Consider the following 72,089-nt stretch of genomic DNA (forward strand, 5'->3'; position numbering starts at 1 on the left):
GTAGAGCAGCATTTTGTCAGGATCGTGTTGTTCATATGTCTTAATTCATAACTTAGAAATGTGAATGATTTTAAGACGCAATATCTTGGAACTATTGTATCCTAATTAAAGTGTTTACTTCTGTTAGTCAGAGAACCTGCCTGGCTGATGTGAAAACTCAGCAAAAGAGTCTCTTCCCTGTTTCTTGACTCGGTGATACCAGTGGTCTTGTGCTCTCACAACATGACAAGGATATCTTTAAAGAAACGGCTTGTCTAGCTGAATGCTGACAAAACAATCATCTTTGAAAACCTTTAGTCCAATTACATGATATGTGAAGGAGAGCATAGACCTTGGAGATCACGTGGTAGGCAATGTCTAGTGGTCCACACTTCTGAGAGTTGTGCCATCATCACCTTCCCTGGGCTGCACTAAACAAGCTGAAGCACATCAAATGAATAATGAAAATCATGATGCTGTATCAATTCTGAGGTGAGTTTATATAGATTAGAGAGTCTCTCTTGGGTACTCACTCTTTCTCAACATGTTCATTCTGAGGCACAGAAGTCATACATATTGCAAGAAGTCTGTAGAGAAGCCTGTTTGGTGAGAAGGTAGCATCTCTAACAGAGAGAAAAAGGGAAGCTTGCCAACCACATATGAAAGAGCATGGAAGTAGATTCTTCCCTTCCAGGGGAGACTTGGGAAGGCAAGCTTCTGGCTGGCAGCTTAACCGTACATAATCTGTGAAAAATCTTGCACCAGAACAGTTCAGTTGTTCTGGATTCCTGGCCTAGAGAAACTGTGGTCTAAACATGAGTGATGGGGCTGGAGCTATGTCTCAGTGGTTAAGAGCATTTGCTTTACTCGAGTACAGTTCCCAGCTCTCACATCAGGCAACTCACAACCACCAGCACACCCAGCTCCTGTTGATTTAATGGCCTCCCCTGGCCTCTGTGGCACTTGTACACATGTGTGCGCACACCCATTAAATACATGAATAAAATATGAAAGTTAAATATTTTAGAAATGTGGAGAAATGCTTAGATAAAATGTTATGTGGCAATAGTTGACTAACATAAAAGCATATGCTATCACAGCATATCAGCATGAGTATGTAAAAAAAACAATCAGATGACATCCTCTTATGTATCTTTGTCTAATTAGATAATCGTCTCCTAATCAACATTAAGTGTTTTAGTTATTTGGGTTAAAATTGGAAAACTCAATTTCTCTATTCAAAATAATGCCTTTTGATTTCCACAAAAACTCATGTGTGGAGGGGAGTTGCAGGGGGCATTACGCTGGACCAAATGGTCATCTGTTCTTTTTGACACTAAGTGGTTGTATTTATGCAGATTTGGTGAGATTTATTTTAATGAACAAGTAAAATATGCCCTTACGCACTATTTATACAAAAAACAAAACAAAACAAACAAACAAACAAACAAAACCCTGTGATCTGTATGGCTATCAGTGGGCTGCTTACTGCTAAAGGTAATTTCATTCTCCTCAATTTTGATGTGCACCCACTTAAAGCCTAATTAACATCTATGACAATTACTGGATTTACTTTCACATTCAGCAAAATCTCTGCTGTTACTTTATATGAGATCTCATTTCTAACTTGGTATAAGCAGTAATGAAGGGAAGGTATTTTGAATCCAAGCAGCGAGACACTGTAAAATATTTATGCAATATATTTTTCAATTTATACAGCTATTGCATCACATGTATACCAGTCACTTAAGGTTTGGGTTTTAAATTATTGACTAAAAATAGCTCAGCTTTGACGACCAAACCTTTCCATTCATGTTGCTAAAATCTATGCTTCATAACTAGCTTTACATTTCATGTTTTTGTGCATTTAATTAATCCCAGATAAATATAATTGTTTTGTAAATAAAATATGGCACCTTTTCACATTAGTACATGACTGTAACAGAAAAAGAAATGAATAGAATTTATATATCAATTATTCTATCATAATGAATGGTGTTTTGTTTTGTTTTCACAAAACAGTAGCACCCAGTGATTTTTCCAAAGCATCTTTCCAACTTTTTCCGAGTTGTCTTTGCAGCTGCAAAGCTTCCCACAGCTGGATTAGTCCCTGTTATGCTTAGTTCTCTCTTTTGCTTTACTTTGCTTCTCATTTTGTTTCATTGGGTTTTGTTTTGTTTTGTTTTTTTGTAAAATTAGGTTGACATACTTTCCAGTTGTATGCATAAGCTAATGCCAACTGTAATCGTGTCCTGTGATTTGGTTATTCTAATATTGATCTTCATATAGGTAGTGCTAATGAGCTACTGCTATGGAACAGACAAATAACATTTACAACACCAAACAAAATACTGTCTTAGAACAAACAAAGGGCTACAAAAAGAAATTAACTTCTAGGTGAAGTAAAATTTGTCCTTGCTTCTCTAGCAGGGCAGTCCTGTGCTATTTTGTTATTGCTTGTTAGTATGTATGTGAGTGTTCTTTATTCATATTTCCTAACCATGTGTAAATATGACCACAGTGTATTCATGTTCTGGATGTGTTGTTTTGTTTCTTTGTGATGGGGCATCACTGTAGTAGGATGGCTTACCCAGGTTAGCATCTGATTTGCAATAATCACCTTGCTTCATTCTCCCCAGTGCTGAGGTTGTAGAGATGACCTATATGACCAGATTTGAACATTGATCATCAGCTTAATTATTAATAATAAGTATGATAATGTATCAGCTAGGTTTAGACCAGACAAACTTTTCCTACAGAGAAGAAATGGATGTAACACATTTGTCTTCCAAAACTGAGTTTTATCTGCTTGACTTATCTACCTGATCAAAGCTATAAACAACAAAAAGATACTGATTTCAAATCATTGTGTTTTGAATGATAAGTTCACATCACTCATGTATGTTAAATGTAAATTTTAGATCTAATTATCATTATATTCTAAAAATGATTTAAAATAATTATAATGGAAGTGTTCTCAGAAATTGGTTGAATAGAAAATATTAATTTAAACAAATTCATAGTTACAACTACTTCCACATTTGCTATATAAAACAAGGAATTTCTTAATAGTTGTATGATTTTGGAGGATGCTTATGTTTTATGTAATTTCACATTAGTGGGTTTGATTCTCTTCTTAATCACTTTCTGTTTGAATATTTTATGTAACACATATAAATAAAATTTATATTAACAATCAAATGAGAAAAAAAATCAGAGTTTTTGAAGAAGTTTTTGATGTTATACTTAATAACAGAAAATTTCAGGCCTTAATAAGAAACTTTAAAAATAGTTATTTTATTTTGAATGTATATGCATGCATGTGTGTAAGTATGTGTGTATATGATATGTGTGTGCTGGCATAGTGTTTTGTGAACCGTGTAAAGCTTACCCTTCTTCATTCAAGTGCTGGTTTCTCTACTCCACTACCTAGTTTCACTCGAGACATGACATTGTAATATTTTTCTAAATATCTCCTGCCTCAGGTTTGTGTAAACATGCCAACCATTTGTTCTCTGTTCTGCTAATAAAACAACCACTGAACGCAGAATGATAGAGAGAGGCGAGTGGGAGATCTGGGTGCGGTGAAAGGAGGACAGAGGGGGAGGAAATAGGAGATTGTACCATGAGGAGAAGACCAAGAAGCATCAGGAGAAATGAGCTGGAGCTAGGAGATGATTAAAAAGGCAAGTATTATGGGAAATATTGCTGGGAGGAAGCTAAGACTACCTTGGAGGTTTAGGATAGAATAATCATTACTTAGTATTGTGCTTGAAACTAATTAAATAAATCATACTTTCCATGTGTTGTTACTTGCGTAAATAACTGGCTAAAGATAAACTACTGTACTATGGTTTGGATCACATTAATATCCTTCTACATCTATGTAGGGCAATTGTGTCAAAGTCTACATATTAAGTGTAAGAGAAGAGTTTGTGGAGTCAGTTCTGTTCTACACAATTCTGTTAGTATTGGGGATCAATTTCAGGTCACAAAGCTTACTCTGCAAGACAAAGAGATGAATAAAATATGACAGAAAAACCAAAGTTCTAATTCATTAAGAAAACTGCAAATTAAACAATATTAGAAAAGAAAAACTTTGTAAGACAATTTAAACCCTCAGTGGAAAGTTTCAGCAACAGACTGGATTATACCAAAATACAGAGTCAGGGATGGAAAGCAAAGTAAAATAATTAGATCACTCAGTAGAGGTAAAAGAGAATTAAAAACTAATTATAAATAGACATGAAAACAATTTAGCGCATTGTTAAAGCACATATCCTCCAAAATACTGATATAGGAGTGTAACACGATAGTGAGAGAATAAAAGATATCGTCAGTAAACCATAGAAGAAAAATGTCTAAACCTTAAGTGACACACATCTGTATACAAGAGATATATAAAAACACCAAGTAAATAAAACCAGAAAAGAAATTTCCATAGCATATTAAAGTTAAAACATTCGAAACACAGAATAAACAAAGGATGTAGCAAGCTATAAGAGAGAAAAAATAAACTCACTTACAAAAAGAGGCTGATGAGAATATAAGCAAATTACCTGAAAGACAAATTTAAAGCCAGCGGAGCCTGGGAAGATGTACTTCAAGTCATGAAAGACCACAGCTGTCAACACAAACTATCTATTTAAATTGAAGGTGAAGTAAAGACTGTGTGTAATAAATTCAGACTAAAACAGCTTATGACCTATCACTACAGAAGATCCTAGAAGAAATTCTTCAATCTGTTGATAAAGACAAGGACACTCAAGAGGTCTCAGGGAATAATTGTACAACACCAGGATAAATTGTAGGCATACTTTTAAAATATATTTTATTGTGGTTTCTTATATATCTCTACTTCCCTTCTCCACCCCAATCCCTTCCAGCAGCCCAACACTAGCTAGGAGAGAAAGCAGGTTAATGGGGAGGCAGGTGTAGTTCTCTTTGACTACTCCCTGCTGGTTAAGGTCATTGGGTTCGTTGGGGCGATACCAGTCTTCAATGTCAGGATGTTCAGCCAGCAACAGCAAATGCAACAGCAGCCAACTCTCTCCTCCAAGTGTTCTTCTCACAGCCTTCATTTCTCTTCCTCTCTAGGCTCTCATATTTACATCCTCTCAGAGTCCACACAAGATGTTTTCCAGCTGGCAAAAACCACTCCCCTACACGAGGCAGTCTCCTGCCAACAAAGATCATGTGCCCTGTCAGGAAGCTGTTATCAGCTGTGGACAAATTGGAGCAGCTCCTATATTCCACACCTGGGATTAAAACAAAGACATATTTACATATTTACATAACATACATAACCCCAAACTTCCACAACAACAAATAATCAAAAGGGAGCCAAGAAAGCATCAGCCAACCAACCAAAACAAAACAACAAAATGACAGGAATTAATACACATCTTTTGATAATAACTCTCAGTGTTATTTATCATTATAATTAGCTGCTTTTCTATTGTTTCGATAGACACCCTGAGCAAGGAAACTTGTTTAATTGAGCCTATGGTTTTATAGAGTTAGAGTATATGATGGTGAAATAAAAAAGGGAATGGAGACAGGAGTGGATAAAAACTCACATCTCAAACAGCAAGCAAGAGACAGAAAGAGGTAGCTTGAAATGGCATAAATCTTTTGAAACTTCAAGGCTCACCCTCAGTAACATACTTTCTCTAGCAAGGCGGACCAGATAGTCCTGAAATAATTACCAACTGGGACTAAATATTCAAATGCCAGAGAATTATGAAGGATATCACATTCAAACCACTACAGAACAAAGTGGAACTAAGAAACAAGCAGGTTCAGCATTTTCAATATCTAAAAAAATAGATTTTAAACCAAAACTAATCAGAAGAGACTGTAGAGAACGATGCACCAACCATGGACCATGCATGGAGAGGACCTAACTCCCCTGCTTAGATGTAGCTAATAGGCAGCTCAGTCTCCATATCTGTCCCCTAATACGGGGAACGGAGGCTGTTTCTGACATGCACTCTTTTGCTTGCTCATGGATCACTTGCCCCTGGTAGGGCAGCTTTGCCAGACAACAAAGGAAGAGGATACAGGCAGTCCTGATGAGACTTGATAGGTTGGGATCAGATGGTAGAAAAGAAAGGTTCCCCTTTCTGGGGACTAGGAAATGGGGAGAGAAGGGAAGAGGGAAAGAAGGTGAGACAGGAAGGAGATGAGGGAGGGGCTATGACTGTGATGTAAAGTCAATAAATTACAAAAATTAAGGAAAAAGAGAGATGGGGAAAGTTACTACTAATTAAGGGGAAAATCTACCAGCAGGTTAATACAACCCTAAACATGCACTTGCCAAACCTAGGAGCACACAGTTTCACAAAAATAACCACTGTTAGCTATAAACCATAAATTGTCCCCAACACAGTGGTAGTAAATCATTCTGGAGGTACCTTTAAGGCAGGAAGCATTACATCTCAGTCATAGCCTGAAATAAAGCTTAATGTCAAAGCAAGTTTTCCAACATTAATTCTTTTTGTAATCTTGTTTAGATTTCACATCCCAGTCATATAAAAATGTTATTTCTATTTCATGGCTACTAAAATAGTAAAAATAAAAATGGAAGAAATAAGATCCTTCTTAGAATTCAAATGCAAAATGTTGAAAACTGTTGCTTTGTGATTAGATTAGACATTAAAAAGCTGCGTAATTTAGTTTAGTCTTTAACATCACAAACATCAAACAAATTAAGTGGTATAAAGAGTGTAAAATATAGTATCAGGTAGTTTCTAATTTCAGGAATAAATTAGGAAATGACTCAGAAATTCTAGCTGTAAACTCTAGCTAATTAGCTGGTATATCAGAATGCTTTTGTATTTTCAGACTCTTTCAATATTACAAGGCATATTATTATGATATTATTCCTTTAAAAATCAACAAAGATATTTCTAGATGAAAATTTTCTTCTTACAATTAAAAAATGACTCTACAATATTGAACTACATCCTGGAGAAGAAATGTTGTCTATCTGTGTTTAGAAGACATTTATCATTAAATTTGGAGGGAGAAAGCACAAGACTTTCTCAAACACTGTTGATGAACCTCCTCGGAGCTTCCTGGCCTTACCTAAATGTTTGCATCTGTTGGGTTCTGGAAGGATCAGGTGCCAAATGAGAAAAGCACAGTGGAGTCTCTTCTCATGGGGCAGACAGCCAATAGTTGGTAAACAAAACAAAACAAAAACAAAGATGACAGGCAGATATTTTTCTCTGTGTTCTTCCTCCTAAGGAACTGTCTGTTTCAGTTTTTAAGGAGGATCCAATAATGACACCCCACGTCATGACACCACTTTGCATTTCTTTCCAACCTTTTTTTTTTTTTTTGCCTCACTTTCCTTTTCTGTCACTTTAGTGTGATGAGATTGTGACTTTATTTCCTTAGTTCATGGACACAAAAGCCCTTCCTGCTTCCCAAAAGAGACAAAACTAGGGACCTTTTGAGCTCAAGTTATATATGGGAAATTTTATATTGCTACTGTAATTCACAAACATAAAATCCCTAATTTTGAAATAGAGTACTTAGTGGGTTTAATTTGAGACAGAGTACTGATGGGTAGTACAAGCTAGACTAAGACTCAATACTTGTCCTGCCCAAGCTCCTAATAGCTGCAGTTACTATAAGAACTTTAGTATATAACTACACATATCACAGGCACTGTCTCCTTAAGGACAGAAGAATTAGGAGAATGGCTTTGTAGTACTGATAAAGTTGTAGATACATCATGAGCCCAGTTTTGGACATTTAAACTTGAGGTGACTGCTAAAGACTCTCATATCGAAAGAACAGTTATTGCGTAAGTGTAGATTTTGAAAAGGAGGTCCAAGATGGAGGCATTGTCTTCAGAGGCCATACCACACCAGAAAGATAAGATCTCCTAAAATTTAATGTTGATGTAAGGATATGGTTCCAAAAAACAAATCAATCAACTTCCCAGTTTCCAGGTTAAGAGACACACAATGCCTCATGGTTTTAGAGGGAAAGAGTTGCTTTTCATAGGAAAAATGTAAACTAATATATGCACCGGGTTTGAAAAGAACAGAAAAGGGTGAAAAGGAACTTAGAAAGCAGAATGCATACTGAATGTTGAAATGTCATTAATTCAATAAGAACTTATTTTATGAGGTGGAGAGGGTGAAAAGTTGATTGGAATATTCAAGAGAGAATAGAGGGAGGAAAAGTGGGTGTATAGACTTATCATTCATAGAATTTGGTGGAGAGGAAAAGAATGAAGTGGGGAGCAGGAGGAAGCAATGAGGTTATAGAATGGGTTTTTCAATGTTTTTGAGAGAAATATTCTTCTTTCGGATTCATATAGTAGACAACTAAAAACTGGCTCCTTGCAGCTTGATAGGCAGCCTACTCATAACAATAGGAAGAATACAAAGATGGAGATGAGGAAACAAGTTGAGATTGTAAGGCTCGCCCAATCTTTTCTCATTGGTGTTTTCTTAAGTATTTGAGCTGACTGGAGGCATTGGTGGCAGCTGCACAGAGCTGAAGGCAGCAGCAGCAGCAGCAGCAATACATGCAAACCTTTAATCCCAGCACTCAGAAGACAGAGCCATATGAATCTCTGAGTTTAAGGCCATCATGGTCTACAGAGTGAGTTCCAGGATAGCCAGAACTACACGGAGAAAGCCTAGCTTGATAAACAAACCAACAAACCTTTTAAAATGAAAGACCTATAGCCTTTCCTCCTCTTTCTTTCTTTCTTTCTTTCTTTCTTTCTTTCTTTCTTTCTTCCTTTCTACAAAGTCTTGGTTTGTAGGTTTGCAACCCAGGATAGTCTAAGACTCAATGCTGGAATAGAAAATCAAAGAATTGGCTCATCTAAAGATGGAAAACTAATTGCTGAAGGGCTGAGATTATAGCAGAGAAGAAATATTGTCTAGGTGAATAAGTGGATGAATGGCATGTGGACTTACAAGGTAATATCTGGCATTGTCAGGAATGGCTTGGACTCCCTGGCACTGTGAGCAGGTGTAAACTATCTGATGTGGCTACTGGAAGCAAAACTCAGGTTCTCTACACGAGCAGTAAGTGTTTTAACTTCTGAGTCATCTATCTCTGCAAATAAATAGCTAAGTTTTCTAAATTGGATGATTTTGCACATGTATACATATGTCTTATTTACACATATGTGCTTTCATGTTTTCATGTGTGAGAATATACATGTATCGGGTGCATTCTTGTGTGTGAACACTTGTGCAGAGGGCATCAGTTGGCATTTGGTAACTTCCTTCATCACTCAGCACTTTCTTTACTGAGCCTGGCTCCCTCATTGAACCCAGAGCTTACCTACTTAGCTAGTCTACTGTATACTTTGTTTCTGCTCTGTAGAGCCTGAGTATAGGTGGACCACAACTTCTAACTAACAACCATACAGTTTTATGTGAGCATTGGAGATCTGAATTTTAGTTCTTACTCTTGTGTTTGTCCACTGAGTTTACCCACTGAGCTATCACCTCAGACCTGATTTGTAAGCTATATTTTTTCTTCTTTTTGCTTTTTGACAATGTATTTGTGCCAGGGCATGGTGGTACACATCTTAGCACTCAGGGAGGCAGAGGCAGGCAGATCACTGTGAATTGAAGGCCAGCCTGGTCAACAAAGGGAGTCCAGGACAGCCAAGGTTACACAGAGAAACCCTGTCTAAAAAACTCAAAAAGAAGAAAGAGAAAGAGGAGGAGAAAAAGAAGAAGATTTGTACATACTAGACACTAAGAACTATTAGGAAGATTTCTCTCTGTCTCTCTCTTTTTTTTTTTAAACCAATTTGTTTATAGTAGTACATACCCTGTGAGTGACTATGGCTGGGATTAGAGTTTTGACTCATCTATTAAGTGACTATCAAGCATGGTGAGTAAACTTGTAAATCTCCAGGACTCCAAGCCTTAAAAAGTATTAGTGGAGTTAAAAAGCAGCAAACATTTCTGATGTAGCCAAATATTAAATCCTTCTGGTTTAAGACCTGTCATTCTCTTTCACAACATCTATATTTTAGTACTGAAGATAAAAGCATCAAGTTTTTGGATGAGTAAAGACCATAACTATCTTCTGATAAAAAATAATTTTATAAATAAGCAGTGAGGAGATTGGCCTTGGTAGGTCTTCGGCCACTCTTCTAGACTGGAATTGCCATTATCTGCAGGGTAAAATTTCAGATAATAATGAAACAATATCTTGAAAGTGAGACTGGATGGGTGGTGATGTATCTCAGCTGGCAGAGAAATTTCCTGTATTCTGGAAACTCTGGATTTGAATCCTGTGTAAACCAGGCATGATAGCAGCTGCTGAGTCCTCAGCACAAGTGAGGTAGAGGCAGACTTATCATGACTTCAAGGTCATTCCTAGCTATATTATGAGCTTGTGGAAAACAGAGGCTATGTGAGACACTGAAAAAAGAAGAAAGATGGGAAAAAGGAAGGAAGGGAGAAAGAAAGGAAAGAGAGAGAGAGATAGAGAGAGGAAAGAAGAGAAAAAAGAAGGGAAGAAAGGAAAGAAGGAAGAAAAGGGATATCAGGAAGAGAGAGAGTTAAGGAATCTTCATATACTCTTATGTAGTTCTAGGGGTGAAGGTAGAATGACATGTTGCCTGTTTTGCATCACAGTGTTCAAATTTCTGCCTGTGATCTCAGTAAAATAATACAGTTCTAATGTTCAGTCCTTGAAGTTTTCCAGATCAGATAATGTGCTAAAGCAGAAACCCTTTTTGGGCCTTGTCTTTTTTCTTCCTTCTTTGTCTCTCTGTCTCTCTGTGTCTGTCTGTCTGTCTGTCTGTCTGTCTCTCTCCTCTCTCTCTCTCTCTCTCTCTCTCTCTCTCTCTCTCTCTCTCTCTAATACATGAAAAGGCCATCTTTTAATAGAAAAAAATAAATGATTGACCAAGGCAAAGCTTCAGCATAAAAATATAATGGATATAAAAGGATTTCTTCATCCCCAAATTTCCAAAGGGCATAACACAAAAGTAGGAGAGTCAGTACTTTTATTTCTATAAAAAATAAAAATAAATTTTAAAAAGGGAATGAGTGAAAGGACAGAGTGCAGCCATAAGAATAAGAAAGAATCATCATCTGGGAAAGAGATTAAAAATACTCTGCATTTTAAAACCAGCACTTAAGCTATTTGCTGATAGATTGTCATGTCTCTTTTTATAAGCATCTAGCATAAATTCTTGCTTCATTCCCACTGGGAAACAAAGCAAGTGTTCCGGAAGACACTTGTGGCGGAAGTAGCTTTCTAATAGAGTCTGTTCTCAGACATTTGCATTCCTAGCTTCTAACCAGCTGTTTTTCAGAAAATAGCTAAGATCCAAAAAACAGTCAAAGTCGAAATGTTTAACCTAACCAGACTCTTAAAGCTGTACACACTGTAAGTATTTTTACCTCTGGTGTATTCTCTTATCTGTTGACTCCTCTTTGCTTTGTAGACTGGCTAGCAACCTTCCCCTAGAAGGCCAGTCTCCCTACTGCTTGTTTTACAAAATAAAAAACAAAACAAAACAAAAAATTGTATTGGTAATGATTTTTCTCTTAACACAGATGCCAAGAACAATTATTCTACCTTCTGTGTCCTCTGGTGATGCTGCAAACAGATATATACATTGTCCCTGAGTAGCATGCTTACAGAGCACCCAAAAATACCAAAACAGAAGGTGTACAAATCCCTGTATACAACTGTAATATTTTCTTATGATCTACACAATCCTCATATATACTTTAGATCATATCCAGATTATCCACACCTAATACAATGTTAATTATGTGTGTAATGTATTCATGTATATTATATATTAATTTGCATGTGTGTAATTTATGTTATACACAGTATATATGTAATGTATGATCATTACACTGTATTGTTTAGGAAATACTAATAAGGATTTAGACTTTTGAAGGTCACACACAGGAGAATTGGCCCTACCCTTCATAAAGTCAGGGGCTTGCGGGGTGAAGACCCAGGCTTACAACCAACTCAGCTTCCAACCAGGCTCTGATCCAGGGTCCTGAGTTTGCCCTCCCCAATATCTACTCCATCTATGAGCTGATGGAGCATTCAGAAGAACTGGTGCTACAGGATCTCTATGACTCTGGGCAACAACAGGGTATCCAAGAGGAGTCTAGAAGAATACCTAGTAGTCCTGGTGTAGCAGAAGACAGAGGCCTCGAACTAGAACACTGACTTATTGCAATGAACACTTGCAAGTAAAGCAGTCTGGGCAAAAGTATATACTGGGTGATGCACCAGACCTCCCAATGCCATTATGAAAAAATGAATATGTGATGGAGAGGCAGGGAAAGAGGGGGGAGTAGAGTGATACAAGCACAGTGAAACCAGAGAGGAGGCGGCAGCTCTGATCCCTACGAGAGAAGCCTGAAAGGGATAAAGGAGCAGGTCATTGCACAGAGGGGACAGCAAGATGTGGGTTTTTTTTTTCCAATTTTAATTTTTAAATTTTCTTTTGCAGGGGGAGGTAACAAGGATGGAGAGTGAATATAGAAGGACTGGGAAATGAGTGAGGTTGGGGTACATGATATGAAGGTCCCAAAGAACCAATAAAAAATAATTAAAAAAAAAAGAATTAAGGCTTTATTTAAGAAAGATGCTTTTTTCCCTAACATTTGCAGGATGCCAGTGCTTTAGTCTACGGGTGAAGGCCACTGCGTGAGTACGGAGATGCTGTCTGTACTTAGAGCCACCGTGAAGACTGTCCTGCTTACATTTCACAAGGGACCCCTGCTTCTGCTCACAGGTTCATGTGCTTGTGAGAAACTGGCAAATATAGGGAATCAAAGGTGGCAGTTGAGTAAGTTCTAACACTTTCCCCACTGTTTCAAGTTTATGCTTGCCTACACATTGCTGGCCATAGCAGAAGGGACACGGGGACTGTGGGATGGTGGAATGTATGTCACAGTCCCCTGTAACTACAGTTATTCATTGGGACCCTCACTATATCAAACATAGCATTCTAAAAATATATGTTGAATTACATTTTCACCAAAATAGAAACACAGGAAATATAGATAGATATGTGGTAATATACAATAATAGGGTAAGTATGTTAGTGCTCCGGGAAGGAACTTTACTGGACAACTGTCAGGGCATAGTTTGTTTTTAGTAACAACATTACAAATCTACAGGAGAGCAATGGTGGCAAAAGTGTAAACCCCCCCTTAAATAAAGCTCACAGGAAATATGCAAAGCCCTCTGAAAAACTATAGACTTTAAAATTAAAATTTATTATATTTATTTTAATTTTCTGTGTATTTAAGACAGTGACTCACTTTGTAGCTCTCAAATGTATCCTGCTGCATAGATCAGGCTGGCCTCAAGTCCGTGACCTTCCTGCCTCCCACTGAAAGTATTATAGGCATATTGGCTTAAAATTCAAAGTTGAAAGGTGGAAAATCATTCATGTCAAGCTCTGGATTCATATTTTGTAATGCTAATGCTTAACATTTTCCAATTCAAGTGTTTGAAGTGTGACAATAGACTTTAAATGATTGATGTGTGTAATTTTCAATGATGTGTTTGATATTTTCAGGGTACCATTTATTCTTCACAACCAAATGATGTGTATGGGTGGTTATTTGTACAATTCTTTTACATTGAATGGAAGAATAGAGCCCTTTGTATTCATGGAGATATTTGGAAGCCTGGTCTAAAGACACAAAATTGTTCTCAGAAAACACTGGGAGAAAACAGACTGCATTGTTCTTCCTCAAAGAGTACAAAAGGCAATCAAAGCCCTGTAGTGGAATATGGTAATTACTACAAATCTTGACAGGACTCTTCAGATTAAGCCAAAGAAGATAAGTGTTTTTTTTTCTCTAGACAATTTTTCTGAAAATTCCAGTAAGAGTTTGGAGGGGCAATGGTGACAAATAGGGATGGGGAGCCACAATTGATTATTGGAGAGAAAACAAATAGACATATCAAAGAGAGAGAGAGAGAGAGAGAGAGAGAGAGAGAGAGAGAGAGACAGAGACAGAGACAGAGACAGAGAGACAGAGAGAGACAGAGAGAGAGACAGAGACAAAGACAGAGACAGAGACAGAAAGAAAGACAGACAGACAGACAGACAGACAGAGTGAGAGAGACAGAGATAGAAACAAAGAGGAAACGGCTGAAAGGAAGAAATAAGATGCAACTTGTAGAAGTGCTTTAACATGTCAGGATTTGAATAAGTAGAAACATGGTCATTCATTTTAATTTACAGGGCAGACTTGTCCAAGGAAATGAACTAAGGACTCGAGAAATAAATGTTGTTGCTGTTCATTCTATCACACAATTCAGTCACAAACTGCCTGGGGCTTGGATAAACTAGAGACAATCTTCCTATTCATGTTTTTGGGATTTTTAAAATTAACTTCTCTCTGCTCCTTTTCAGATACTGATAGCTAAGTCTGTAATTTAAACGTCCAGATGCTACATTTTTAAATAAATCTGACAAAAGAAAAAATGTGAAATATTAAACATAAGAGAAATAGGGAAACCTCAGTGTTATCTTTAATATCACTTAAAAATAAGTCTTTTAATCAGTAATCTTAAGGACTAAGTAACCACATTAGAATTTATGGCCACAGCTATAGAGCAGAATATAATCTGCTGCCTTGTGAGGTACTCTTGCTCTGAATTTAAGTGATAGACTTTTGTTGAACGTTACTAGAGGAAGAATAGAAGGGATCATTTCTGAATTGTAAAGTATTGCTATCTTGAATTTACATAAACATATTTACCTTTATAACCTTCTGTTTTTGTCAAGATGAAAGTATTTATATTTTATATTAAAGTAATGCACCCACTGTGCCATGATCCTCACTTGAGAAAAACGGAATAAAGAATTGTATTTATTTAATACATGTGATAGAAAACCTACCAAGAAGTCCACATTTTCCTTTAAAAATAAAAATAATACATTCATTATCTTCAGCCATCTATTTCATGTTATTCAGTACTCATGGTTATTGGTATATAATAAGAGGAATAAAATGTGTTATAATATGTGAAGATTAAACAATGTATTGGGCTCTGAAACATAATACACTTATCAACATAGTAAGCTGTTCTTGTAAATGTTTTTATTTCCTCAGTTGAGAAAACAAGTGCCATACCCAAGCTTTATAAATACATGGCTTGGGCTGAGCCCAGAGTATTTCTATCTAAATATCCCTAGGCTTAGGCCTGGAGGTTTCTAGTGTCCATCCATACAATCTAACCTTCTGCAAGCCTGGACCTTGAAGACTTCATCTTCCAATCTCTGTCTGCTAACCTATGCCTACAATGTTTTCTGCCTCCAAGACAGTTAAATAATCTCACCCTTTCTAGTTCTTTCTGGACTCTGGTTGGCTGGTTCAACACATCTGTTCTGGCTCATAAATCCTCTCCAATCTGACTGTTCAAATTGGCTTCCCTACACACCTCACTGAATTACTCTGCTTCAAAAAACTGACTCTGAACTCTTGGAACTGAACTGCAGAAACTCATCTGCACTCAACTGAATGCCATCAAACTGCAATGAACTATACTATACTCCAAAACTCTATTGTACTATCTCCAAGAACTCTCCTGTTCTCTCTCTCTCTCTCTCCTCTCTCTCTCTCTCTCTCTCTCTCTCTCTCTCTCTCTCTCTCTCTCTCTCTCTGTCTCTCTCTCTGTCTCTCTCTCTCTGTGTCTCTCTGTGTCTCTCTGTGTCTCTCTGTCTCTCTGTCTCTCTCTCTCTCTCTCTCTCTCTCTCTCTCTCTCTCTCCCTCTGCACTGTTCTTAAATGGCTTTTCTTCCCTGTCTGCTATCATGAGAGTTAGGTTTATTCTATCTCTGTCTCTTTCTGTCAAATCTTTCTCAGATTCATCACTTTGTTTGGCCTTCATTTACATGTAATTTTTCGAGATTAAAGGTGGGAATTGAATTCCCTCCAGAGGAATTAAAGGTATATATTCTAGCCAGAGGTATTAAATAGGTGTCTGTATTCTAGCCAGATCACATACACTTAGGTGTTTAAATGTAATCCCTTGCCAGATCAGTCATGCTGCGGTAATAAAATTCTACTACAAGTCCTATTTCATTGGATGGATCCATGAAAAAGTCACCACCACTATAAATTATTTAGTGGAATAATATTCTCCCTTGTATTACAAGGAAAGGCCATTGGGAATGGGCTTCTCTTTAATAGAACCTACCTTGGCTCTGGTGGAAACATGATATTCTGATCTGATTCAAAGATGAGAAAATTATGTAGCATTGTCTCTTCTCCTAGAAGTTAACTCTACTTAGTTTGTCAGTTGCTGAACCAAGCAAGAGATTCCCTCCTCAAGAAGATTGATCCACCTAAAGACAAGATGAAGTGATGGAAAGACTAATTATCTCTTTAATGACATAACACACTTTACCCCCCAAATCCCCTCTGTTCAGTGCCTTATGGACTTTCTGACCTATAAGTCTGTAGACTCTACTTGTTTTTCTGAGTTCTAACTCCAGTGGTGAACATGCTGGTCTAATTCAAAAGTCATAACCTTTCCTCTTCCCTTTCTACAAATCCTCCTTCCTGGTGACTGCTGAGATTCACAGCTTGACTGTCCTGTTTTACTTTCTCAAACTCTAATAAGATTGTTCCATAATTTAGCATTTGGTAGGTTTTAAATTTTTTATCATCACAGTCCCAATGCCCCTAGTTCCATTACCAACTCTTTAGCAGAACATGTGCTGTGGTCTACCTTTTTTTCTTTGACCTTTACTCAATGGCTCACAAAGATCTCTGACTTTCTTCGCCCAACTCATCACACTATCTCAGCTTCCAACACCACCAAGCATTCCCTATGAGCAAATCAGCTGAGCAGGCTAGGGAAACAGTTAAGCTAACTGGAGACTTTGACTACCACTTCATTTCCTCCAAACCCAATCCCTAAGTCTCATCCCCATCTCTGCACCAGAACACCTGATGCAACCTTCTGCCTCTTTTTACCTACATTTCCCATGGATCCTACAGACCTCACCCTCCTAACCTCTCTCTCCCTATTTGTTGCTTTATTTCAACCTCCTCTCCAACAGACACCCCCTTGTAATCCACAGACCAATCTTACCAGGGAAGCAGGTTAGCTGTTTGTAGATCCTACTTTCTCCTTCTCTTCTTCTAGGTCCCAAACTCTCAGTCTCATCCTCAGTGATATAGCAGAGGTCACATCTCTGGGGTGACCTCTCTTTACTGTCTCCCCCTACTCTGCGGAGCTCTTATTTATATACTCTCCTCCTCTCCCTTCTGTGAACACCTGTAGACCCCTGTCCTCATTCTTTGATGATAGGTCCCAATGCACAGAAACACATTTTACCTGGAATCCCCAATGGCTACAATTAGCAGGTCCAAAGAATAATTTCTACCAGGTAACAGACAGCCATCATACTTTTCAAAAATCCAAAGAGAAAACAAACTAAAGAACATGAACACCCAACCAATAAAGTCAAATCCAGAAATTAGTATCTAAGGCCTATAATTAACCCAAGCTGAGATGGCTAGATGCCAGTACAAAAGTACAGTAATGCCAGGGCAATGTGTCAACAGTAAAGCCCAGAAACCTTACAACAGCAGGTCCTGAATACTTCAAGTTAGCTGAAGTACAAGATAAAGATAATAGAGGTTCTTAAAGATTAAAGAAATAAATCCCCTAAGGAAATACAAGAACATACAAACAAACAGTGGAAAGAGATGAATAAAACTGCTGAAGACCTGAACATGGAAACAGAATCCATAAAAAATAACACACACACACACACACACACACACACACACACACACACACACACACTGAGGGAACTCTGGAAATGAAAAACTTAGGAATTCTAAGAGGAACTAAAGAGACAAACTTCACAAATGAAAACAAGAGATGGAAGAGAAAAATCTCAAACTATAGTAAAGTAGATAATAAGGATAAATCAATTAAAGAAAATATTAGATCTAAAAAAAAAAACCAGGAAATCAAGACACTATGAAAAGACCAAATATAATAGGAATGAAAGAAGAATATTATCTAAAATGTATAAGAAGCACAGAACACTAGAAAAATTGGACCAAAAAAGAAAGTCCCTTTGCTACATTATAAATAAAACACTGGAAGTGGCTGGGCATGGTGGCACACACCGTTAATCCCAACACTCAGGAAGCAGAGGCAGGTTTGAGGCCAGCCTGGTCTACAAAGAGAATCCAAGACAATCAAGGCTACACAGAGAAACCCTGCCTTGAAAAACCAAAACCACAACCAACCAAACAAACAAACAAAAATACTAAAAGTGCAGAACAGAGAAAGAATGGCAAATGCCATAAGGGACAATAGGCAGTCCTATTATGATCATATCTTCTCAATGGAGACTCTAAAGACAGAAGGCCTGGACAGATATGTTGAAGACTCAAAGAGACCACAGATGCCAACCCAGACTACTATACCTAGCAAAACTTTCAGTAACTATCAGTGGTTAAAATAAGATATTCCATGATAAAGCCAAATTTAAGCAATATCAATCTACAATAGAGCCCTGAAGAAAGTGCTAGGAGGAAGACTCAAAGGCAAGGAGTCCAACTACACCCATAAAAACATGGAAAATAAGTAAACTTATACCAGCGAACACAAAAGAAGGGACCACTACCACCACCACCAATAATAATAACAACAACAAAATAATAGAAAATAACAATTGTTCGTTATTGGTATCTTTCTATATCAATGGTCTCAAATCCCTAATAAAAGGGCATAGACAAGCAGAATGGGTGTGAAAACAGGATTCATCCTTCTCCTGCCTCAAAGAAACACACCTCAACATCAGTAATAAACATTACCTCAGGGTAAGGTGTCAGAAAAAGATATTGCAAGAAGCTGGGTATGGTGATACACACCTGTAATCTCAGTACTTGGGGAAGAAGAGACAGGTAGATTTCTGTAAATCTGAGGCCAGCCTGGTCCATAAGGCAAGTGCAGGACAGCCAAGGCCATGCAGAATCCCCATCTCAAAATAAATACATACATATATAAATAAAAGATATACCAAAAAACAGACCTAGGAATCAAGCTGTTATTGCCATTTTAATATCTAACTATACGCCAATGCAAAACTTACCATAAAAAGAGAAGAAAGAAGACTATATACTCATCAAAGGAAAATCCCACCAAGATGACATTTCAATTCCTAAAGTTTATTTTTCTTTTTAAAAAATTTTTTATTATTAATTTATTCTTGTTACATCTCAATGGTTATCCCATCCCTTGTATCCTCCCATTCTTCCCTCCTTCCCATTTTCCCCTTATTCCCCTCCCCTATGACTGTTCCTGAGGGGGATTACCTCCCCCTGTATATGCTCATAGGGTATCAAGTCTCTTCTCGGTAACCTGCTGTCCTTCCTCTGAGTGCCACCAGGTCTCCCCCTCCAGGGGACATGGTCAAATGTGAGGCACCAGAGTAAGTGAGAAAGTCATATCCCACTCTCCACTCAACTGTAGAGAATGTTCTGTCCCTTGGCTAGATCTGGGTAGGGGTTTAACGTTTACGACTTGTATTGTCCTTGGCTGGTGTCTTAGTTTGAGCGGGACCCCTGGGCCCAAATCTGCCTATCATAATGTTCTACTTGTAGGTTTCTAGGACCCTCTGGATCCTTCTACTTTGCTATTCTCCCATGCTTCTCTCATCTAGAGTCCCAATAGGTTGTCCTCCCCTCTGTCCCTGTTTCCTGGTAAGTGAAGGCTTTCGTGGGACATGCCCCTTGGGCTAATATGCAGATATAAGTGAGTACATACCATTTAAGTCTTTCTGCTTCTGGGTTAACTCACTCATTATGATCATTTCTAGCTCAATCCATTTATCCACAAATTTTGGGAATTCCTTGTTTTTAATAGCTGTGTAGCATTCCATAGTGTATATGTACCACAGTTTCTTTATCTATTCTTCTACTGAGGGACACTTAGGCTGTTTCCGTGATCTGGATATTATGAATAAGGCTGCTATGAACATGGTTGAGCAAATTTTCTTGTGTGCTGGTGCTCTTCTGGGTATATTCCAAGGAGTGGAATAAATGGGTCTTGAGGAAGCCCTATTCCCATTTTTCTGAGATAGCACCAGATAGATTTCCAAAGTGGCTGTACTAGTTTGCATTCCCACCAGCAAGGAAGGAGTGTTCCTCTCTCCCCACATCCTCGCCAGCATGTGGTGTCACTTGAGTTTTTGATCTTAGCCATTCTGATGGGTGTAAGATGGAATCTCAGAGTTGTTTTGATTTGCATTTCCCTGATGACTAAAGAGGTTGAGCATTTCTTTAAGTGTTTCTCAGCCATCTAAAATTTATTTTTCAAACACAAGGGCACTCACCTTTGTAAAAAAAAAAAATTACTATAGCCTAAATAACATGTTGGTCTTCAAACACTGATAGGGAAAGATTTCAATATTCTCACAGCAATACATAAAAAACCCAGAGCGATCTCATACTAGCAACTTAATAACACGTCTAAAATCTCTAGAACAAAAAAAGAATCATACACAAGAGTAGACAGAAAATAAATAAATAAATAAATACACAGGGTACAAATCAATATAATAGAAACAAAGAGAACAGTACAAAGAATCAATAAAACAAAGATTTGACTTTCTGAGAAAAATAAAAAGATAGACAAATCCTGCCCAAACTAACTAAAAGACAGAGAGAGATTATCCATATTAGTAAAAGCAGAAACAAAAGGGGGAAAATGACAACAGACACATACATAATCCAGTGGATCATGAGGACAAACTTTAAAAATGTGTACTTAATAAAATTGAAAATATAAAATAAACACATAATTTTCTTGATAGGTGTAACTTACAAAGTAAAATCAACATAGAGTAAGCAATTAAACACACCTACAACCTTTAGTGAAATAGAAGCAGTCATTAAAACTTGCAAACCACTTTCAGGGAGGGAGGGAGGAATGGGAGGATACTAGTGATGGTATAACAATTGAGTTGTAATCTGAATAAATTAATTAAATAATAAAGATGAGACCTAAAAAAATAAATAAAATAAAATCTTGCTATTTTAAATACTCTACAAAAATAAATACTCTTAAAATACTCTTAAAAAAAGACTTACAAATCAACCAACTAAACAAACAACAAAACAAAAAGTACCAGGTATAGACAGTGTTAGCACAGAATTTGCACTCATTTTCAAAGAATAATTAACACCAATACTCTTCAAATTAGAAACAGAAGAAATATTTTCAATTTCATTTTATGAGGCCACAGTTCCCCTGATATTAAATCACATAAAGACATAACAAATAAAGAGATTTACAGACCAATTTCCTTTATGAACAAGATTAAAAAAAAGAACTCAAAAATACTTGCAAACAGAATCCAAGAACACATCAAAAGAACACCCATCATGAACAAGTAGGCTTCATCCAGGAGTTGCTGGATGGTTCAATATATGAAAGTCAATAAAAGTAATCCATCATTTTCTGGCTCATTGTGTCTTCATCTGAGCTCTCTCTCTGTAACCCTCTCTCTATCACTGTCCTGGTAAAACTGCCTGCTCTCACTAAAACTGCCTCTTAAGTAGCTTCCCTTTCCCCTCTCTTCTCCTGAGAGTTGAGCATATTATTCTTCAAATCTTCTCTGAATAATTACCTTTTCTGTTGCTCAATTAGACATCACTTTCAAACAGGGGTGTTTCCTTTTACACACTAAATTTACCTTCTTTTGGGATTAAAGACATGTGCCACCACCACACCTGGACCTAAGCTTTTCTTTATCTGATACTTGCTCTATACCAGGATGGCCTTGAACTCAGGCATGTTTGCTTCTGTCTCTCAGATTAAAGGCATGATTGTATTCCAGCCAGATCACACAGACCTAGATCTTTGGATGTGATCTCTTGCCAGTGCATCACATAGACCTAGAAACCATTGGATGTGATCTCTTGCCAGAACATCCATGTTCTCAACTAACATTCATCTACATCCCTTTGTGATAAAATGGAGAGATAAGGGATACAAAGAACATACACAAACATCATAAATGAAATTTACACCAAGCCTATAACCAACGTCAAATTAAATGGAGACTAACTCCAAACAGTCCCATTAAAATCAGGGACAAGACATAGTCGTCCACTCTGTTTATACTTATTCAATATATGATTGATATCTTTCTGGATCAATAAGACAATAGAAGAAGACAAAGGGGATACAAATTGGAAAAGAAGAAGTCAAAGTATCTTTATTTTCAGATGATAAAATGGCATACATAAGTGACAATAAGCATTCTACCAGCAAACTCTTACAGCTAATAAATACTTTCAGCAAAGTAGCTAGATATAAAAATTAAATCACAAAAATCCTTAGCCCTCCTATATACAAATGACAACAGGACTGAGAGAGCAATCAGAGAAACAACACCTTTCACAATAGCCTCAAATAATATAAAACATCTTGAGGTAGCTCTACTGAAGCAAGTTAGAAACCTGTATGATAAAAACTTCAAGGTTTTGAAGAGAGAAAATAAAGAAGATCTCAGAAGATGGAAAGATTTCCCATGCTCAATAATTGGTAAGAATAATACAGTATAAATGACTATCCTACCAAAGTCAATATACAGATTAAATTCAATCTCTATAAAAATTTTAACATAATACCTTACAGACTTTGAAAGAACAATACTCAGCTTCATATGGAAAAACAAAATCCAAGGGTAGCTAAAACACTTCTGTACAGTGAATGCTCAAGGCCTCACCATTACTGATTTCAAATTGTGCTACAGAGCTATGGTTATAAAAACAGCATGATATAGCCATAAAAACAGGAACATTGATCAACAGGATTGAAATTAAGACCCATACATAAGTCCACATATCTATGAACACCTGAGTTTTAGTAAAGAAGCCAGAGATACATACTGGAAAAAAAAGATGGCATCTTTAACAAATGGAGCTGTTCAAACTAGGTGGCTGCATGTAGAAGAATAAACATAGATACTACATTAATGACACTTGCTCAACTACGTTCATTGCTTCTCTATTCATAATAGCTGGAGCCTGGAAACAAACAAGATGGCCCTCAACATAAGAATGAATAAAGAAAATATGATACATTCACACAGTGCAGTATTACTCAGATGCTAAAAATGATATCATGAAATTTGCAGGCAAATAGATGATCCTAGAAAAAATAATCCCAGATTAAGTAACTCACACCCAGAAATATAAATAAGCTATGCAATCATTTATTTGATGTGGATATTAGTCATTGTAGTTGGCAGAAAGTGTTTGTGCACACAGGTAAGCACAGGAGAAGGCAGGAAAATTAAACTCATAGGCATCTTTCAAAGGAAAGAATCTATCTTTACTGTATTGCCCTTCTGGAATCTAGAAATTATGTATTTTACAATCTGGTGATCCTTTGCTTTTATGAGCCAGCCTCTGCCTGTGTTGTCCAGAATTTATGCTTTTCTATGCTGTATTTTTCCCCTGAAATGTTGCGAATTATTTCTAGGCCATAAACTTCATCCTTCTGAGAGATGTCATTTGTACTTTCTGACAACGTTAGTGACTTCTACGTTTTCTCAGGCCTAGACATCATTTTTACCTCAGACATTATCTCTAGACCTTTTCCTGGGCACTGTTTTCAAGTTACCAAGAACCCATCTTACGAAGGAAGCCGTATGTCCTTTGTAAAGAGTTTCAACCCAAACATGTCATGAGTTTTATTATACTTATGTGGTTGAGTTAATTGTTACCTGAAAACTTTTTTCCAGTTATTAAATATGGCAAAAACACATGAGCTGATCTAAGACTCTTAAAGTCTTGATTCAGCACTGGTAGCAAATAAAAATCAGGCTGTACCAAGTTTGATTCATTTCTTTTCACAGACTGTTTCCCTGTCAGCTATAAAGCCTGCAGGGACATGCCACAAACCATCAAATAAAAGATAAGCAACTTACAATCCACAGGCCCAAAGAGGTTAGGTATATAGGAAGAGACTAGGGTGGATACATGTGTCTCCCCGGGAGGGAGAGATAGAGTAGCTTTTAAGGTTGGACTGCAGGTCGGGGAGGGTAGCAAAGGAAGATGGGAACTGGAGCCTCAGGTTGAAAGAGAAAGTGGTGTTGAGGGAGGGAATGCAGGAGAGACAGATGAAATGGAAGGGCATTTGAGGGATGGTGTGGAAATCTAGTGCAGCAATAACTTCCTGAGATATATGTATCTTCTTTTTTAAAAAGAGCGTGTCTTTTTTACTTAATTTATTTGTATTTTATGTGTATTAGTATTTTGTCAAGTCCCCTGGGACTGGAGTGACAGACACTTGTGAGCTACCATGTGGGTGCTGGAAGTTGAACCCAAGTCCTCTGGAAGAGCAGCCAGTGCTCTTAACTGCTGACCCCTCACTCCAGCCCCTTAAAAGGATTCTTGTAAGATACAGAAAATCCACCTCTCAGGTCAAATGGAACCCAGATAAGTACTTGGAATCAAGAGCCTAAGTTTCCTACCTATTGCCTATCTCAGTGGGTGGGATTCACCCTCCTTTCGCTGGTTTTGGGATTCCATCCCTAACTACCCAATTGCCACCTTTCTGCACTAGCTGATTTAATGAGTTCCCCTTTCCTAGTCAGTGTAGACACTTCACACTGTCTGAGAGACCATTGACATCTCTCTGGTTCACTGGGAGTTGAGGTATCCAATCCCAGTCTGCATGACTGTGGCTGGTCCTGCTCACTGACCTACAGCTAGAGTTGGGTGAGACTGCTGGCACAGTTCCTTTTCCCACTGCCACCTGGCCACCAAAAATTCCTCGTAAACAAGGTAGCTGTGTCTCCAGGCCAGCACATTGCTGTTTGGGCTGTCCTCTCTTGGTTGCTGACTGGCACTGACAAGTCACAGGGACGCTCTGTCCCTGCCTTTTTTTGTTGAGTCACAATCCATTTCTGGGAACACTCTAACAGATTACTGACTTCACCTCCCCATGAGAAATAGTCTATTCACCATATTTCCAGGACCCTCTGGGATGCCTGTGTCCACATTAACCAGTGAAAGGAGATACATTTTAGACATGTTAGCATCACCATTGTTTGCAATCTGTAGTGAAAGACACATTGAAGAAAGAAGCAGTAGACATTGTATAGCAGAGGATTGGGGAAAAACTTAGGGTTAAAAGTATAATACTCTTTGAGATGAGCTCAGGAAAGGCCTTGTAGAACTTTTTGACATCTGTGGCACAGTAACATGAGGAGGCTGGACCCCAGGAGAAGGAAGCATTGCAGACATCTATTTCTTGGCCTCAGGGCATCAGCTAAGGTCTGGAGCATAGTTTTCTGCTATAGCTGAGTCTGTCAGGAAGGCTCCTCTCAGGCTTTAAAGATTTTAAAAACTATTCTTACCAGCTTCTATATCAAGAGTTTAGGAACCATCCTCAGACTTTTAGTTAAGATGGCAGTGGGACCACAGTCTATCTTAGGAATATTTAGGTAGACAAATTTTGTTTAATTTTGAAGCTATGTATAGGATTTTAAAGTTTAAAAGGTTTACAGTTTATCTTAATCAGGAGTGACTAAGACTTTAGGTTTTATCCCTGTTTAATTGGAGACTGTAAAAACATAACCACAGTTCATAAATAGTGTAACAGTTTCCTGTATGATTAATAACATATTTGAAAAATAAAGCTAAACATGTTTTAAGGTAGTGATTTTTGGGCTTTGAGAATGAGGGTAGGACATAACAATCAAGTTTTAACATTGTAAATAAATGAATGTTCTCAGAATTAGCAATACAGCAGAACATTATACCAAATCCATGGATCAAGAAGCCTGCAGGGGAATCCAGGGCGGCTGGTGACATGAGGAACAGCATTTATTTATTTGTCTAGGAATTAGTAAAGACATATATTAGAAATAAAAACATTTTGAACCATGGTAAAAATACAATCTTGAAAATGTAAAAGTCCAAAATTAGGTAAAGATTAATCCTGTACCAGGAGATTAAGCAACAAAAAGTTTAAAAGACAGAAGCTGTGTTTAGAGTTTAGTAAGGATGTGACTAGGGCTGGTAGCCCTTAGTAAAGATGGTGAGGTAATGATGTCATAGTTTTCTAGAAAGACTGGGGCAGTATGCTGACATGTGTTCTATTTTCATTAATGTTATTTTTAATAAAAATTATTACTATGATTAGAAACACAATCATAAACAATGTGAATCAATAAGAAGTGGCAATGATGATAGAAATGGATGATTCTAAGACTTAGTAAATGATTTATTCATACTGAAAAAATGGTAAACAGAAGAGTCCATGGAATGAGAGCAAGTTAAATATATGACACAATTGTGACTTTTTTTCTTTTTCTTCCTTCCTTTCTTTTTGTTTTTGTTTTTGATTTTCCAGACAGGGTTTCTCTGTGTAGCCTTGGCTGTCCTAGACTCACTTTGTAGACCAGGCTGGCCTCGAACTCCCAGTGATCAGCTTGCTTCTGCCTCCAAAGTGCTGGGACTAAATGTGTGTGCCACCACGCCTGGTCTATGATATGAGCCAGAACTGCCATTATGAACAAAGATACACATACCTGCTCTCTTTGAAAGTTTTGACCTTTTTTTTTATTATGTGTTGCTGTTTAGTAACACAGTGATTCTTTGGAATTATTTAGCAAAAGACACGTTGACTATACTTTGAAAAGTAGTCATACAGAATTAACTTTACTTTTTACTTGAAATAAAGTCTTAGAGCCTTGGTAACTTTACTGTACTTTTGGTTTAAGTTTTTACACCTAGCTTTAAATATTGAAATTTCTCAGATGCTACTATATTAATAATATGTTGAAGTTTTAAAAGATAGATCTATTGCGTGGAAGTTTTCTTTATGTAGTCTATATAAAAGCTTTCTTTCTCCTTATTCTTCATCCTCGAAACATCTGGGATTAAAAAGAAAATGCATGGCTACATGATGTGCTGGGTTGTATGCATAAAAAAAGATTGAATAGAATATATTGTTATAAGGATGTTAACACAATTGGAAAAATATATCCCAGAATGCTAAAGTGATACAGTCCTATGTAAGTACAACTGTGCTAGATAATGGGACTCACACTTATTTTCACAACTTGGATATAGTGTGTGTTTGTGAAGTAGAAAAAGAATAGAGTGAGAACACTGAAGTTTCTTCATTTTCTCCTTTGCTAAAGCCAGCTCTCAGCTGGTGCCCCACTGAATCCAACCATACTAAGTTTTGCAAATTATCTTTTTTAAAATTTGTAATTAAGTCAGGGTCCTGATGAGCTACATGGCCTTATCTGGCACAGAGGAAGCAGTCTTTAGGGGATTCCCATAGTTCTTTGGAGTATTTTGTTGACACAGACCTAAAAAACCAAAGTAGACTTAAATGCTCACATTCTTGCTCATAAAAACTAAGATGTGTATTATGTATGTGTGTGTGTGTGTGTGTGTGTGTGTGTGTGTGTGTGTGTGTGTGTTATGTACACATGTGTATGCAGGCGTACATGCTTGTCTTAGTAAAGTTCTGTAGCTGTGAAGAGACACCATGACTATGGCAACTCTTATAAAGGAAAATGTTTAATTGTTGCTGCCTAACAGGTTCAGAGGTTTAGTCCATTATTGTCATGCTGGGAATCATGGCATCACATAGGCTGACATGGTCTTGGAGAAGTAGTGAGAGTTCTACATCTGGATGTGCATCCAGCAGGAAGAGAGTGCCGCTGGCCTTGGCTTGGGCTTCAGAAATCCCATAGCCCATTTATTCTCAGTGACACATTTTCTTCAGTAAGGCTCCACCTACTCCTCCAACAAGGCCACACCTACTCCTCCAACAAGGCCACACCTCCCAATAGTACCACTCCCTATGAGCGTAAAGGGGCCATTTTCACTCAAACCATCACAGTGGTCATTCACATGCACAGAGGATAGTTGAAAACATTGAATATCTGGTTCCAACACACTCCAGTATGTTCCCTTGAGACAGTCTCTCACAGAATTTACAGGTAGGATGGCAGCCAGCAGGCCACAGTGATTTCCCTGTCTCAATTTCCCTATGGTGTGTGGAGGTGATTTACAGCTGATGTACATGTTCTCACACCTGTCTATCTTTGTACGTTGATGCTGGGGATGTGAAGTCACTTTCTTTTGCTCTTACCCACAAATGCATGCCTCTAGGCCTAGAAAATTTTGGGCTTCGGTGGATAAACTAAATTAGACTATTTTGGGTCTTAAAACTTTAAGTTAAATGAAAGTTATTTTAAAATTATACAAATTATCAATAACTAATAGAATTTCTCAAAAAAAACTGTCTCTTGAAGAAATTCTTTTATAAATGGAGAAATTCTCCTTTCATTCCATTTTCCACTCTACTTGTGGAAAATAGTTTTGTATTCACTTCCACATTTACATAAAAATTCCTGATTTATAAATTGTCTGCTTTTTGTTATTCTTATCTTGAGCCAGTTTTAACATCTGCTTGGTTCTTTCATTGATTATGAGTTAAATAACATTTTTAACACCTGTTCATTTTTAAATTCATATGAGAATCATGATTTTACTCTTTTGTGAAAATGGCATATTATCAAAGACAAGAAAAGACATATATTTGTTTTTCCGAATAAGAGAGTAAAAAAGTAAGTTTTAAAATATGTTATTTAGCCACTTAATCATCAGAAGAAAGCTTGCATTAGAAATTGTAATCTTTAATATATTCTATGTTATTAGCTTCAATATAAATATATCAAAATACTGACAAGTTTACTCAGATCTGTTGCTGCCTTTGAAGGCATTTCTATTTTTTGGTGTGGTGGTGGTGAAAATCTGGTAGCTCAGAAAGGCAGAGAAAGTACTCAGCTGACCTTTCTACTGAACTGATATCCCAAAAGGAAAAAAACCCTCCCTTTTCAGTTCATGTCACAGAAAGAAAAAGCCCTTTCTCTTTCTCCATACTGTTTTAAATACCCTTCAACTCAATGTCCCTGTCCCTCCTTTCTACTTCCTGTGCACTTCCAGAATACCTCTCACTTTTTATATTTTTTTGCATGTTCACTTCTTGACAATCTGGTTGCTTGCTCTGTTGAAGCCATTTCTTAATCAGAAATTTATGCTGTCACTTGTATTTTAATTGAAATTCCAAAAGCTCATGCCATATCACTCACAGGTAGCAATATATTTTTCTTAAATTATTATTATATACTTACTCTATAACTAATATATATTATTATATGTAGTATTTTATATATAAAAGATAAAGGAAAAATATAATACAGACTTTAGCAATATTTGGCTAACTAAAATGAGAACTAAGTTTAATAAAATATGATTAGCATAGTTTACTATACAAACAAAATATTAATAAAATATAAAGCTTTTATTCTTCTTTCAAAATTTACTGGTAATGTGTGGTGTGTGTGTGTGTGTGTGTGTGTGTGTGGGTGTGTGTGGGTGTGTGTGTGTTTGTATATATGGGGAGGAGGAGAGAGAGAGAGAGAGAGAGAGAGAGAGAGAGAGAGAGAGAGAGAGAGAACAAGCGTGGGAGGGATTTTTTGAGTCCTTGAATTTCAAACTGCATACTTTAGTTTCTATAGTGTATTTAATAAGCACTTTGAGATGGATTGAACATTTCCTTAAAAGTGTAATGCTGCAAATATAAAAATGGAATCATGTAACTACTGGCTTGTCAGAGAAAAGTGTAGTCTGCATTAGGTGTTCCTGCAACTAACAATTCTGAAATCTAGTTATTTGTGTGCAGTAGAACATACTCTAAGGCCAAGTATGGCTTTTACATACATGCTTTTTATCACATATTCATCCAAACAAGTAATGGCACTGACTGAGATGGCCAGTGTTGAAGCTAATCTATAATAATCCTGCTCAGTAGCAGTGACTTTGAGGAAGGCCTTACCAAGACAAAATCTTTCATTCTCTTGGTTTCTCTAAGTTCAGTTGTTATATTATTCAGAATTTGTTAGACAAATTCAATCAGTGGAGAATATTTACATATCTGTCTTCCATCCTTCCATTCTCTGTGGAGGAATGCTAAGTGAATGTATCAACCATCAATAAAGTGCTGTTTAGCCAATCAGCTGGGCAGAAGGACAGGAGGTAGAAGGCGGGACTTCCTGGAAGAGAGAAGAAAAGTTTGAAGGTTGGGGAGAGAGAGGGTTTTTGGACAGTTGGAGGAGGGCGGTGGGAACTGGACATGGACTGGCCCAGGGGTCATAGTGGCAAGTGTTTGGAATATATGTATGTTATAAGGTTTAGAGTAGCTTGTTTAGTTTACGAGTAGATTAGAATCAGTTCAGACTCTGCCTGGCGAAGTGCTGGCAGCTTTAAAGTACATTTTAGTCTCTCTGTGTCAGTTATTTGCTTTGTAGGCCAAACGGATACAAAATACTGTAACAATCCTCCCATCATCTCTTTCGTTATACTAATTTGAAAAAAATATATATACATATGGAAATATGTATCAATTGAATTGGTTCATGTTTTCATGGAGTCTAACGAGTTCCATGTGATATGTAGTTGGCAAAGTGACAGCACTTCAATCTGAAGGATGGCAGGTGCAAGACCAAGGGAGAATTAATATTTCTGTTTCATTTCAAAGATAATATAAACATTGTTCTTATTTCCCAGTTGTAACTGTTTTCTCAGAGGCTTAATTCTGAATATGCTGACCCTTTCTAGTTCTTTCTGTGCTCTGGCTGGCTGGTTCAATTCAGCTGTCTTGACTCAAAGCTCCTCTCCAAGCTGACTGATTGAAACTGGCTTCTCTCAACTTCTGACTGAGTTGTACTGTTTGGCCCTATACTATCTTTGGCAATATGTTCTAGTTTTCTGGTTCCTTCTTATTCTCTGGCTTCAACTGTCTCTGCATGAGCTCATGAATGAATTCAACTCTACTATACTGTGCTCCCTCAACTAAACTGCACCAAACTCAACTCCAGTCAACTAAACTGACTGAATTGATCTGAACTGCCATGAATTGGAGCACCACTGCACTGCCTATCAACTGACAAACCAGTGACTGCCAACTTTCTGACCTTAACTCAACTCTACTATACTGTCTTCTCTACTTTACTTTGCTGTATTGTTTTCTCTACTCTTTCTTTCTACTGTACCCTACTCTAGCCTCTCAACTCTACTGTACTGATCTTAAGTAGTTTCTCTTTCCTGTCTGTTCTCATGAGAGTGAGGAGTATATCATTCTGGCAAATCTTTCTCTGATTTGCCACTTTGCCTGTCCCTTAATTAGATGTCACATTCTAGCCTGCTGGCTTTCTTCTACCAACTAACCTTACTGTATTGTTAGGGTTTAAAGGTGTGTACCAATGGTGTGTTTGTATTCCAGCCACCAAGATCATACTCAAATCCAGGGCTTGTCTGCATTTTGACTGGATCGTATACCTTGCCAGGGCAGCATGTTGCTGGATTAAAATTCCTCTACCAGTAGAAAATAGCTTGGATTCCAGATGAATTCAGTCAGATTAGAGGATTTTCTTCTTACTCAAAGTGTTAGTCCATTTATTCTATCAGGCCCATGGCTGGTGAGATTCAGCCTTCTCATGCCAATGAGGACCATCTTTACTCAGTCTTCTGGTTCAATCCTTTCTAGAAGCACACTCACAAAAACACGTGGAAATAGAACTTGATCAGATGCCTGGTCACCATGGCCCATTCAAAATGTCTATAAAATTAACTACCACAGGATATTCACCATGAGTCTGGTTTTTTGTGTTAACACATCTGTAACAACATATTCTAAAATTCTGCCTCTCTAGGTGAATGGAGTCTAAGATAGTTCACTTGGACCCATTGTTCCCAGCAAAAGTTAGCATCTGTATAATTTAGTAACTTAAATGAACAGAGTAGGTAGTTTGTTGGCCACTTATTAACATTTGATTTTGAATAAAGAAAAAAACAGTTACTTTGCAAGGTAGAGGAGTCCTTGGTATCTGTTACTTCAGTGATTCATGAAAAAGCAGGAAGATGAAATATTATCTCTTCTGGGAAATAATGTATCTAGAGAAAAATAGGCACAAGAGGATGCATAATATATAGCAAAGAAAAAAGAACGATACCTGATATTTATACTGTGTCTCATGTGATGTCTTCAATAATGTCACAGGAACTTGTTAAAAATTGAATCACTTAATTTTTACAATAATTCGATTTGTAGGTTACTGACTCCTGATTCCTAAAGGTCTTAAGAACCATGGTTAGAAATGAAACTGGTCTGTTTGGTGGCACTCAGAGAAAGAATAGGTAGGCTACAAAGATGAGACTTGGTAGGCTGTGACCATGTGGTTGAGGAGGTGGTCACTTTCTGTCACAGACCTAGGGGAGGGGAATAGGGTGAAAGAGGGAGGGAGGGAGGAATAGGAGAATACAAGTAAGGGGATAACAATTGAGATGTAATCTGAATAAATTAATAAAAATTTTAAAAGTTCTATGTCTATTCATTCTATCATCTTCTCTACTGTTGCCATTTTCTCCAAAATAGCAACTAAGCTAAATGCTGAGGTTTTTTATTTGCTATGTACACTTCTATTTCTTATTAGTTTGGACCACTCTTTTGATGTCTTAGCAAATATTACTTTCAGAGTTAATATGCATGCATGTATGCATATACTGTTTTGTTGAAGCCGCCGTTATGAATACAGTCTAGAATCTGGTCTCCACTAGATTAACTGCTATGATTAAGATTTTTGACTCACAAAATTAAAGAGCAGAACTTGTATCCATGGTGACTTCACGAATGAGTCGACACCTGGCAAAGCTCACTCGGAAACATCTTGTCAGCCTCTTTAAGAAAAGCACATGAAAGAGAAACAGGATAATGAAAAATCCACTGAACAGCAACTCACACATAATAGAAGTAAAAGAACAACAAGACCAAAAAAAGAACCGAACACATTTATTTCCTGTCTTTCTTTTTTTTTTTTTAATACATTTTTATTAATTTATACATATTACATCTCAGTTGTTAGCCCATCCCATGTATCCTCCCATCCCTCCCTTCCTCCCACTTCCCCCCCCTACTCCCCTCCCCTATGTCTGTGTCTGAGGGGGATCTCCTCCCCCTGAATATGCTCATACGGTATCAAGTCTCTCCTTGGTGACCTATTATCTTTCCTCTGAGTGCCACCAGGCATCTCCATCCAAGGGACATGATCAAATATGGGGCACCAGAGTTTGTGTGAGAGTTAGATCTTCTTCTCCACTCAACAGTGGAGAATGTCCATCGGCTAGTCCGGGTAGGGGTTCAAGGTTTTTACTGCCTATTTTTTCCTTGGCTGTTGCCACAGTTTTTCAAATTACTGTGGAAGCAAAGATAAACAAAATACTGCTGTTGCCTTCATAGGGCAAGGTTTTTTTTTATGGTAATAAACACATATGTATATTATATAATAAGAACTGATTATTTATCACCGAGGATCTTTTAAATTGTGTGTGTGTGTGTGTGTGTGTGTGTGTGTATGTGTGTGTGTGTGTACGTGTATGTGTGTGTGTACGTGTGTGTGTGTGTACACGTACCTGAGATGTATTCCTGTGTGGTTGCTCATTCACAAGCACTATATGCTTCTGGAGTTCAGAAATTAGTCTCTATTGTTGAACATCAATCACGTCAATCACATTCTACTCTGTGTTAGAAATGGCGTCTCCTTGGCCTTGAACTTTGCCAGATAAGACAGGTTAGCTGGCTTTCATGATTCCAGTGTTTCTATCATCTTGCCATCTCTGGGCTTACAGAAATATGCTGCTATGCCATGTTTTTTTATATGGATTCTGGTGAACTATACTCAGGCCTCATATGTATGTATGTATGTATGTATGTATGTATGTATAATCTATGTATGTATGTATAAGGTAATTAATGTATTGATTGAACGATGTCTTCAGGCCTAGATACTATAATTTTTATTATATATTCTCACAATTCATAGTTTTCTTTTGTGTTCACTATCACACTATATTTTAAAGTCAATTAAAAATTTCCTGTGATGCTAAGCCAACATTCTATGGCTGAGCTACTTCTTTAACTATATAAAATTAAATTTTATACCAGGACAGGGTTTTACTATGTTTTTCAGGTTGGTCCTTAACATTCAATATAGGCTAGGCAGGCCTTTATCTTGTGGTGATTCTGAGGACCTGAGTAGATGGGAACACAGGTATGCACATTGTGCACAGGGAATTATTTACTCAATTAGTCCATTAGTCTCAGGAGACTGTAGATGTAGGAAACCAGAAACTTTCTGTCTTAAACTAATGTATAATAGAACTTAAACACATACTTATTGAAAAACAGAATAAATCATTCAAAGATTTAGTCCAGGGAGAATGGAAATGAAGCAATAACGGGGCCTGTGAATTCAGAGACGATTAGGCTTGTATAGATGTAAAAATTTTTGAGACATGGCAAGAAATACTGAATTAAACATGATTATTCTTTGGGTCCTGCTGGTTTAGGAAAAGGGAGAAGCAAGGAGAACTCATGTTGATGGGTTGGAAGCATTTTCCACTTACAACCATCATAAGAATTGCTCAGGCTTGAGGACAGAGCCTGAAACACCAGCGGGGATGGGCTCGGGCAGCAGCAAAGGAGATGCAGAGGGAAGGAAAGCCTCAGGGCAGAGTGAGTAATGGAGATGCTGTTTGTCATAAACTAGCTATGGTGATTTGCTCTTGTATTTCTGTGTTATTCAATGGACTATGTTCCATTAGCGCCCATACTTAGCTTGAGTTACGAGCATACAGTTGCACCAGGAAGGAGCCCTTTCCATCTGCCTGTACATGGTTTTGACAGGCTTTTCATCATTCCGGCTTTGTTTTTCAACTTCCCTTCTAGTATAAACACAATGTAGGCTAATTTGGCATTGTTCCCTACTATCTTGAATTAAAGGACTGCTAAATAAAGTTCTTCCATATACCCATTTAGAGAGGTGATTTGTGACTCCACGCATCTTTCTCTTGATAGATGCAAACAAGGAAAGAGGCTTGTCGTGTATGATGGCAAGAAAACAGCTCTGCAAGACTGAGTTTTCTGAATATTCCTGTCTCATCCAGCGTCCGGAACTGAGAGGAATCTCGCTGCCACTTAAGCCAAACATTATACAATATTTTGTTACAGCATACCAAACTGATTAAGCCCTATATGCACGTGTGTGTGTGTGTGTGTGTGTGTGTGTGTGTGTGTGTGTGTGTGTGTGCGCACATGCCTTCTGACTGTGATCTGAAGGTGAACAGAAGGTACTAGAGTTGAGCAAGGGGAGGACCCTGCAGTGCCCCACATCTGCATCCCACTCACCTCTTCCGCTGAAGATAAGACCCCTCTGTTTTGGCTCTAGCCCTGGGAAAGCTGTGAGAGGTGGGTGGGGTCTTTCATCCTTCATACAAGGCACATCTTCAAGGCTCATATATACATACACACATATATATGTACACACATGCACACATACACACATACACACACACACACACACACACACACACACACACACACAGGAGGGCTGATGGAAAAGGGAAGGTACACCTTATTCATAAGAGTATCTTCTAGGATATCCAGTGAATGCCTGAAATCTTAGCCATGAATTAATATTAATTTCAAACTTAATATCAATCAATTATTTTTATTATCTATCTATATATCTATCTATCTATCTATCTATCTATCTATCTATCTATCTATCATCCATCATCTGACTGTCTGTCTGTCGATCACCTGTTATCTATTATTGTGTGTCACTGTGCATGTTGTGTGTGAGAAAACACAAGCACAGCACATGTGTGGCTGTCAGAGGACAACTTTTGAGAGTCGGTTCTCACCTTTTACTGGGTTCCAGGCACAAAACTTAAGTCACCAGTATTGTATAGTGTGTGTTTTTAGTGGCTGAACCATTACAATGGCTTTCAAGTTTCAATTTACCACCACCGGCTTCTTTTTCACTGTCTTCTTTTTCATAATGGTCCTTCTTTAACCATGAAAGACTTCATCGTAGATATGACTATTCACTAACTTTTTCAACATTGCCTGCTATTGTTGCTTGCATAGTTGACAATTCTCTACTCTCACCTTGCTAACTAGTCTAATTCACACGTGGAATTCTCTTGACTTCTCAACCCTTCTATTTGACATAAATACTTTTCAACATGAAAGCCCTTGAATACTCTCCTCATTTTTTAGGTTTTATCACCATCACACCAGACCACCTTCCCCTGTTATTCTCAAATCACTTTTCACTATTAAAGTCTGCCATGCCCAGACTCACCTCATAACTTTTAGATAGAACTGCAAAGGAAGGACAAATGTAACACTCTGTGCAGTCTCACTTTTATAGTGTAAATTAACATTTCCCATGACACAGAGCCTTCTACCTCATGAGTGATAACACCCATGTTATTACTGCTTTTTGTAATGGAAAAGCTTTCATTATATAATGGGAATAACTGGGGCCTTTCAACTAGGCTAACTTGATTTTGTGTTGGCTGTGCAGTCATGCATACTTTACTGTCTGCCTCATTCCTTTAGGAGAAGAACAGCACTGGCCCTCAGATTCTACTTTTACACTCTAACAGACATTTAGTGTTTGCAGATTCTGCTCCTAAGACCAGAAGAAAAACACGTTTTTCTGTTTATTTAAACCTTAATTATCTGAAGACTTGCCATTTGAGTACAGATTTTTTTTTTATATCTTTTCTGCCTTGGGTTTATAGAAGCCTTAAATTAATTGGAAAGGATTTCATCCTTTGATAATCTTTCTTTTATTTAGTATATTCCTGTAGATGCTTCCAATTTTCACCTCATATAACTACAGGTAATAACGTGCCTGGCATACAGGAAGATCTTTATAAATATTATTGAGTGAGTTGGCAGCAATGGCGGGTGTAAATGACATTTAAAAATAGCAGCCATATAAGGGAAGGGCTCTTTTAGCTTAAAAAAAAAACACAACACATAATCTAAGAAGATGCTTTCACATTTGTCGAAGTAAATAAAAATGTTAATCATGGTTGAAATGACACCAAGTATCAAAAGAATATTCAGGAAATAAATTGTGTGTTTGGCTTGTCGCCAACATTATATCATCCATATCACTATAGTTATGAATATATTCACTAACTTTTCAACATATCTTGCCACTGTTCCTTGCACAGTTGACAACATTTCCCTACTTTCGCATTGCTCATTAAGATGATTCCCTCATGGAATTCTTTTGACTTCTCTTCCACTCTCCTAGGTGAACCAAATACTTTCTATCATGAAAGCCCTTGGATGACTTCCTCATTTTTTAGGTTTTTTTTTTTTAACCTTTCACACTATCTTCCAGCTCTGGCTGTCCTGGAATGCCCTTTGTAGACCAGGCTGGCTAAGAACTCAGAAGAGCCACCTGCCTCTGCCTCCAGCATTTTAGGATTAAAGGCATGCAAAATACATCTGGATGAGAAAAAAATTATAGTATAAGTCACCAAGAAATAAACAATTTATAGTTCACTTCACAATCTATTCCAAAAGTTATTTTGTGCTAAGCATTAGCATTTTCCTATAAGCCTTAATCATTTTCAATTAGCAAGATGTAAGAGAGTTTCTCTCCCTTGTAGCTCTTGTTTATTCATAGACTCAATTGCTTTTTCCATTTAAAAGGTTTTTTCTCATCATAATCTCTATTCACCTTTAAACAAATGAAATTTGTTTGCCTTTAATTTTCCTCTACTCCTGCCCTGTTCCCTATGTATATTTGTGAAAAGCAGTAAGACTGGCCCATTATAATGAATAGTTTTAATTGTCAACTCAACAGAACTGGGATGTGTGTCTCACAATCTAGGATGAGTCTCAAAAAAGAATGTTCTAAATTACAGTAACCTGTGGGCATGTCGGTGGTGGAGGATGTCCTGATCCCCCACCCCAACTGATATGGGAAATCCTAACCTGCCCTGGACTGTGTAATAAAGAATAAAGAAAGTCAGCGAAACAAGAAATGTGTGTGTGTTTATTTCTGAATTCTCTTGACTGTGGGTTTGATATGACCAGGAACAGTGAGCAAAAAAAGAAACCCTTTCTCTCCTAAGTTGCTCTTGTCAAGATATTTTATCTCAGCAATAGAAATGAATCTAGGGCATCCACTTAGCTGACAAAGTCACAAGACTCTGCCTCACTCTTTCCTGCCTCAGGAAGTGTCACCAGTTTACTATTGTGGTGCTGTGGGGGGCAGTTCTGTTTGGAAAAAGAGTCTTGAGAATCAGTACGTCTAGTTTCAGAACAACAACAAAGCCACTCGTGAACAATAAAAATAATCAAATCCTGCAAAGCTTACTTATACCAGAGTGGCATGAGACCTGGACTGTCTTATCATTTCTAATAATTGTGTGGAGTTAATTCTTAATGTCACAATAGGCTTGATCATCACGAGTGGAAGATGTAACATTTGCTCAAATGCCCACAAGCATAGGCAGCTGAATGAGCTAATGACAATGGAGCTGTAAAGTATAAATGCTGGTTAATTGGAAGCAGTGCAAAAAGGGGAGGGGGAGGGAGAGCATGTACTCAGGGTTGGGGAGAAGGGAAGGAGAGAGGGCAAGGAGGTGGGAAAAGGACAAGGGTGGGGGGGTAAGGAGGCAAAAATAGCAGTCTGGTTTATATAGGGAGTCTCAGATAGGGGGAAGCCCCGTCCCCAGGTAGACCTAACAGCAGCAGCTTGAATCTATACAGCCTTGTACATTGCAAGGGTAAGACTGTTTATAATATTTTCAATCTAGATTTTGCCTTCATAGCTTTCATTACAAAATTATTGACTTAAGTAATTAATTCTTAGTACATTTCCTCCTTGAAAATAATTTTTACTTTTCCCCAAGTAATGCCTTACATGTACAATTGACAAAAATTGTTTGTTCTACCACATTAAGTATTATATGTTGCAGAAGACGTGATGGAGCACTATGGCAACTGTTTTTACTTACACTCATGTACAGGTGAATACTGTATAACAGGTTTACACTGACATATAGTTTTCCAAATGGGATGAAGAAAAGGGAAGAAAAGGGTAGAATCAGGAAGCACATTGGAGTTATTCATCTAAGCACATTTAGTTGTTCTGTGTCTTCTGATTTCTACATGTTTTTGAGTAAGTTTAGATGTTTGTTGTCCTCAGTATTTTACTATTTCATGTTGCTTAAAAAATGTGGAGGAAGCCAAGCATGGACATGCTTGCCAATAATCTTAATACTTGGGAGGCAGAGGCAGGCAGATATCTGAGTTTGAGGCCAGCCCAGGGTACAGAGCAAGTTCCAGACTGCCAGGGCTATATGGAAAAACCCAGTCTTGAGAAAAAAGACAAACAAAAAGCAACAAAAAACAAAAACAAAGGGTAGTGAATAGTGCTATATAGTATTTCCTACTGCTTTAAAATCTCACTCTATTTTAAAGGTACTCTCTGATTTCTCAGAGGATATAATAATTTTGTATTAAATATTGATTTTTTAACCTTTTTCTTGATTTTATCTTATAAATTTCATAGTTACTAATTCTTTTGCCCTCCTCTCATAGTTTGTATTTTTGCATTATTGTTTTGATCCAACTTCTTGAAGTAAATGCTCAATTTGGTTGCACTACTCTATTTGTCATTGAACAGTGAGTCAAGAGGGGAAAGAGTCCTGTATGAAGGTTTGCCTTTTGACCAGTGTGGTGAAAGCAGATGAAAAGTTCAGCTCTGGTGTACACTTTAGGCAGACTTAATCATTGTTTACTGTTCCTTGGAGTTTTGTTAAAGATTTTAACCCCAAGGTATGTGAATTGTGAGTTACAGGTATGGTATACACGATGTTTCTAAGTGTTCTGTCTCTGTCTCTCTCACCGTCTCTGTCTCTGTCTCTGTCTGTCTGTCTGTCTGTCTAAAATTCTGAATGTAAATCAGTCTCCATCACATCTTGTCATTATCAACTTAAAACATCTATCCAGACCTAAAAACATCTTAACCTCCAAACAGCTAAGCTTCATTATAAAGCTAAACTACCTGGTCTTCAACCCTATTAGAGACTTGAGAAGGAATAAACTTGATTACTTGAGTATGTTGGGAGTGCAGGTTAGTAGCTTTCCAAATGAGAAGATGATAGAGACAGTTTGCTACCTGAATAGTCACCCAAAACTTTCTATAATGTTAGAGCATTATCTTAAGCCTTCTGGCCCAATATATCTGACAGATATATTTATGAGGCAGTAACTATTGAGGACTTGCTTACCCTGTCTTGACAGAGTTTGGCCATTGGCACTTTCTTCATCCAAGCTAGCCCCTTTTTAGGCAGAATTCTGTCTGTGGTAGAAATGAGGACATTTTGCTCAGTGGATTGTTTGCTACATTTGAAGCCATCTTCATAAGGAGGTTCTTTGATGCTCATCATCCTCTTTTAGGTAGGCTGGGTATTGCCAGGAGTTAACCTGTCTCATTGTCAACGAATCTTTAAAATAATAAAAACATTTTTTGCAATGTCTCTGAGGTTTTTGAAGACTTATCTATTTTGCCTTATATTTCTATAGAATCATATCTATCTGTTGCCCCTAAGATGTATATTCTTGTGATAAAAATAGGCTAGTAATTGATATGACCATGATTTGATCAGCTAACAGTTAACCTGTATAACTTATTTATCCTAAACAGCCTGGAATAGCACTTTCGAAGTATTGGAAGTAAACCTTGTATTGTAATTGAGTTATATGGGTATAAAACCACATAGTAGAGTAGAAATATGTATAATGATTGTGAAGAATAATCTTAAGTTTAAATTCTATACCATTGCATCCAAAATTAAACTTCTTTCATCTATGTACAAAATTCTATACCAGTGAATTAAAAATAACCTTGTGAGTGACAACTGAGGCATTACATCGAGAAGTAGATTCCATAGGTTTCAAAGTGGCTAGATTGTTTTACATCTCTATCAAGAATATTTGAGGCTTCTTTTTTCTTTTACTCCTCCCAAGCATTTGTTACTTTTTGTTTCCTTGGTAGCCACTGTGACACACACACTCTCTCTCTCTCCCTCTCCCTCTCCCTCTCCCTCTCTCTCTCTCTCTCTCCCTCCCTCCCTCCCTCTCTCTCCCTCCCTCTCCCCCTCCCTCCCTCCCTCCCCCTCCCTCCCTCCCTCCCTCCCTCTCTCTCTCTCTCTCTCTCTCTCCCACCCTCCCTCCCTCCCCCTCCCCCTCTCATTCCCAATCATCAATTGACTTGCTCTTGTATACAAGTGCCTTTCTTCAGTATTTTTAAATAAGGGCATCATCCACATTATAAATCTTTATGTGTGTTCTCTTTCAGTTTGCATTTGGGGATATGTCCATGACATATATGCGTTAATCAATAATCTGTTTTTCGGTATAACATACAATTGTAGAACATATAATTGAGATGCTATAGTTTGTTTATCTGGTTCCCAGATAGTGGGCATTGAGTTCATGTCTGGTTCTTAGCTCCTATGAGTTAGGCTCCTATAAATGTTTTCTTTATCTCTGGCTTCTGTCTAGGTGTGTTTGGCTATTAAATTATTAGAGGTACATAGATAATTCTCCAAGCCTCATATCTTTCATGAAATCAGGGGAATTTTGGCCCCTTACCTATTTACAAATTCTTTTCCCATTTCTGTTTTTCCTTTATAGAATTCAAGTTTTATAATACAGTGATTTACAGTGTCTTATACATCTCTAAGGCTTTGCCATTTTGTCCTCAGCCGTTCTGAAGTCATCAAGCAGGTAAATTTAATGATTTATCTCATGTGCATAGGTTCTGCTGCATTTTCAAATCTGCTGCTTTGGGTATGAAGTTAACTTTTCCTTTCATTGAAATGTTAAGTTTCAAACTCTAGAAAAAATGGGTGAGGTGCCTACCTAACATACTAAAGTGGATCTGGCCTCCAGATTCTCCCAGCTCCCCTGAGTTCCTGACTGTTACAGGGAATGTCTTGCATACCCTGACCTCTACCTGGAACTCTCCAGCCCAGGGACTAGGATTCTCTTCCCCTAGAGCCTTTTCCCTATAATCCAGATACTTTGGTTAGCTGCCCCTTTGTTAGCTTTGTATCTTTTGCCTCCTGGCTGCTATACCTGGCTTTCTCTCTCCTCTCTTCCTTCCTCTCCACCTCTCCCACATGGTCCAGATCAGTCTAGTCATCTTCACTCTGGACTCTTCCATATGTCTCTGCCTCTGGCTATGTTCTCCCTTTTATCTACAGTGGACTTTCCTCCTCCACCCTACCTAGGAGCAGTCATGTCCTTTCCATTTTATTTCTTTTTTTTTCACTTATGAACCTTTTAGCTTCTCATTTATGGTTTTGTTTTCTCTGTGAAAATACCCTAATAGTTCACTCATTCAAATAATAATTTAATTACTTAAATGCATTTGTATCAAATACTTTAAAGTCTTGGTTGCTAACCACCGGAGACTTCTAGAAATTGTTATCACTCTCTTTTTACATACCTAGTAATTTTTGGTTGGACAAATGAACCTCATGTGTGTATGTGTATGTATACATACACATCCATGTGTGGATGTCAGAGGTCAGTATCAGGTGTAAATCTTTGGAGCTTTCCATTTTGTTTTGGGGCCAGAATTTCCCACTGGGACCTGGGTTTCACTGATTCAGTTAAGTTGGTTGGTTCATAGGATTATTGAGTCTCTGCCTCCCCAGCATTTTATTCCAAATATATGGCATCAACCATGATACCAGAGATCAATCAAATGCAGGTCCTTCTGCTTGTGGCCAAGTACTTAACCTACTGAGCTCTCTCTTGCGCTCTGACAACTGACTTCTAAAATAGACTTTTAGATTGTTACTGCTCTAGTTGGTGCATCGACCTGGGAGAGTGGAGCATAAAAATAAGGCAGACTAAAGTCTCATGCAATAGTGAACCTTATTTTAGATCATCAGACAATGTATATCGTGGGGAATTTTGAGGGTAAAACAAGATCAAATGAACAAAAGTCGCATGAGTTTATGCTGCATATATAGTCACAAGGCCAGTCCATGCTTGGAGGCATTTTTGAATAATGCCATGAGTAATGTGAAGTAAACCCAGTCCTATTGATTACATCTAGGAGGACCATGAAAACACATGTCAAGAACAATCCATGTCCTATGGAAACAGAGGTTAGAAGACTTTTGCCTAGTTTCCTTGGAATTATAAGCTCTCAGAATCCTCCTTAAATAGCTTCATTCATGGATTGTGTTCTGACACTACATAACACTTTTAGGGTCCTGGAATTTTTTCTTTTTGCTTGTTGTGAGGATACCCCTCCCACATCCTATGACATAATGTTATTTATTCTGTAGTTTATTTCTGGGGTTATTCTGCTTACAGTCAGAGAGAAATTCAACTCTGCACAGGGTGCAAATCCTAATGCTCAATTTAGCCTTTGCACCTTTCAGGCCTGGTTACCTAGAGGTTTCCTTGACCATGTGCAACTTCTGGATGAACCAAAGAAGACAGGCTATAAGAGCAAGCTTATTGTCCTGATATAATTGTCATCTGGGAGGTTTACTCCCTCCATCTGCTAACCAAGGCCTAGTCCTGGAACCTTCTAGCCTCCACAATTCTATTCCTGGCCTAGAATGTTTACAGCGTCTCACACATACTGCTAAATAACCTCACTTTTCCTAGTTCTTTCTAAACTCTGGCTGGCTCATTCAACTCAGCTCTTCTAGCTCAAACTCCTCTCCAAGCTGACTGATTCAATCTGGCTTCTCATAGTTTGTTATTGAATTTCTCTGCTTGGCCTCAAACTAACTCTAACAATCTGGTCAAATCTTCTGGCTCCTTCTCGTTCTCTGGCTCATCTGTCTTCACCTGTGTCTAGGTTGTTCTCTCTTCCACTGCTCCATAAAAGTCCCAGCAAAAACTGCCTCTGAATTCCATGAACTGAACTGCCACAAACACAATTCTGCTGCACTGCCTCTCCACCCAGACTCAACAGAATGGCCTGAACAGAACTGACTTTCTAGAACTCTAAAATATGCATGTCTCTGTTTCCTGAGTGCTGGGATTAGAGGTATGTCACACCACACCTGGACCCAAGCTTTTCTTTACCTGAAGCTTGCTCTATATTAGGCAGGCCTTGGATTTAGAGATCTGCTTGCATCTGTCTCCTGAGATTAAAGGTGCATCTGTATCCCAGCCAGATCACACAGACTTAGAAGGTCTTTGGCTGTGATCTCTTGCTAGATAAGCCATGTTTGGAATTAACATTCTTTCACAGCAGGCAGTTTGTATTCTAAGTTGAGGCTCATCCTTTTTCTTACCTCCCTCCAGTGGGACTAGTTCCTTGTCCAGTTTCAATATCTGATCCTTTTTAACACTTCCAACTGGAGAGGTTTCTGCTTTTTGCTTTTTAAGTTGTGTCCAGTGCAGGAACTCTGAGGTCAGGTACAGCAGATCCTCCAGTACTAGAAGCATATCTAGCAAAGATCTGACACGTTTCCAGGCTATACCTGCTTTCTCTCAGGCTGTACAGAGCGTCTCTGTGCACACAAAGCACATTGGTTGGACAAAGATTTAGACAGGATGTAGATTTTGTAGTCTTGTTTCCAAAACAACGCTGATAAGCTTCCAGCTTTTCTAGAAATCTGCATCTATCATCTGCCTTCACCCACTGCTAAAGTTTTCTTCTTCTTCTTCTTCTTCTTCTTCTTCTTCTTCTTCTTCTTCTTCTTCTTCTTCTTCTTCTTCTTCTTCTAACTTTATACTGAAAGGGCATGGGATGGGTATGAGTGAGAAATGTTCCAGAGAGAAAATTTTCCAATATTCTGCCTGTGGAGAGTTGTTTTTCATATTCTTAAATAGTTTCTTTTAATGATTTGCCTGGCATTTCTAATTTTTTCCCATGGAAAAACTTGCTAATTTCATTGTGCTGCTATGACTTGCCTTTGTTGTGTACACAATTTGGTATGGGTTTTTAAGTACAGAAAATTTTGTGGGAAGTTTACCTCTTTTGAATATTATGCTATGTATAAATGTGACATAGCTTGCTTTGCCTCTTTGCATATTAGTGCTAAGAACTGTATACCCCTTTTCATATTGTCAACTTTTTATTAGACTTTTTGATAAAATAATTTAACAAAGTTTGACATGTCATTTTACATGATATAAAATTGATGGACCCAGCATATATGTATTATTCTATCATGTGCAAAAGCAGGAGAATTATCAGAAATTTGAGGCCAGCCTGGTCCATATATCAAGATTCAGGCAGGCCAAAGCTGCATATCAAGGCCTGTCTCAATAAAACAAAACAAACCTACAAAATAATAATAATTTTAAAAAGCCTATAGCATCCTATGCCCCCTAGAAAAACTTAGGAAATAATTCCCTAACAGACAACATATTTTATTTTAGATAAAACAGAAAAACTTCACTGGCTTTAAATTTTTATAAAAATGTCTTCAATATCGAGTTAGTACATTTGTATTTGTACTTACTATTCCTATATTTGGATTTATTTCTCTTATTTTACTCTTTGTTTTCTTGATTGATTTTTCAGTCAGGCTGAAAATGTAGTAGCAGAAGCATGACAAGCCTGAGCTGAGATATTTGCTGGTTTATACTGTGTTGATGTGTTTGTTTCATTTGAAGCACAGATCTACTACGCAAGTAGAACGTGAGATCAAATTCACTGTTGGGGTTTTGAGTAGAACCCAGGGTGTCTGTTTCTTTAGGTTGAGGCATTTTTTTTCACATCCTTCAGGCATGAAGTATAGTTTGCTTATGGCTAACAGAAACAGCAAAGATGTGAAATGTGGATGACCAAGCACATAATAGTGTGGTGCTTGTCTTGTGGTACTGCTTGAGTGCTCCACTCTCTCCCTTACTGGCTTTGAAGAGGTTGCTCATGGCTCTTTGTGAATATAGTTTCAGGGGATCCAACTCCCTCACACAGACATGGATGCAGATAAAACACCAATGCACTTAAAACAAAATTTTAAATGAAAAATTAAATCTGAATTAAAATAGAACCCCCGGAAAAGAAGAAGAAGAAGAAGAAGAAGAAGAAGAAGAAGAAGAAGAAGAAGAAGAAGAAGAAGGGAAAGAAGAAAGAAAAAGATGGATTTGAGTTGTGTCAGATAAAATGCATTCATTACAAATCAAAGTGTCTTCCAAAATTGAAATAAAAGTAATAGTAATGAAACATAAAATGCAAGATATAATATCAAAGTACATAAGTAGGCAGAGTACGGTGCACTTATTTGCTTTATCATTACCCATTTATTTTGTATAATTCCTGACTTTTCTCCTGCTTTAAAATGTTTTTATAGATGCATATCATAAAATTCCATTGAAATTATAGTTTGTGGATTTTTGTTTTCTAGTTTGTTTTCACGTAAAAGTGAGGAAATATGTCAGTTTTTACTGCCACGTTCTTATGACCTGCCCTTTCATCTTGTAGATCCCTCCCGTTTGCCCACTGAAACTGTGATTATACTGCTTCTTCTGGAAGGTCAGACACGGGCTCTTTCCTCTCACAGCTATGAGCCAGAGCTCCATTCCGAATAAAGCATTCTTTCCTAGTAAAAACTAGAACTGTTCAAGGATGGGTCAAAGATTAATATAAAATTCTGAATCATGGAAATAGAGGTTTGATATGTTCTTGTCTCCTTATCTAGTTATTAAAGAAGAAGCAGTGTGACTGTGCTGACTTCTGAGGGGACGCGAACAGGAGCTTGAAGAAACGCCTCGGGTCTTGGTGGTTAACTGGTCTGTTTTATCAGGTAGAAGAGAGTTGAGATCGAAGCTCAGCTCTCACTTCAGAAGAGGTGAGTCCGATTTAATAGTTGTAGCATCGGTGCTTTCAGATGTTTCTGCGAAGACTTACTAGCCCTTGGGAAACTAGGGACCTGCAAGTTTGTTAATCGAGGGGACATTTGGGAAATGCCAGTAAATTATAACCCACTGAACGGTTCTATTCCAACAGCCCTCACTGGACTTCAGGCCTTGCTTGAGATTTGATATTGCAAATGCTGTTTTGCCACCTAGTGGTTTATCTTGGTATTTTCTCTGGAAACCAACTCTGCTTTAGTCCTCATTGGTAGAAGAAGCATTTACAGATGAAGTATAAAGTAATATAGATAAGGTTTCTTTTATACTTTATATTTAGGATGAAATAATTTGGGAAATAAAGTTTATGATATTCACTGTTAATGATATGTATGGTATTCTCTTTAATATCATATTGGTGAAATTTAAAGATATAAGTTCAAATGTTCCTTTAAAACATGTCTCTTGGTAGCTAATTTTAGATACCAGGGATAAATACATATGAATACAATTTTAATATCTTTTAAAAGCATAAAGGCCATGCTATGCTATGCTACGCAGCATGGCCTGGGAAAAACTCCCAGAGACCTGCCTGCCTCCTCTAGGCAAGGGTGGGCTGTAGACACCTAGAGGCCCGTTTGCCGCCGTGCCACATGGCACAATCGGAAGGTGTCACCCAGAGGCCCAGAGCTGGAACCACTACAATGACTACAGTGTGCATGTCTGTGATGAGCAGATGGGAGAGAAGAGAAGAGGAAGCCTGAGCACTCACAAGAGAGATGGAACTGGGGAGAGTGGAGAGGAATAGCCTATTCTGAGCTGCCAGCCCTACCCCCTGAGGCCGTGGTGAAGTCCCAGCCTGCTACCTTTGAGGGCCATATCTAGGTCTGCTCGCAAGCAGAGGCAGTGTTGATGTTTATTGCTGATACTATCAGTAGAGATCATGGGGACATCCCTGGTCTGGGAAGCTGCCTGGGATCACATTAGAACTGACCCGTCCCCCTCACTGGCTGTGGCATTCTGGAGAGCTGGCTGCCACCTCACTAGAGGCAGCACTTAGGAGACCAGGCCCTGAACCTCACCTGAGCAGCACAGTAGAGCTGTCTCTGGTGGTGGGGGCACAGGTGAGCCCCAAGGGCATGAGTGTGGTAGAGCTGACCCCCACCACTCATCTGCTGTGACATGGCTGGAGTGCTTGTGGAGGGGATACTACAACCCCCTTCCTGACACTTTCAGCTGTCAGGAAAGCTGGCCACAGGGTCATAAGGGTCCAGTCCCTCGAAAACAGTAGCATTTGCAAAAGTGGGCCCTGCACCTTGACTGAACAGCACGGTGGAGCTGATTCTGGAGGTGTGGGTGTGAGTGATCCAGGCCCGAGGGCATCAGAGTGAGAGAACTGAACCTGCCTCCTGCTGATGTCTCTCCATTGGGTGGCCTAGCCAGAGCAGTGGTGAAGAGCTCACCCTGGTGGTGTAGATGTGGGAGAGATGGCAGACTAACAAGCTCAGTTTTGAATTGGCCCACCAAAAATCTACATCATCTATGAACTGCTGGAGTGCCTGAAAGGGCCAGCCTGAAGATCCAAGGCTGCAGGATCTCCAAGATACAGGGCAGCAACAGGATAATGGAACAGAGTCCTGGTGAGTCCTGGCGACTGAAGCCTCCAACCAGACCAATGACTCATTGTAATGAACATTTGCAATTAACACCACAGGCAGAATTCTGCCCAAAAGTGGGCAAGTTTGGAAACAGGTAGAGTCCATGGCCAAACTCTACCAAGACAGGGTTGTCAAGTCCTCAATAGTTCCTGCTTTACAAATATGTCTGCCAGATATAATGGGCCAGAAGACTGAAGATGATGCTCCAACATTATAGAGAGTTTTAGGTGACTGTCTAAGCAGTGAACTGTCTCTGTCATTTTCTCATTTTGGAAGCTGCTAACCTGCACTCCCTGTCTACACAGGTAACTAATTTTATTCCTTCTCAAGCCTCTGATGGGGCTGAAGACCAGACAGTTTAGTTTTACAAAGTTGTTTAGGGGTTAAGGTGTTTGTAGGTCCAGATAGATGTTTTTAGAATGATAGAGATGATACATGGTAGATATTGATTTACATTCAGATTTTTAGACTCAACAAGTTAGGAAAGATGTTTTCTCCAAGGCTGCCAAGTACAAATAGGCAAAACACTATGAATGTAATATTTATATAATTCTTAATTGTTTCTTGGTCCCTCTTGCTGTATGTGGTTTATTGTATATATGTGTAATAATATAAATGTGTATGTAAAAGAAAAATAATAAAAGAGAAAAAATATGTGTGTACAAAAGGGTATACTGTGGGGCACACTGTGACATATCACAGCTTCCACGATGAGATGCTTTTTTTTTGTTCTGCAGTTTTGTTTTGTTTACTTTTTTGTCTGTGTGTTTTTTTATTTTCTTTATGGGGGAGTTTGCAAGGGCAGAGGGAAGATATGAGAGGACAGGAAGATGAGTGGGTCTGAGGCACATGATGTGAAACTCACAGAGAATCAATAAAAAGTTTTTTAAAAAACCATAAAGGCAGATACAAATCAACATTTTTCTAGACATATAAAAATCAGCATCTGCATATGCTATTTAACTTATAATTGACAAAGCTAGTGAGATGTCAAAACTGGCTCAATGAAGTAGAAAAACAGATAAATAAATGGGCAGAGACAAAATTATCTTTTTGCACCACGGAGGAAGACTCAATAGAACATTTTTTTTTCACGTATTTCGCATGCCTATGTCTAGGAATCATTTTGTCATGCTTTGAACCATCCGTGATTCACAGAAATGTAAAACAGACTCAAATCAAAGAGCGCTCAGAAGTGTGAGTTATAGACCCATTCTCCCCATATGTTCAACAAATTCTGTCAGTGCTTGCACGCTTCTTCACACGCACAACTATTGCATGCATTATTGCTTGATGAGATATTTGGGAATAAAATCATCTCTTGCTCATATGTAAGAAATTGCCAGCTTCTGCTTCTAGGTGAAAGCTACAGTCAATTTTCTCCCCTCACACTTTCTTGTGTTTCCGTGCATGTTCATAGTGCATCATTTTTTCACCTGATAATTTGTATTGAAATGTAAAAACTAAGTGTTTTCTACGGGATATTGTGTGATAATTACTAGCATGCACACACATCTCACCATGTGTGTAAAATCTCTCTCCTTCCCATTCTCTCCTCCCCCGCCCCCACAGCATACAACTTACTTTTTTGTTTGTGTGTTTTTTTATTTTCTTTTGGGGGTGTGGAGCAGTATTGCAAAGGCTCTAAAAGACTTCAAGAAAGAATTTTATAAAGTCTCCCTTGAAATGGATATTGGCACAGCTGTTCCTCTGGCCATTGTTCATGCTCCTGTTCTCAAGACTGTGCCATACACTGTGGTCTGTTTGTCTCTCACCTGCTAGAGTGTTTTTCTCCACAATGGTGTCTTTGGACATTGTCTACTCTCATTGGTGACAGTACTTATTACTAGTGAGCAATAGCCCTTACTTCTTTTCTATCCCATACTGTTTTCTCTGATTTTTTTTTCCTATACGAAACATAACAAGATGGGGAGTCCAAAGCTAGATCCCATTAGCAGCCCTACTGCTCACCCACCAGAGCACTTGCAATTGCCCCACAACATCTTGGCTGTTGTTGAAAATAATGACATTCAGTCTGAATACATATATTTCCTTTCAACAACTTCTGTTCCCTAAGTTGTTTTGCTTGCTTACTAGAGCAGTGGGCAATTTAACCTTTGAATTCCAATAACTTCTCCTGGACCTCCATTTTTCTCAGCATCTAGTAAACCTTATTGTATTTTTATTGGTATAAAGTCAACAGTTTTAGCTTCCCACTCAGGAGTAAGATGGTCTTCTCCTTCTTTTTCTGAGCATGGATTATTTAATTTAGCCTCCACTTCCACTCAGTAGCTGGCTGTAATTACATGATTTCACCCGTTAGGATGGATGAACTATTTCATCAAACACTTGTGTATACATACATTCTCTCTGTCTCTCTCTGTCTCTGTCTGTCTCTCTATCTCTGTGTGTGTGTGTGTGTGTGTGTGTGTGTGTGAGAGAGAGAGAGAGAGAGAGAGAGAGAGAGAGAGAGAGAGAGAGAGAGAGAGAGAGACAGAGAGAGAGACAGAGAGAGAGACAGAGAGACACAGAGAGAGAGAGACACACACACACAGAGAGAGACAGAGACAGACAGAGACAGACAGAGACAGAGAGCATTTTCTCTGTCCATTCATTTGTCAATAGACACAATGGATGATTCCATATCTCAGGTATTATAAATAGTGCTTCAGTGAACATTGAGATCATGCATCTTTAGATATGCTGATGCTATTTCCTTTGGATGCCTACCCATCAGTGGAACTGTTTGATTTTCTGAGGCCCCTCTTTGCTGTTTTAAAAAATGGCACTGATAATTAGGCCTTCTACAATAGCAGGTGAGTTTTCCTTTCCCTGAACTATAACCCACATACATCATTTTGCATAGCTGTTATTGATGCAAAATGCAGCTCTTACTTCAAAAGGAATAAGAGATTATTCTTAGGCAAATATGAGTAGCCATGGCCAAAGAACATGGAATTAGGTTTCCCAAAACAATATATCCCAGTGGAAATAATTTCATAAAATTTTTATATTTACAAAACAAATGAAAGTCACAAATCAGGCATGTTTATATACAAAATTGGAATAATCAGGTATATGGGTTATAGCAAAGCAGAGAAATCTCTGATATGGGATGCAGATACTATATAAAGGTATTCTTATTTTTTGGTTTTATGAAAAATAGTAGTTGGCTGCACTAACACACTCTGATAATCACAAAGATATGGTAAGTACAGAGGTGAGGTATATTTGGCCAGCAAGCAAGCCCTTCAGAGATAACCTGAGATAAAATAGTTCTGGATTTGCAACATTCTCACTCTCTCCAGCCTTGACATTCTAATCAGTTTACCAACTTTGTAGACTCATTAGCATAGGCCTGGATTTTGTTCCCAGAATTTCAAAGCATTGACTGGGTGAGAAGATTCCCCCTTGTAGTTTGGGCCTGCATTTGCCTGGTGCTTGATGATGGTGAACACCCTCCCAGTGTTTCTCTTCTGGCCTCTGAAAACTCTGGCTTAGAACTGTGACTATGCACTGTATATTTTCATTCCTGTTTCCTACCCTAAACCTCAAATTAGAATGCTGAGAGTGACAGTCATGTAGACATGATTTGAAAGCGACATATGGTAATTACAGTGCATGGGCAGGGTTGGGAGAAGTAGATTCCAGAAGAAGGTTTCATAACCCCCACAACAATCATGTTCATCTGGAGACAATTTCAGCAAATGATGCTGTCCCCTGGTTTGGCCGGATTTGTCATTTCTTACAAACAGTAGAAATTTTAAGATGACAGCTTAAAAGAAAGACTTTAAAACATTCTTAATTTAAAAGAAAAATGACAAAGGGATACATTACACTCTGTTGTTTATTGATAAATTGATTCACATAGACACTCATAATTTGCCCCTTCCTCTTTTGGGTTCAAAATGGGAAACAAAGTATGAATGTCAGAAGATGAGTTGGTGAGCGAAGAAGTAGTCCAGATCTGGGGACAGGGGAGTGGACGATGCATGTGTTGGGGGGAAGACCTCCAGAGAAAGTGCTTAGAGAAAGGGGATGACATCACTTCTGATGTACCAGTTAAATGACCTCAATTGTCCATAAGCTGTGGAAAGAGTTTCTTCTTTTTTTCCCTTTTTCCTTTATTCTTTTTTATAACTATCATCAATCTGATTGGGAGGGATATCAAGGTCTGGCCAAGTCCCCACAGGATCCAGGTTTTTGGGTCCAAGTAAAAGGAACTGGACAAACACACACATAGAGAGTGGTTGCAAAGACCGTTTATTAAGAAAGGATGAACCTCCAGTCGTAGAAGTGGGCCAGGGAGGAACATGAGCCATTTTACTGCTCAGTGACTGTCAGGTTCAAAGATCAGCGGATAACCCAAGCTGACAGTCTTTACTAGCTCAAGCTTCTAAAGGAGCAGCATTTCTCAAGTGCTTGTGAAATGGGTTTCAAGCTGTTGGAAAGGACCACTTCCCCTGGCATATACCTCTGGTTACGTATTAAAGCCCATGCTAGTCTCACGCGTTTCGAAGTCCACACTTGCATCCTGGCTTCTCACCTTCTCCCGTACCATAAACTTCCTGGCTTCTGTCTCCTCCTCAGTATTGTGTGCACCTTATAACCTGCATGATTTTTCCATAGCTCACTTCTCTAGCACTGGCCAGCCATGGGCAGTCTGATTCTTTTCCCTCACCCATGGAGCAGCCATTTTGGTGGTTTCTTTACTGTGCCCTTGCTTACAGTCACCAGAAGATTGAAACTTCTATAGGTCCTTGGCATTATATGGGATGTTGGATGTTTATAGCATACTGTTACATGTTGGCTTGTGTGTGTGTGTGTGTGTGTGTGTGTGTGTGTGTGTGTGTGTTTTGTTGTTGTTGCTGTGTATACATGTGTATGGGTGTCTATGTATCTTAGGGTTTTATTGCTGTGAAGAGACACCATGGCCACTGCAACTGCTATGAACAAAAACCTTTCATGGAGCTGACTTACAGTGCTTTAATCCATTGTCATCATGGTGGGAGGCATGGCCGCATGTAGGCAGACATGGTGCTGCAAGAGGAGCTGAGAGTCCTACATCTTGATCTGAAGGCAGCAGAACATTTTGATCGACAGGTAATAGGAGACTTTGTACCAAAATGGGTGTAGCTGTGGCATATGATACCTCAAAGCCCACCCTCACGGTGACAGTTTCACCAACAATGCCACAGCTCCTAATAGTGCCAATTCTTATGGGCCCAACATTCAAACATATGATCCTATGGTGACCATTTCTGTTCAAACCACTGTACCATGTATGTATCTATAGGCACATTCATGCATGAATGCTCATGTGGAGGTCAGAGGCCAAGATTGAGTAACATTCCTTGGTGCTTCTTTTTGAGAAAGGGTCTCTCAGTGGCCTGGGGGCTCATCAAGTAAGCTGGACTGTCTGGCCAATGAGCCTCATGTACCTTCTTTTCTCTGTCACCATGCCCAGCCTTTTAAAAGATGGTCCCAGTCTCGAACTTATGCCCCCAGTCTCTGAACTTATGCCCTCATGTTTGTAGGGCTGAGACATCCCTGCTCAACTTCCTCATTCTCTCTCTCTCTCTCTCTCTCTCTCTCTCTCTCTCTCTCTCTCTCTCTCCATATATATATATATATATATATATATATATATATATATATATATAATGTATTTTAAACTCAACTTATACACGCACATGTATACTTATACACACACATGCATGTACACACACACACACAGATACACACACATACACACATCACATCAAATTCTGTTGCCCAATCATCTTTCATTGAATAGCTATGTCGTTCCAATGTTTCAGCTATTGTCAATGATGCAGAAATAAGCATGGAGTGCAGATATCTGTCCATCATCATCTCATCAATTATTTTGATTACTCAGAACTGGAGCTGCTACATATAACAATGGCAGTTTAAACTTCTGGTTTTCAGTAGCCTCTTTTCATAGCATCTTCACCATTTTGTCCTTTCTCCTGGGATGTGTGAAATGTACTTATCTACATTGCTGTGTAATTGCGAGCCGTTGGTTTTGATTGGTTTCACATAATAGAGGCATGTGGTAGTAGATCACTGTGAAGTTGATTTTCATTCACTTTGGAAGACTTTAAACACACGCTCTTCCTCCAGAGGGTCTGAAGGATTGAGAATTGATTTGGGGTGAGTTCTAGTTATTAGTACGTGGTAAAACGTGATTCTAACCTGCCACATAACAGTCTATCTCTGTCCAGCAGTCAGTAGTTCACAACTCTGTCTGTCTGGTAGCGGATCGGCTCTCACCAAACACTAATGACTGCGTTTGCACATAAGCACTGTTCAGGTGGCAGCACAAAGGTGCGGCAGCTGGCTGGATGCACTTTGGAGAGCTCATGCAAATGCTGCCACCATCAGCATTTAGCTTCCCTGTGACCTAATTCTTTAAGATTTCAGCACTAAATCTAATTTTAAAAAGCATGGCAAAACGCACACGTTTGCCAAATTCATCTAATTCCAGAAGGAAAAAAATCTGTGTGTACATATTCATGCATGGAATTCATTTTCAGTATGTGGGGGGATTGCATTCCATTATGAAATTTTGATGGCATTTTTCAAAAAGTAAAATTTATTTGCTTCTTCATGGAACACCAGCCGGGTCCAACCTTTAGAGAATGTTTGTTCACTAGGAAAAGTAACCCAGGGATTTCTGGGATTGGAAACACACAGGAAATGAGCCAAGCACAGATTAATCTCAGTGCAAATTATTCTAGCTATATTTTCACAAAGATGTAATAAGAATGTTTAATGATGCCAAAACATGCTCTATGAGGCAGACTGCGGCCCATTAGGTTAAGATCATTTGCTCCACTACTCTAGTGTTAAATAGAAACCGTGAGAAACCATAGCTTTGCACTCAGCACCTGTGCAGGGCAGAGCAGCAAACAAGGCCAGAATGTGATTACAGCAGCCACGTCTTTGCTTCCAGGAGGCTCCGTATCTGTCCATCTCACTGATCTGTGGCCACATGACTATGATTCCTTTGCCTTAGGTCCCCACCTATAGGCTCAGCTGCTCAAAACCTGCTTTAGTTCTGGATGCCACCCAGCTTGCTTTATTATTATTATTATTATTATTATTATTATTATTATTATTATTATTATATTTTATTTTTATTAGCATGTGTGCTTTTTATGTATTTAAACTCTTCTGAATTTAATTGCTCTCAGCGTGCTAACTCATCTTAGTGGTAGAGTTAAAATGATACTATTTTAAAGATGCCCTTAATGTTTCACAGTTTCCTACTAAACAAAACACAGATTTTTGCCTTAATTTGATTAACAAGCTATTTGACCTTGAGTTAGACATTGAGCCTCTTAGAGGTAATTTGAAAAATGATCTCTGGCTCTCCTTTGCAGTGTACTTATTAACATTAGCTGCGGTGCAAATATCAAGTAATGTTTACTGAAAACGTGTAAGCAGAACAATGATTCGGTGAACACTTACATTTGACCATCCAGCTCATGACTTTTAAAAAATATTGTATAAAATCTTTGTCTTTTTGTAACTTTACTCTTAGTAATCATAGAATTCACACAAATAAACTGACCATCTTTGAAACTTTTATTTTGTACTTTTGTAAAATAGAAAATGATTTTACAAATGTCTTATTGTCATTACAAAAAGACTCCTGCATAGGAACAGAGAGATAGAATAAATCATTTCTTTTGTCAGTTTCTATAACCTTACTTGGATAGCAATAAAAACAAAACAAAACAATTTGTAAATAGTTTCCAAAAGCAAAAAACAAAACAAAAACAAGCAAAACCCTCCCACACAAGAGTGTGTGGGGAACTCACATCCTTCTAGATTACACACCCAAGAAACAGAAACATTAGCACAGCAAGGTACTTTTAAAATGTACAAAAAAAAAATGGCATTTGAGTCCTTATTTTTTTACTCTTTGGCCCAGTTTGTGCATGCATTTTCCTTTCTGACCTTTGCCCTCACATACAGTTGGAGGCCTGGAGGGCAGCCAGCTGCCCTGCCTTCCTAGCAACCGGCCTCTCAGGCTGCTGTTGACATCTGTGGCCCTCCTGCTTCATGCACCTGGAGCCCTGAGGCCTTGATGCCACTTGGGTAGCAGCGGTGAAGCAGAGAAAACAAGGTAGCCTTAATGGTTGACATAATGGTGTGTTAAGTGTTCCTTTCTGCTCAGCTTAACACGGGCTTTGGAGTGTGCAGCTTTCGTGGGCTGCTGTCAGCCAACATGCCTAAAGTACTAAAACCTGACAAACTATGGATTGTATGGAACACAGTGTAAGGAAAACAAGGTGATCAGCCTGGGAGGTGTATGTTCCCTGTTGCCAAGCAACTTTTATAATGTGAACACGTGCCAGGCACTTTGCTTTGCATTCACTGTTTTCTTTCCTTCCCTTAAGAAATATATAAATGCAATCTATTTTACCGTGTAGTTCCTGGTTCCTAAACAAGAAACAAAACATTAAATAATTTAAAAACAAAACAAAGCATAAGTGTTAAGTTTCAAACCGGGCTCGAAAGTGCCTCGTTAACATATCAAAACAGACCTGGCATCACTCAGTCCCTACCTGTTACAGGGTATGGGTGGCACACTTCACCCTCTACCATGAACTCTCTAAGCCCAGGGTTGGGGCTGCCCTTACCCCAGAGTTTCTTCCCTATATAATCCAGACAATTTGGTTTTGTATCTTTGGCTCCCTGGCTGTTGCAGCTGGCTCCTCCTCTCCCCTTCCCCCTTTCCTTCCAATCCTCCCACATGGCTCAGGGTCATACTCACTCTGAGCTGTCCCAGATGTCCCTGACTACCTATGCGCACTCTTTCACCTATAATAAACTTTCTCCTCTACCATATCTAGGAGTAGTCATGCCCTCTCCATTTTTTTGGCACCAGATTTAAAAAAAAAAAAAAAAAAAAAAAAAAGAAAGGACATTCTGCTCCTAGGTATGGAGGAGGAGAGAGTTTACTGTTGATAAAAGAGAGAGCAGAGGCAGAGGAAGAGACATCAAGGAGAGCTCAGAGTGAACATGACCAGGCTAGGCTGAGCCGTGTGGAAGAGGGGGAGGGGAAGTGAGAGGTGAGAGAGGGAGCCTGGTACAGCAGCCAGGACACCAAAGGGACAAAAGGCCAGGTAACCAAGATGTCTGAATTAAAAAGGTAAGAGAGTGTGGGGATGCTCAGAGAACATAGAGGTCAGGTCTACTTTGATATGGGAAATAGGCACCTGAGCCTTTTGTCCTAGGTTCAAAACTTACCAACAGGAATCTTATTTTCTAAGTATATTTTAATCAAATCCCTTGCTTAACTTGTGGGAAGAATATTCCTTGATAGACTGATAAGCAGCTTATAATTTCATTATACGAGAATCTCCAAATTTGAAGATAGAATGTTTACATATTGGTAAGATCACATTTTTATGATTTATTTATGCTATTCAAACAGTGAAAGAACTAACTTAAAATATGGGCTTGGTGAATAATATTAATAATGATGTTGAGGCCATGTGGTGACTTTTTATCTTTAAGATTTCCTCACTATGTAGCCCAGGTTAGCCTTAAAATTACTGTATAACTGATATGTATAGGCTTGAACTTCCTTCCTCACTCTCCAGTCCTAGGATTCCAGGCATGTGCCACCACAGTCTATTGTAATGTTATGATTTAGAAAGCTCTAACAATCATGACCAATGGCAAAACCAAATCTGCCATATTTTGCTCATATGTTAGCAGTAGCCCTCAATAACACAAAGTCAGCATTATCTTCCACAGAGAGCAGATATAACATAAATAAAAATAATGAGCACAATTATATGATTAGTCAATAAATGATTTTCCACTTGAGAACTCTGATGTGTTATAGTGTTTATATGCCTTTTAACTATTGTCTTAACAGTGGAACAGATGTTGTTTGGTCAGAGCATGAGATGAAGAGGCTGAATCTAATGTGAACATATAAAACCAATAAACTGTACTTTAAATATGCTAAATGAAAAGTCATTGGCCTCCTGGTCTGGTTGTGAGTGAGCAGCTGCTCTGAGTGACTGCTATGTGTGCAGAGCACTCTTTGTATGGTCACTTCCTCTTCTGCTGAGGCAGAAGGCATTCTGATCACTTGCTTTCAAAGACCGCATCTAATTTGCAAGTAGATGCAAGTAGTGCCTGAAAACATCAAAGAACGCATATTTTAATATAAGAGCAATGCTTTTTACAATCATGTGTGCATACGCTTTTGAAATTACATTTCAGTCATCCATAGAACGTTCTCTTTCTTTCACTGTTAATACAGTCCACAGGAGCGTCCTTGACAGCAGCTGGTGCAGGAACACAAGAACAAAAGTCACACTGACAACCACACCAAGTCTAACACAGTCCAGTTCACTTCTTTATTAGAAGGCTTCTGGGCAGCATCTCTGCTTCATGTCTATCTGTGTTTACATAATGTCAACTTATTTATTTAATTTGTTACATTGTAATAAATGAAAATAGTTGACATTCAGGGCTAGAGAAATAGCTATTCCTAAGGGCCTTCACTGTGAGCCTGAGAACCTGAGTTCAAACCCTGCTACCTATCAGAAGAGCCAGGCATGGTGGTACCCTTGGAATCCCAGAAGTGGGGGACAGAAATAGGTCTTTGGGGCATCCAGCCAACTCTACTTAGTGAACTCTAGATGAATGATAGGTCCTGTTTCAAGAAATAGGAGGAGCAAAGGAATAACACTGGAGGTTGTTCTCTGACATCTTCATGCACATACATGTCTGCACACATGTACACCTATATACATACACACACATATGCACACACACACACACACACACACACACACACACACACACACACACACGTTCTTCATTTGAAGTATCTAAAGCTTTCCCTGAGTAAGGTTTCTGCAGTTGCTATCCTCTTGCAAAGGAAACATTAGTTTTCTCCAATGGAGTCTCTCTGGGTATACAAACCATATGTAAGGGCAGGCTCCCTGCCCAGAAGTAGACAGTCAACACAAAACAAACTCAATGATATTTTTGGAGAAGTTTTGCCTCATAATATGTTGTTTGAGCATTTATTTTTGTTTTACTGGATATTTGCTTGTATATCATGGTTTGTGATTTGGTGGGTTTTATGGATTTGTGTGTGTGTGTGTGTGTGTGTGTGTGTGTGTGTTTCTTATGTTTTTCTTTCTTCTTTCTATGCTTTCTAAAGACAAAGAAACATCTTGGAGTTGAGTAGGTGAAAAAGTGTGAGGGATTTGGGAGGAGTTGGGGGACAGAATATATTATACAAAAGCTTTTTTAAAATTTATAAAACACCTGAAATTCTGAAGAAGGGTGTGCAGCTCAGTTAGTGGCATGCTGACCTGACATCCATGAAGCCCTGAATCAAATTTCTAGCATCACAGTAAGTGCGGCACTGGAGGGAGCTGCGGGCTGAACCCTGAGGGGAAGAGGAGAGTATCAAGTCATCTTTGGCTATGTAGAAATTCCCAAGCCAGCTTGTCTCAAAAGACAAAACAAAACACAGAAAACAACAAACAAGGAAACAAATCCCACAAAAATAGCAAAGTCTAACCAAAACCAAAGCCTCAAGCAGACAAACAAATACAAGTCTCTGAGATTTTGAGATCAGAACATTGGGAAATAAAGACACCTGTTCTGAAATTCTTATTCCTTTACTCTGGAAATTGTATTTGTAACTGTGTGTGTGTGTGTGTGTGTGTGTGTGTGTGTGCACATTTGCCTGTGCATGTGTGGAGGCCAGAAGACAAGCTTGGGTATAATCCTCAGGAGCACTGTCCACTTCCTTTGAGACAGTGTCACTACTGATCTGGACCTCAGCATAAGTTAGGCATCCATGGCTGTTTAGCAAGCCCCAGGGATGGGTCCTGGGTAATAAAGCTCTAGTCCCTAGAGATAATTGTAAGAATTATTGTATTGATAACTAATAATCATGTACTTACATGGGTATATATTTATGTGTGTATGTGTGTGTGTGTGTGCATTCATGTGTATGTGTCGTGAACAATATGTACATCTTTAAGTGATCATAGCAAACCATGGAAATCCCTTGGTTGTTGTTTTTCTATCTTAAACTTTATTTTTGAGATAGGGTCATAGATAGCCCAAACTGAGCAGAACCTGTTTAATCATGGATGGCATTAAACTTATGATCCTGCTTCTTTCCATCTTGAGTCCTACAGCTATGCATGTGCACCCATGCACAGCTTTACTTGGTGCTGATGATCAAACTCAGAGCTTGGTCGGTGCTACAAAATGAGCACCATATACATATATGGTTATATGTGTATATATGAACTTGCTTGTTCATTTTAGTATAGAAATAATATTCATGTAACAAAGTCATTTTAACATTTCTTCTGAATGCATTTCACACTCTACTGTTCATAATTACTCTCTGTATTTGTATGATGCTCACAAAGGATGGGGCCAAATCAATGAGCCTTTAATTGATGTAAATGCATGGTGATTTTGAATTAGCATGAACTCTGTCAAAATTGGTAATTAGTGGCCCAACAAGTATTATCCACAAAATCTTGCCAAACATTTTAAGTTGGGTTTTGCTGCATAGTTCAGTGGCTTTAGAATAGCTGCTCTCATATAATATTCAATGAAGTAGTTGATGACACATGACTTGGGAATATCAAAATACAGTTAGAGTAATTCTATTATTAGCAGCATCATGGAGCTCCTTTGTCACACACACATGATTTCATTCTACTGAAAATTATGAAATAATCCTTTGTCTTGTTGTGTCATTTTTTTATTGTTGTGTAATCTCAGGGAAGGATATCTAAATGGTTTGTGAACATAAATTTTGTAAAGTTCAAATCAAAATTATTATTTAATTCGAATGCACTCAGTTGAGGAAGTCTACGGGAGACTCAAAAGTAACCAGAATAATTATGTCACAGTTTGACATTGAGGTATAAAACTACAATTAAAATATTCAGTAACATTTTATTGAGAAATATGTGAATTGTATATGATTTAAGATGTGTGTAAACACAGAATGAGTTTTCTGTAGAAAATACTGAGTCTCTAAAGATATTGTCAGGGTGATCAGCACTAAATTTCCTAGGACAGAAACTAAATGTTTTCCATCTCGGGTAGCAGCACAAATCCTATTGATTAAGCATATGAGTGCATCAGCCCTTGAATGTGGAAAGATGTGCAGTCAGAGACAGGTTTCTTTCTTTCTTTTTGCAAAGGGAATTATTTTATATTGTTTATGTCCATGCATGTGAACATAGTAAATAGCATAAATTTCAAACTTACTAAGACAATAACATTAATTGTCCTCATCATAAAAATATAAGTTTTCTAATAATGGATATGTTATTAGCTTGATTTAGTGATTCTACATTGAATTAATAAGTCATAACTTCACTTTGTCCTCTAAAATATTTGTGACTCTAATTTGCATATTTGCAATTTAAAATCAAAGCAAACTACCAGAAATAAATGTGAAGCTTGAATACAGGGTAAAATTCTATAGTAGTTTCTTTGAAAAAATATTTGATTGAATAAAATCAACTAAAGAAGATAGCATTGTTTCAAGCACAGGGTGCAAAGGTGCATTCCTTGGTGGTAGAGATGTCTGGCCAGAAGAAGCTTGAGGCAATAGGTCACAGACAGAAAGCAGAGTGATGATTGCTGCTCCTCACCTCCCTCTCTCCTTCTTATGTAGTCTTGGACAAGCCCAAGAAATGCTACTGCCTCCAGTTAGGGCCTGTCTTCCCACCCCAATTAGCCTAATTTCAAAATCTCTTACAAAATGTTCAAGGGTTTTGTTTAGCATAGTGGTGCTAAATTCTGTCAATTTGACAATCAAGAATTACCATCACACAATCATATTGAAAGACATAAGTTGATAATGACAAGATATGATAGATATTGATTTACATTCAGGATTTTAGATGTACCAAGATAGGAAAGATGTTCTCTTTAAGACTGTCAAATGAAAATAGCTAAAATACTATAAATGCAACATTTATATAATTCCTGATTATTTTGTGGTTTTGCTGTAGATAGTTGATTGTATATATGTGCAATAATATAAATGTATATGTAAAAAAATAAAATACAAATATACTATATAAATTCTAAAAAAAAAAAAAGCAATCAGAGTCCTTTCTCAGGGAATGGAGGTACTTGAATTATCTCTAGAATAATGTAATAGAAGCTCAAAGTAGCAGCAGCTGGACACTGCCTTCATGTTGCAACAGTAGGATGCTCTGTATGCCAAGAGTTATGTGTCGATTTTAATTCCATTGAAAACATGTGTTGTGGTCCTTAGGCCTGGTTTTTCCAGATATGACCTTAATTACAAATTAAGGTATTTAAAGGTGAAATCATGCTAAGCTGAGGTAAATAAAGTGAGCTGGAACTGAAAATGGCCATGGTTGTTATAAGAAGAGAATAGAACCAGGAAGAGACACATCAGGAAAGAACAGCATGCAATGATGGAAAGGCAAGATTGACAACTTTGTAACTTATGGAACTCCAGGGACTGGTGTCACCACCAGAAGATGCACGGGGTGATTCTTCTTTAAGGCCTTCGGAAGGTGAACAGCCCTACTGATAGTTTGACTCCAGACTTAAACTTCCCGAACTGGAAGTTAATACATTTCTGTCCCTTTAAGGTATATATTTTGTGAGATTTATAATAGTACTCCTATAAAACTTGTCCCATATTGAGAATATTATCACTTTGCTAAGACTTAAAATAAAACAAGAGCCAATGTGTAATGTCTGCAACAAAACCAAGACAGGTTTCTGATATCAAAAGAAAGAGCAGCCTTCAGGACATCAACCATAATATTTGTACATATGTGTGAAAGAGGTGGAACGTGGCACAAAAGTGCTATTTTTCCTCCTCAGTGTCTGTTGATCGTTTCTACAAAGGTTGATATTATATAGTCCTTACAAATTAGAAGTCAACTAAATGTTACATTTTCCCTGTTGGATCCTAACCCTAGTTTTCCTCAATTTTTTCACCATAGATAACTCAAGTGATAAGATGTCTCACTAGCCTCTAAAAGCTGACCATATGAATAACAAGATGGAATGATTACCTTAGAAAAATTTGAGCTTTTTTTGTCTTAAACATTGCTTGATTTAGCATATAACCCCATTTTTATTGCTACTAACAATTTTGAATAAAAAAGAGTGAACATTTAGAAAGTTATTGAAATCAACAAAAGTCTACCACATATTCAGAAGAATAAAACATATCCACGCTGTAAAAGAATTATGTGGCTATTTGACGTTTGTTTTACTGGGTTGGCCTCCAAGATGTGAACCCTCACCCCCATCCATTCTATGCTGGAAATTGCCCCATGCCCTGCAAACCTGTACTTTGTAACTTTGTGATAATATGAAGTTAATACTTAGTTAGGCACAGTTATAGGCATTTTCAGAGCCATTTTTTATTCATTTTAAATATCATGTTATAATGATCACAAGAACACACTTTGCTTCTTAAAACATAGCATTTAAAATTAAACAATTCATACACTGTACTCTATAAGAGAGTCTGGTAGGCTTTAGAATTGCTCCTTTCAGGAGGTTATAAATGAGCCAATTTTCCAATTGTAATGCAAACATTTTGTGTAAGAGAGAATTAAACTTAAAACATTTAAATATTTAAAATGGCCACTAGAGAGCAGTATAAGACTTTGGACTCAAATGTGAAAGAAACCCTAAATAATTTTGAAATTATGTTTGATAATAGCTTTCACCAAATCTCAACAGAAGGCAAAATCTGGGGCAAAAAGTCAATGTTTCGGTTTAAAGTGTTTCTCAACATTAAAATTGTTCCACTGTGGTTTGCTACTTTACTCATGCAAATTAAACTGTATTGTGGAAGTCAATTTTAAATAGAAAGCCTTTTCAATTTCTTTATCATACAGCACAAAACACATGTAACACTCAATTAGATTAGAAAAATATTTGAGTAATTATTGTAAAAAATTTTATGTGCTTTATTTTTTAATTCTGTCATTAAATTAGACTGATAGAAATATTTTGCTCATATTTAAAAAAAAAGTGTGAATGTGCCTGCAGCAAGTGCATTCCTAAATTACGTAGAAATCAAATGCTGTGGTTTAAACCCTTGATCATTGTCAGATGAAGGTCACAGCCTACAAATTCCATAAAATATGTCAAAGTTAATAAAATCAGGAGAATGTTCAGCACTGCCAAAAACAAAGGCATTATTAGTGTGGCAGGACCATGATGTTTTTTGGAAGTTGGAGAGGAGATGAACTCCAACAAATGAAATTAGAAAGAGTATTTGTCAATCAACTATGAGAAATCCAACAGAAACAAGTATTGGGCTCTGTAGGGAACCTGGTCGGACATTTCCCCCAGAGTCAGACAAAGCCCAGTTCCCAGGCAAGAAGTGTGACTGATGGGACTTAGGGATCATGAAATATCGAGGCTCAGCCTGCACAGCAGGAACAGCAGCCCGAAGGCCTGTCCTGGCTGCCCAGGAAGGCTGGCAACTCATTTTCTGCAGTCAGGGTGCCATGTCTGTCAGAAGGTTGTACATTGCATATTTGGGCTGCACAGGGCTTTGGGTGTTTTTTGCAGCTACCAAAATGTACTTATGAAATGAAAATATTTGTGTGAAAGGCTGTAAAAAGTCCCAGAGATTAACAGACAATACTTACATTGTACCTAGAGAACAATGTTTTGTGTCAATAAATTCGTTGGTTTATAACAGTGTGTGACAAGGCACAAGGGACGCCAGTTTCCTGAAAAGGCCAATGTAATTAGGCAAAGAAGCTAGGTTCTCCATAGAATATTCTTTATTAGAAATGTTATGTTTCAACATAGTTTTATTTTGATCTGTACAACTGGATTTCCTTTTTTCAAAGCATTTCAGACCTCATTAGCAATTTAAATCTTTATTATTGTCATACTTGACATAAAAGGAACTTAAAAGAATTTATGTGTGAAAATATTTTGCCTGCAAGTATGTCTGTGTGTTGTGTATATGTTTGGTGGCCAAAGATGTCAGAAGAGGGCGTCAGATCCCCTGGATCTGTAATTATAGACAGTTGTGAACCATCATGTACCTACAGGGAATTGACCCTTTGCCCTCTGGCAGAGCAGCTAGAACTGGTTTAACTATTGAGTCATTTTTCCAGACCCTAAAAGGAACTTTAATTCAGTCTCTTTTGGAAATAATTTAAGTACTGGCAGATTAGCAGGAATTCAATAGTATCTAAATTTTATTCCATTCTTGCTATATGTTAAGTGCTATCCTAAAAATAACTCTCATCATTAGTAAAACAGTTGACTCTTACGTAACACAATAATATAGATATTACTATTCCCAAAATAGGTCAATGACACAAAATTGAGATTTAGACTGAGCTGTAATCTATGTATGCATGTTTCCTAGCCCATGATACTATAAGGCATCTGTGCCCTGATTTCTTGAGTCCTAGAATGTGTTATATGATAAGATAAATTGAACCTGGAGATGGCTTAATGTTTCTAACCAGTGGACTTTAAGATACAGAAGTCATCCCAGAATATTCAGGGGATCTGCTGTAAACACAGATGGGGGAAGGAAAAGAGCCATTGGCACAAGGGACCAGTAAGAATGTGAGCCTTACAACATAGGTAGTGTATAGACAATGGAAAAGCACTAAGAAATAGATTTTCCTTCCAATTTTCCAGAGAGAATCCAGCTGGTTAGCCAGTGATCCAGAAGTATCTTAGGACTCTGCACTGTTCAGAGTATGGCATATATCGTTGGAACAGATTAGGAAGTTTCAAGACAACAGTCTTAGGTCAGACAATTTTCAGGGAGGACACAAAAGGTAGATGCCTACATATTTCAAAAGATAGTTCAATTTTCAGGAATGAAGTCAAACCCTTCCAGGATAGAGTAGGAAACAGACCTTGGAAAAGTATGTTAAGGTTTAGAGTAATGCAACAGAAACTAGTAGTGGGGATTTTTTTGTACCAGCCCCATGTTCTACAATATCAAAGAACATTCGAATGTCCTTTCAACATCGAAGAATTCTTTTCTTTCATATTTTAAAAGATTTTAGACAGGGCCGCTCAAAACCTAGGCTGCTGTCTAACTTTCTATCTAGCTAAAGTTGGGTAACCCCCCAATTACCTGCCTTCACCCCCATCCAGCACTAGGATTAAAGAAGATGGCCACAGCACCCAGCTAGGATTTTAAAATATCTATTTTGTATTTGCATGTAATAAGTGTTTCTTACACACACAAAAATAAAGACTGTGATCATACACTACTTCAAATCAAGACTTTATGGCATTAGAGATTCCAAAGTAAATCTTAATATTAAAATAATTTAGCGAGTGATCGCACAGCTGTTTGGCATTGTTGAAGTCGTGATGATGATATGAAGATACATCTGCATTACGTACAGTGCTGCCTAGTTTTATGTCCACTTGACACAGCTATGGTCATCTGAGAGAAGAGAACCTCAAATGAGAAAATGTCTCCATAAGGTTCGGCTGTGGGCAAGTCTGTAGGGTATTTTCTTAACTAGCAATTGATGTAGGAGAGTTCACCTTACTGTGAGTGGGGATGTTCCTGGGCTGCAGGTTTTGGGGTCTGTAAGAAAGCAGTTGAGCAAACCATGGAGGGCAAGCCAGTAAGCAGCACCCCTCCATGGCCTCCGCATCAGCTCCTGCCTCCAGGTTCCTTACCTGTGATGAATAGCGACATCCAAGTGTTAACCAAATAACCCCTTTCTTTCCTGAGTTGCTTTGTGGTCATAGTGTTTCATCATGGCAATAGTACCCCTAAGACCCTTATTTTCCTCACCAGCATCATATCATTAAATACCTGACAGAAAGAACTAAAGGAAAGAAGATCTATTTTGGGCTTACAGATTCAGAGGGCTCAGTCTATTGTTGCTTTTTGTCCTTGTACTCTGGGGCAGAGGTAAAAAAGAAAACAAAGCATATTATAGTGGTATAAGTGTGTGCCCAATGAGAGCTGTCCATTGATGAATACTTAGTAGGGATAAGAACGCATGCCAGAAGTGGTCAGTGCAAGACACAGCTCCAAGGCTACATACTACAGCACTCTGCTACCACTATAAATAAATCCGTACAAATATATTCATTTATTATGTAAGAATCTGGTGATCTTTTCTCGAGAAGCCCTTACACATTCAGAGAGAGAGAGAGAGAGAGAGAGGGATATTTTATTAATACCTGAGACATTTCAAATTGTCAATCAAAATTAATCACCATTACTTCCCATCCTGGAAGAAAGGGCAGTTAAAGACTTAATTATATGTTTCCATGAAAAGTACGTAACAGAATGATAAGACTAACTACATCATGCTTCCTACAAATTTCCTAGTCTTTAAAAGAAAGTGTCACAACTTCTGAATGGAAGTTCTATTTCATATGATCACTTAGTTAATGCTGAGTGGGAAGGAAAATTAAAATATCTTAGACCTGGAGTCATGTATTTATATGAAACTGCTTTATACAGAGCTCTAGCCAGCAGCAGAATTTTAGGTTATTTTTTTCTTGTATACAGCACATTGTTAAAATTATCCTGCTGTGAGAACAAAGAAAAGATACAAATGGAGAGAGATTTCCCATTGACACTGTGCTTTTTCTTCTATAAATGCATTTTAAATATCTGCCAATCCTTAGTGTGAAAATACAACCAAATCAGGATTAACAGGTCAGAAACCTGACCTACTTTCTTCGTTTTTGTGCTTTACAGTGCTTGGTATAACCATTTCTCTCTCTCTCTCTCTCCCTCTCTCTCTCTCTCTCTCTCTCTCTCTCTCTCTCTCTCTCTATATATATATATATATAGATATAGATATAGATATAGATATAGATATCAGTAGGGGTTAGAATTTGAAAATTTTAGAAACTTGCAAGGAAAATCTATTGTAGCCTGAGCTGTTCTAGAAGACAAATGAAAGCAGCTATTTACATAGACAAATGTGAAGATTTCTAAATAATGTCAATACAAAGATATTATCCCAATCCAATGTTATTGAAAAAAGGTTGATTTTCACACAGAAACTCTAATTTCTAAATTTTATTTAGTTACAAATGTCTGAGTTTAGAACCTAATTTATTTATTCATTTAATAAAATTAATTAAAAGAAAACTGCAGGACACTATCTCTGTGTGAATTCATAATGTGGGTTTTATACTTACTCAAGTATTATCCTATAAAATGACTGCATACAGAGCTGTGGTCATCTAATCACCGGTAATGTGCGTGCATTATCAGAATCCTGATAGCAGAGGCAAGAGATGGCTCAGTTGGTAAAGTACACACCAGGCAAGCATGAGGAGTTGAATTTAGATCTCCAAGCCCATGCAAAGTTGGTACCTCGATATGCAGTTGCTATCTTAGCACTCCCAGAATGAATAGGAGAAAGAGACTACAGAATTCCTAGAGGCGCACCAGCCAGCTATCCTGACATAATCAGTGGGGATCAACAACAGATAGGCATTGTCTCACTTAAGGTAAGAGGTGAGCACCAACATAAGAGGTTGTCCCCTGATATTCATACATGTGACACACAGAGACACACAGGTTTAAAACAGAAGGATCCTGGAAACACTAGGAATTGATCATGATATTAATATTTGAGTGAGGTTTTGGAGAATGACTTGAAATTTTTCAAGTGTGGAAAGGTCTGAGTAAAGAATTAATGATGGGGAAGCATAGGAAAAAGGCAGGTGATTACCAGCAAGTCTGGGTACCTGTGGGAAGGAAATTCTATTCAGCTATCCATTGACATGACAGTGAAGGCTGAAATGCACACACACACACACACACACACACACACACACACACACACACACACTAAAACAAACAAACAACAACAAAACAACCTTTAATAGTTTATAAGCAATAGTTGATGTTTTTCATTTACCTTTTACCCAAAACTCATGTTCTTAGTTATGATGTGCAAGGACTATGGTAGACCTGTCTCAGCATGGGTCTTGGTTTATGGAAGCTTCACTTTCAACACAGAGCTTTTGAGGGATCCTCAGATGTAAGCATAAAGCTGACAGTTGGTAATAATATATATTTGTCTGCATTATATTAACTCAAACTCTAGCACTTGAATATGCCTAATCAAAAGGAAGGTTTAGGAGTATAGCTTTATCCTTTACTCAGGAGGCAAGAGAAAATGACTAGTCTTTGTCAGAGGCCTCACAGACTGCTCTGATGGGAAGACTGTTGAGTTTCTCAAGATGAGAATTCTCACCATCAGATTCATAATATAGGGCATATCTCAGGCATAACATCATATGCGGTATATTAGCACAGGACAAGGCTACTGGAGAAGAGTTAGATGACAGTAGTCATTAATAAATACACAAACTCAGTGGCAGCATTGCAGAGAACAGAGATAAAATATGAGAAACATTTCTTTTTTTTTTAAGGATGAAAAGAATTTATTTATTTATTTATTTTACTTTATTTTTTATTAATTTATTCTTGTTACATCTCAATGGTTATCTCATCCCTTGTATCCTCCCATTCTTCCCTCCCTCCCATTTTCCCCTTATTCCCCTCCCCTATGACTGTTCCTGAGGGGAATTTCCTCCCCCTGTATATGCTCATAGGGTGTCAAGTCTCTTCTTGGTAACCTGCTGTCAACCTCCTTAATCATCAGGGAAATGCAAATCAAAACAACTCTGAGATTCCATCTTACACCCATCAGAATGGCTAAGATCAAAAATTCAAGTGACACCACATGCTGGTGAGGATGTGGGGAGAGAGGAACACTCCTTCATTGCTGGTGGGAATGCAAACTAGTACAGCCACTTTGGAAATCTATCTGGTGCTATCTCAGAAAAATGGGAATAGGGCTTCCTCAAGACCCAGCTATTCCACTCCTTAGAGAAACATTTCTGATGTAAGTAAGATACTGCACTGCTGAGTGCTGAGCCAACTCAGAGATTAGGTGATAACAGCACTTATTGAATGAAAGGGTTAAAGGGGACAAGGAGGATGCTATTAGCTGAAGGGAAGTGTCAGGGAGATGAGGGCTGCATGTGGAGCAAAGAGGCACAGTTTGGAAAAGTTATGCGATGATAATTTTAACATAACACTTGAGTGTCTAGTAAGAGAATGAAGACGTGGGCCAGAATCTTAGCAGAGAATAGGAGAATTTTAGTGAGGTGACTTGAGGAGTGACCAGCACACAGTCTACAGCTAGGGAGCCAAATAAGACAAAGCTTTCAGATGTTGCTTCTCCTGCTCAGGTGGGGATAGGCCCTACCCTGACGGAACCAAACTCAATTACTTAATCGAGAAACTATGTCACTGAGTCACTGTAGGTAAGGTACCCACCGTGGGGCTCTCTGCATGATTGTCAGTGGGCTTGGAGTGCCTGTGACTGTTGTGTGGCACAGCCCACATCCCTTTACACCTATCTGCGCTTTATTAACTCTGCTCCTTTTTGCAAGCAATGTCTTTCCTCACGTGCTTTCATAATTGTTCTGCTATAATTTCTCTGTAACTAAATAAAATGGCCCTGTGCAGATTGCCAATTTCACAACATTATTCTTCACAGTGCAGTGCCTACTGCATGCATGGCATTGTAACTCCCTCTTTGAGAATTCTAATCTTTATCAAGTGATTGCTTTGTCCATGGCTCCCAGAGTTTAAAACACAATAAAACTTAAAATGAAAAGTAGAGCCTAAAGGTCTGAGACAACTGTACCATTTTTTATGATAGAAAGAACAATGTATCTGAGAGTTTAAAATGTACCTTTATTTTAAATTTAATTCCTGTGAGCGCACAGTTAATACAGCAACAACAAAGTGCAATCTGGTCCCCTTCTTTGAATTCTGCTATTACAATGACCACTGTTAATGGATTTTTTTCTGTTTTCATGATGTTCCCCCAGTTTAAAAAAAATAACATTCCTTTTAGCACATGAAATGATACACTGAAAAGAACTAATTTAATTACATTGTGCTTTGGGAATTTATTATTCATTCATTTCAAAGATGAATTCATTTGTGAGTGTGATTTTTGCAGGTCTTGTGCAGGAAGTTGGGCAAATGTAAGGCTTCTTCCTTTAAGAACTCGATAGACGGAAACAAGTGTCTCTCACTCTGAAATGGCTTACAGGGACTGGCTGAGGTACAAAATGTCAGGAAACCCACTTATAAAGCTCAGACTGACCTTGAGGGTAGAGCAAGCAAGAGGAAGGCTAAGGAAGGCTGAGTTAGGCAGCAGGGTGATCGTGGGCCAAGGACCAGAAACACACACTTGTTCATCCAGGAAACAGCTCTGGGGAAGACTGATCAAGAACTGCATATGGTGGCTATTGTAATCATACCTATTCATACCATTAAACATGTAAATCATACAGTAACTTCTCTAGCTCTGATTGCATAGTAGTCAGGCAATCTTTGGATTAAAACCTGGCATCACAAAGACAGGTATGTTTTCCCACAAGATAGGAATGATGTGGCCCAAAGGGGCCAACTCTCCACTTTGGGCTTCTTGACATGTTTGTTTATTGATGTTAAGTCAATGAAATGAGGAGGTTAATTGTGTCCATGGTATGTAAATTAGTCCATATGAATCCCTGGAATCATCTCTCCATGATG

General features: G+C 38.1%; 1 long non-coding RNA gene across 1 annotated transcript; it reads right to left on the reverse strand.

The window, feature by feature from the left end:
- Positions 1-4,825: 4,825 nt before the first annotated feature.
- On the reverse strand, positions 4,826-40,967 carry LOC311600358. Its single transcript, XR_014780220.1, has 5 exons — positions 40,839-40,967; positions 32,704-32,791; positions 31,915-32,008; positions 16,182-16,329; positions 4,826-5,237 (listed from the first exon to the last, which is right to left on the reverse strand). It is a non-coding gene; the product is annotated as an uncharacterized lncRNA (long non-coding RNA).
- Between the last annotated feature and the right edge of the window lie 31,122 nt (positions 40,968-72,089).

This window comes from Acomys minous (genome assembly GCF_964271855.1).
Source record: "Acomys minous genome assembly, chromosome: 6".
NCBI lineage: Eukaryota > Metazoa > Chordata > Mammalia > Rodentia > Muridae > Acomys > Acomys minous.